Source organism: Aulostomus chinensis, chromosome 21 (genome assembly GCF_037954235.1).
Source record: "Aulostomus chinensis isolate RoL2024-O1b breed Wild chromosome 21, RoL_Achi_v1.0, whole genome shotgun sequence".
NCBI lineage: Eukaryota > Metazoa > Chordata > Actinopteri > Syngnathiformes > Aulostomidae > Aulostomus > Aulostomus chinensis.
In genome coordinates, this window is record NC_141340.1 from 8,404,624 (window position 1) to 8,476,712 (window position 72,089).

Below are 72,089 nucleotides of genomic sequence, written 5' to 3' on the forward strand. Positions count from 1 at the left end.
TACATTAACATTTTTTGGTATCACTTATTTCCAGTAAGGGTGCGATGATAGAAATAGAGCACCGACAATGATCTGAAATCCCCAAAATATGACTTTGTCCAAGCCATGATGGTTTGGACAAAGATCCTGGTGAGCATGGCAGCCTCGGGGAGGGAACTGGAACATGATACATTTCCATTTGGGCAGTAATTCCAATGTTTTTTTGAGTCCTGTCCCTTGTGAATCATTTAATACCCTGGTGTGTGGCCCTTCTACCTCCACAGATGATGCTAGCACCCCCAGAGGCTAGGCTAGTACCAGGAACAACCATGCTAACTCTGTCAGACACTGCACTGGAAACCCTCCAAGTAGCTGGTAATGAGGGGGGTTTGCTTTCACTGAGTGCGCTGACATTTCTACAGTTTCCATTTACCCTTTACCTGTATCTGAATAAGTTACGTTGCTAAAGGGCCTTATCTTTTTCAACACAGGGGGTAGGTAGGGCTTCTGAAGACCTGAAGAAGACCTGCCTGTGGCCGATGGCCCTGCCTCTGATTGGCTGGTACTTTGAGTCTTTCGGCGTGCTGAGCGAGATGGATCAGGGTCAGTGCCAATCAGAAGAAGAATCAGAGCAGATCTTTGCTGAATGAAGGTGGGAAGAATTTTTTTTTTTTTTTTTTTTTAAGGAGGACTTTGACAAGATTCTACAGATTGTGTCTTGTTTCGGTACCTTTGGTCGCGGTGGGGGTGGGGGGATATGTACCCCAGCTTGGGAACTATGGCATGGGAGCAAATAATCCACTGTTGGCCTTCACAAAGCTCTCATTACATACAAGTCTCCATCCTGCTGACTGCATATAAGCGTAACACAGATGGTATCCCATTGACATCTTCAGAATGTTGTGTTTATATTTCTTTACTTCCGTCCCTGACAACATGGAGGTGGAAGTATTTGCAGGACTACGTGGAGACAAACAAAAAAAGAGATCCAACAGTGATTCAGTAGCACTGCACTGTGAATAATCATTACATTTTCTCTTTCGACAGATGTGGGATTATATAATTACCCATTTTATATTTATTCTACATTACATAACAGCTTACACTGACCTCTGTGGTGCTGTGTGAGGCATCTGGGTCAGGGATGGCTAGACAGTCTGTACCCACACGGGGGCTCCTTGGTTCTGTGCTTTTTCCCTCCATGCCCATATTGACCTAAGACACGTAGCCTCCACATACACCAGGATGCATGCACAGACCCTAACACCAGCTTACCCTACACACCCATTCTTAAACTCGACTTGCAAAGTACTGATTGAGGGAGCCAGACTAAACACACTGAAGGATGATTCAAAAGACCCCAGAATAGCTCCTAGAAGGCACATTGTGTGACTTCTATTTTTCTTTGCTTCCTATAAACGGAGGTTCTGTGGCTTTTGACGTGGTCCTCTTGTCTTCCATGATGTTTTTGTCTTCTCCATAAATCATTATCTGCCTCTAAGTGCCACGCTGTTGATGGCTTTAACAGAACATCGCTGTGTAATTTGACTAAATACCACCCTTGCACCCAGTTTACTTTGAGATGGTAAACAGTCTGGCTGGTAGAAATGGAGTGATCTGATCAAAGCATACAGACAGCAGTAATTGGTATCATCCACTGTGGATGCTTTTGATTATGTGATTACTAGAGATTGGCATGACTCATTAAAGTACTGTTTGGGTCGAATTATAGGAAATGGCTCCCATTCACCGTCGTACAATCCTTTGGGACGTCATCTGTCGTCAAAGATATCAGCGTAAAATGATATTTCATGTACTGCAGATCCTGCATTTTTCATGTCTTTTTAAAGAGCCTAATAAAATGTCTAAACAACAACAACAACCCTTTTATAGTGCTGGAGCTACTGCTGTTGCCAGAATGTTTGAAGCTGTCAAAAATCAAGAGTTGAGGCCTCATTCTCTCAAGCTCCTACATTCATGATATGAATATAGAGGTTCAACTTGTGTCAGACGTAGATTTCAGCCTCATCCTGCTTCAGGATGTTGACACGAAACACAGAGAAATCTGGTTATTTACATTTCTTGTCTCTATAATATCCCAGTTTCTGCATCTATTTGTCCAGCTGGCCGTGATATTTACACAAAATTATCCAAATCTGAAGCTTCTGAAAACGAGGCCACTTATGAGGCTTAAAGCTGCTTTAACGCGGCTTTTGAGGATGTGGCGTATCAACGTTATTGCCACCAGTGGCAGAAGAAAGTGAACAGGAACAATTTCACATGTCTTCACCTATCGACTAGTGTCACAGCCTCAGCCAGGAGAACAGAAGATACACATATTCCCTCATCTTTCTTTAGTATTCTCCACTGTGACCTGATTTGCTCCACAGTCCATGTTGGGAAACTGGCGTCCTCAAATCATTTTTTTATGCTTTCTCCCATTGAAACTGCCAAGTATATTTGATTCTTTCATCACTGAAAGTCATAACTCTTTTTTTTTTTCCCTCAATGCTCAAGAAGTAACAGGCCCTAATTGCACTTTGGTTTCTGTCTTTATGTCACTTGGTTGAGGCTGCAAGTAGTCAGAAGCATTCATGCAACAATTCGGGTTTCTCAAATCCTAAGTAAGGCTTCAGGACACTTAAAAAAACCTGATCACAACTGGGTTACTCAAGTGCATTTAAACACAGGCAAATTACATTCTTTTAATCTTTTCACAGAAAAACAAATCGCAAAAAAGGGTGAGCCCGGACTTCAAACAGCCCTCTTCTTCTTCTTTGTTTAATTAAGGAAAACAAAAGCATGTCTCTTACTTCATCGTCCGCATATTTAAAAGCAGAATGCTGTGATGCAACGGTGATGCAAGGCAGCTGTTTGGGGAAAGAGCAAATTAATCAGAGGAGAGTTTGGTGTCACTTATTGAACAATTCCAAAGAAATCCATTCCTGAATTTCTTGGCCCACCAGAGTTGCTAGAATGCTTTGGTCCTTCTTTGCCCCATTTGTGCCGTGTCCTGTGTTTTAAATCTAAAAAAACATGGATTCAAATGAATCTGTGCACTGCAGAATTGAACGTTTCCTCAGCAAACCTGTTTGAGTCCAGTACTTTTCCAGTCATGTCTGAGTCCCAGTTGTCCTGTGACTGAACCTGGATACCCCCCAGCCACCCCAACGCCCCCAGTTCACCCTTTTCTAAACATAATCTGATAAATGAGTGGCAGTGCATTGTATATCACATCCTAACACAGACACACTCACTCATAGCTGACTCGCTCCAGCTCATACATTTTGACCGCTGTACTGGTCGTGCTCATTACTCCTTAACAGTTATACAGTTCAGTATTTGTTGATTTTAAGATGAGTTACCGACCTTTTCTATGCAGTGACTGTTTCAAAAACTATTCCAATACAAAATCATGAGATGAAAAGTGAGTTCAAGCCACTTTATAGCTCCTATTGTCGAGACTCCCATGAGAAGACCAAAACCAGCAGTTAAATGACACCACGTCTGTTTGGTCGGTGGGGGCCGAGGCTTGATTTACGGCTTTATGCATTTGAAATGCCCAGAAAATGATTAAAAACACCAAAAGGAGCTGTGGTTGATCGGTTTCTCAATGTTATAAACATAGCCAGCATCATTTGTTCTGAGTCCTCCTAACAGAGCCAGCCTGGAGTGATGAGAGCACAGACAAAACAAAAGAGCTATTTCGACAAAGATTGCTTGACCTTTGCAAAATGGTCTATTTTAAGGAAGTAATCTTACTATCTATCTATCTATCTATCTATTCTTTAAGCGTACATAACAAATGTACTTATTTCCAAGGTGTCTCTCTTGACTACGTGCTTCTTCAGATACGTGCAGAGTCGCCACCAGATGTTGTCTTTCACTTGATAGTGAGGAGAGTTCCCAGGAATATGTGGGAGCTACATGCCCTGCATGCCCCCCCCCCCCCCCCCCCCCTGGACAGACACCCAACAGACCAGAGAAGTTGCTATGCAGCAACCAGAACACATCTGGCTTCCCACCCTGGAGAAATGCTCAATCAAGTTAAAACAGGGGTTTAAAACACCTCCACGAAGGGACGAGTCCGCGGCGTGAATGAAGCCGTGGCAGCTGGTCTCGTTTGACACACTCAAACAGCAGGTCATGATATGGTGATTTACATGAAAACACTAAACATGTTGTGACTCCGGAGGAAACGATTCACGGACTTTGACTGAGGTCGGAGCTCTACAAATCTAGTTTAAATCATTTGTTTTGTCATGACCGGCGTTTACACCAAATCACTGTTTATCACTGGGTACCCTGCAGTTTGTGGTAGGCTTTAATTGACTGTAGTATAGGATTGTGTTTCCCATCGCTGAAGCTGTTGACCCTAAAGCATCTTAGGGTTCTGCGGCCTCCTGGTGTTCTCAGCTTTGACTGTAAAAACACACATTCCAGAGCTGGATTGTCTCATAATTCAAAGAAATAAAACAATTTCAAACAACCTGCTTTCATTTCAAAACACCGTGTCTGCCTTAAATGAACAAATAAATCTTGTGTGAGGACTATTTCTCACCATTTTGATAGAATCATTCTTGTGAGAGCCTGCGAGTTTAGGAGGTATGCAGGTTTTCCTGCGCTGCTGGCTTGGATCAATGTCGCCTTTCAGTGGGTCCGAACGCAGGGCCGGCCGGCCACAAAGGGCTCTTTCAGGAGTGAGAGCCTCTCCCCAGGCTGACCTACATCTCCTCCCCCCGGCCTCATCCACACACACTACCATTCTCTCCACCTCATTGCTGCTACACACACCGCCTTCATCCAGATTGGAGAGACGTGTGCTGAGGTTGCCCCTGACATTGGCCTGAATTAGTGATAAGTGATGACTATAAAACTAAGCCTTGATCAGGTTTGTCTTAGCAGCTCAATTAAACTGAAATTCCGAACACGTGAGCCTCAGACGACCCTCCTTGCTGTAAGTCCCAACTTCTATACCACAATCTTTCATCAGTACGGACATTCTTTTGCACAACGATCATGCATATTTACACTTGAACCCTGAAGTGTACTTAGCAACATTTGCACAAATGTAGGTCTTCTCACCACACCCTGTTACTGCACAGCAGCGTCCTCCCATTAAGCCCCTGTGACTTATTCAAGACTTCAAAATCCTGGGAGAATGTAGTCTGAGGAATCGGAATTTACATGAAATTTCTAACAATAATGATCTGAACAGCAGATTCCACCAGTAAAAAAAACAACACTTTTTTATAAAGACTTTTATTAAAGTTTGACAATAAATTAGAAAATTTAATTTGCGGACCTATAAAATGCATTCACACAAATTTCTCAGAAACTAACAGCAGAAACTTTTCAGGACAGAAAATAGGTGTTGCCAATTTGTAAAATGACGGAAAAAACAGAAATAATTCAAGTAAAACAGAATTTTGAACTTCATTCAAACTGAACTCAACCTGAATTCAACTGTCTTTGTTTCTCTGACGTGCAAAAATTACAAAAATAGATTTCTTTTTCCACCAGAAATGGTGAAGACCATGAACTGAATATCGTCTGTTTGGGGTTAAAAAAAAAAAAAAAACCCACATTGAAGCACATGAACAAATATTGCAGAAACAGTGAATGTTGATGAGCACCAGTTGAGGCTGTTGTAGTTATAAATAAATTTAGAGATCTTTTACCTGTAAACAGAAGCACAAAAACCATCTGCATGCTAGCACGCTAGCACTACCTGATGGCCATTTCTGGCTGTTTCTATGACAACGAAAACATGGTGACAATCACGATGAGCTGACAAAAACATCCTGGGAGTATTCCGGCTTTTAATGTAAAATATTGGCTACAAGGCGACAGAGAATGTGGCCCTTTGGAAGCCAAGAACTGCTGTGCTTGTGATGACATTTTTCATTCATTATCTAGGTTCTCCTGATCAGTTTTAGTGCTATTGGCCTTTGAGCAGGACAAAACTATGATGCCGATATTAACCAAACCTGGTGGAGTGATGCAGCGCGGGTCAAGGAAAAACATATACAATATAGAGGCATTCCAATTAAAATAGCAACAATTTTTCTTTTTTTTCATGAGGTTCGGTGCAGGTCACTGTGGTTTCAGCACTGTAATCTATAGTTTATCTTGTTATCCCCACACTTCATAAGGCTGAAGATTAGCACGGCCGTTCTTAGCTTCCATATCGCACAACTGTGTAACCTGCTAGCATATTTCACCGCAACAGGTTGGATTTCTTCATCTGCTCTTAGCAGGACTGCACAATAAGTAGCCAAATGAAATTGCCGGAATGTGGTGGAGCGGTTAAGCAAGGGCCAGAGGAAAACTTGTTCAATTTTGGTGCAAATCTGAATCACAGGGCAGATTCACATTGCGATTCCACTAGAAATGTGAGAAAGAACATTTTTGGTCAGAATCTCAGACGGATGTATTACATGGACCTCGACAAAGGAACGCACCTTCTGAGTGCTCCCGGGATTGATTTTTTTTTTGCATCTTAAATGTGAATTAATTTTGTCACTTCCCTTTCCAGTCGACACTCTGTTTGACAGAGATTCATTTGATGGTTTTATCACTTCTTTTCAAGCAATCGCTTTAAAATCATGTTTCATTAAAACACGAGGGGCACAAATATAAAACGATGGAGAAAAAGCAAAGCTCAGACAAAAGACTAATTTACAGTACAATCAGACAGTTCAAGGGTCAATGAAGGACACTGCAATGTAGCGGGTGCCGTTGGTTGTGGGTAGACCCTCGTGGAGATGAGTCAGACGTCCTGGGTGCATAAAGCTCCAACCTTTTCTTGGAGACTCTATGGAACAGTTATATCTATGGAAACGACAGCCCCCACCCTAGAGGAGGTGAGATAGTGTGGTTGTGCACAGTCAGTGTGGAATAGTAGTTGTCAAAAAAGAACATTTGGACAGAGAGAAAATCAGTGGGAACGTTTTAGCACGGGCAACATCTTACCTGAAAATCGGAGTCTTTGTTATTGAGTGCAATGTTGATGGTGAAGGTAGAAGAGTCATGGTGGGGCCTCAGGTATGCTTGCCTCCCAGGTGTATATTTTACCACAAAGTTCATCAAAGCGTAACCCTGCGACGACAGACATAAATACATCAAGTCGTCTTATCCGATGGAGTATCTGTCAGCAACCTTTCAGCAAACTCACCCACATGTAAGGACAGGCCTCGGGGGCCTATTGTTTCATCTGTTTATCTTTCCATTCCTTCTCTAACAGGTTGCACTCACCTTCGTGTAGTAGCCAGAGAAAACCTTTAACGTGACGGGTGATATGAACTCTCGGATGAAGTGGAGCCATTCCTTATCGAAGCCGATTTGCTTCATATGAATGTCATCGGTAGGCACAGTCTCATAGCCGCCAGCGATACGCTTGTCCTGCAGAAAAGGAAGCGTGATTCATGTCAAATGGTTGACCTGCTGTCCTCGATGTGTGTGACCAAATGCGAATGATGCCGATGATGCCTCTGTGCGTCTGTATTAGTATTTTAAACTGCCGGTGGAACAGGGGCATGCGCCAGGCTTAATGAGTGATCCGGGGCAACCTCATCAAGAGCCGGTCGAGTGCGCAAATACCTTTCGTCTTCAAAGTAAATCTTAGATATTGAGATAATCCGTGTCCACGTGTCCGTACAAATGATCACACTCTTTCTACAAAGGAGACCAAAGAGTTTTGAAGTGGAAGGGGCACTCCTGGGGATCTTCTATCATTTTGGGGGATCTTTTATGGTCTGCAGCATTTCTGTATCTGACATCAATAGACTGCTTGAGGATACCCTTCAACAAAAAGGAGACGGAACGGTAGCAAAGTTGTCATCAGTCATGGGGGAACATGTCCCATCTCACGCAGGAGACTACCTGCACTGGGCAGCTCCGTGTGAGAGAGAGCTTCCTGTTGCTGAGTTCCATTGCTCTGAATAGCCCACATACACCAGAACTGACATTTCACTCCTGCATTATTAAAACATACCAAACTGTATGACCCCTAGCCTGTTTTCTTATTTATAACTTCCTTTTTTTCAAAAATGTACTTATTTATCAGACCTTGCCTTTTGGATTACACCTCTTGCTATTGCGCTTTCCCCTTTGCACCTGTAAAATAACCAACGATGGAACCAAGAAATGCTAATTTTTATCTTGGTCTAGTTTACCAGAGCAATGTTGAAGGAACCAGCTTGGTGTTGGAGGGAATATTTCAGTCAGCATTTTTCCTTTTGCGTGCTGCGGTTTTGAAAGTTTCCCTTGCAATGTGAAAGAGAAAACACTTGGAGCTAGTTAGTGAGTAGCAAACCACACACCAAAAATGGCAAGGGTTTTTTTTTTTGGGAGAAAAGCAGGTTTCTTGAGTTATTTCGGTGAGTAGTTGCACAGATACAAGATATATAGAATTAATTCTCCAAAACACAAATTGGATTCTGCCGATTTTACTTTGCGAAGACACCATTGCTGCATTCTGGGCTCACTGGTTCTCACAACGTTAATACCTAGCTTACAAAGAAAGAAACAAGCGAGAGTGTTTTCCCTACGATAACAGAACGATAGCCAGACGTCTCTCTGGTGCTGGCACAGTGGCAACTGAGTCATTGTAATTAGACATTTCGGATGTTTTTCCTCATTTACAACTCGTTAATAGTGACACACATTCCATTAATTGACCCTTGACCTCCATCATGTATGCATTAATATTGGCAGGAGCTATTTCAGGTATTATGAATCGTCTCCCATTCCCCCCCCCCCAGAGCTGTAAAAGCGTTATTGTCTGATGCTCTATTCAACAACACTGTCTTTATTTACAGTGCCGATGTGTTGCTTCTGCGGCAAATCGTGTCATTAACAGTGTTTTGGGCCAAACGCTTGTTAAAGTCAGTGGCTTTTGAATGAAAAATAACCTTTTTTTTTTAACTAAATAAATGAGAAACTCCAGGTTACATAAACAAGACGTCATAGAACACATAATTTATTTTTATCACATTTATATAATGGAGAGATCTGAAGAGAAATGTAATCAAAAAGAAAATCCACCAAGTCTTCACATATGGTCCTACCTCAGCCCCCACCCCTTTCTTTCTATGTGTGAAAGACAGCTGCCACAATATTACAATAAAGTTTACAAGACAACATGAGGGTTTATTTACTTTTGCTTCACTATCCTCTTGTCTGGTTGTGATTTGTCTACAACACAACCACATGTGCCATTGAATTCCCTTGGAATTCTCTCCAGCTGTTGTGGTAATAACTAATTAGAACATGACAAATTCAATTCCGAATAAATGCAACGGACATTTTATGGACTGCAAAGTGATCGAAAACAAAATTGTTGAAGGAGCAAATGTCGACATTTTGGGAAAATAATTTATTTGCTGTCCTCCCTTGACAAGAAGACCCATCTCTTCTCTGTTTGTGCTTTGAAGAGCTGAGACCCACAGAGACCTTTTGACCTCCAGTTACGGTAAAGGTAAACTTTGTTATTCCCAAAGGAGGCAATTCATTTTACAGCCACCGCAGCGTTAAGAATAAAAACAGGATTGTCACGCACACACAGAAAAATGAACAGAGTTCAAATGCAAATGCAATTAGCTTAGCACAATGAATGGTAACAGTCGGGACGTTTAGCATACCTCTGTCCTGTCTACTTAGCTTCCAAATCCTTTTGTTTCTGATCTGTGTGCTCTGGTTCAAACCGATCAGGCTAAGGGTCTTTGTTTGGGTGTGAAGTCCTCCTCCTCATTCTCTCTAAGGGGGCGTTTCCACTGGCTCACTCTGGCTCAGGTCGGGTCGGTCTGACCCCATTTCTACTGGCCCTAACGCAGTACTAACCGTAACCATTTTGGTCCCTGCTCCGCTGGAGTTCCAAGCAAGTCAAGCAGGGACTAAAATGTGAGGTAAGCACATAGCGGGACGCTGATTGGGTAACTTACTGCTTACATCATCTACTTGGTATCATCTTGGCGGAATACTGGTCGATTGCTTGGTAAAGCCTTTTATACTTTTCTTGGGTGTTCTGGTTCACCATTTGAAGCCTTGCCTGTCTGTCGTCCCTTGCTTTTAGTTGAAGCAAAAACCACAGACCGAGCAACAGGCATGACACCGCCTCCACTGTTGTGTCGCACACAAATTATGTCGGGGAACTCTCGGCCGGTGAGTCCACCCCGACAAATTGAGCCAGTGGAAACGCGCCCTAACAACGTTGGCCAACAGAGGTAGTAGCAGTCACTCTTCTAGGTGAACAGAAATTTTGTGTTTTGTTGGCCAAAGTTACAGTGGTGCTTTTGAGGCATCTTAATATCTCGTAATTTGACATTGCTATTTCATTACATGTTTTGCACAATCCTAATTATATGAATGAAGGCAAAGATCATATTCAAGAAAAGTGTGTTTGACGACTTCTGACTGGGCTATGCTAACATTTTGCATTGGTTTGCATTCATTGTGCTAAGCTAACAAGCAGTCAAGTGGTTTCTACAGCTCTCAGCTCTGTGAGGCACAAACAAAGCTGAGAAGGGTATTTATCTTTCTGTCTGCTTCTAAGAAGGATGGACAATAAGGATAGATTCCCTTAAATAGTCATGGAAAGAACCAATTAAAAACTGGAAATTATTCCAGAAACACTGCTGCTCAAGAGACGTGGGAACATGACCACACTTTGCTGTGTTTAGTGACCCTGAGCTAACAGGACTGACCTCATGTCTGCCTCCAGACCACGAACCGTAGTGCTCCATCTCTTCCACGAGTTCATCACAGGCCCTCTCCGTGAAGACTGGGAACCAGAACACATCTGGACACGGCTACCATCCAAACACACACAAAAAGAGGCCTCAGAGTCAGAGTCGCCTCCCTCACCTTGATCTCGACAGACCGTGAGGTATAAAACCACTTGAAAGACATATCTTGTGATCTAATTGCAACACTGAGTCATTATATTCGTCAGACTTTATGAACAGAAACACGTGCACACATACAAACCTCCTCTAAATAGTTCTCAGTGAAGATTTTCGTGTAGTTTGGGTGGATGTATTTCTCCTTCCAGTCCTGCAAGGAATACACATTTTGTATTTGTATTTATTTATTAATTTAGCAGTGGGAGTTTGTTGACCTGCATACCTCAGAGAATTATCCTCTCACACACAAGCTTGGGAGAGCAGGGCTCTCATCACACCAAAGTTATGATGTCAGAATGATCTTATACTTTCCTTAATGGCTAATAACTTATACAGGTGATTACAGTTTCTTTCAGCTATTCAGAATAATGTGGGTTTTTTTTTTTTTTTTGAAGTGTAAGTGAAGAATAATAAGAGATGATAATGACTTACCAGAGGATTTTCAAATATCTGCCACAAGTCACTGTTATAATGAGAAACGTTATAATTGGCTGTGGAAATGAGTCTCCCAAAGTCATGACGGTTTGTTATGTACATGAAGACTCCCTGCAGCAAACGGGAGAAAGTTCAGTCAGTTTCACACAAGTCGCCGGAGCAGAAAATCACTGAAATGTCTCAGGGAGGATTTATCACAGATCTACGTGACCATAATACATGCAGATCTGCAGCGCGTTGGTGCACTGCAAGTTGTAATTCAAGTAACTGCTCATGACTTGAGCAGTCATCAGCGGTTAGCACTCGCTTTAAAACTGTCAAAACTGACAAAAATGAAAATAAAGTGTGATTTAAGCGTGTTTAACACACTGAAATCCAATATGTTTGACTGAGATAGAACTGGAAGAGACATAAATAATCTTGGATTATTTATGGGTGGTGGGGACCGCAGGGGAGGTGTTGGTAGGGTTGGAACAGGACAGGGTGGGCAGGTGAAGTGAGTGGAGGAGGAGGAGAAGGGGGACATGGGCAGAGGGGTGCTGGGTGTACTGGGACAGAGCGAATCCAGGAATGATATTCCCTGTAGTAGAGTGAAGCATGAGGAGTAGTGTAGGACTTGGACTATCAGACTAGGCTTTGTGGCGGACAATAAATGATGAAATGAGATTCATTTTCCTTGTTCCAAATTGCTAATGTGCAAAATAATGAAAAGCTGTTGGAACAGATGGTTTACATTAGTGGGAAGAACTGTGGGAGCCTAGTCTGAGATCAGTCAGTGTATTTAGAGGGAGCAGCTGGTTACTGGTGTTTGCTGTGGGCTAAAGCATCAGGACAGGGGACTTGCATATAGACTGTCTTTCAAACCGTCTTTCTCCACCTCTATCTCCTCTTGGATAGGACAGAAAACACTTTCTCTCTTTCGAACTTCAGACAAAAGTCTGCTTTCACACCTGAACTCGTCGCAACCAAAGTGGCAACATCAATTTCCAAAGATTTCTCATGCAAAGTCGCAAGCAGCAGCAGCACATTTTGTTTCTAAAATAATATATCCAATTTCAATTTTTATATAAAAAAGCCTAATTTGACAGAATGAAGCTGCAGAGTCACACTAGTCACCCTATGAAATAATTCAGCATCCATTAAAACGTGACCCAAATCTTAGAAAGGCTTCTGAGCGCTAACCCATTGGAAATGGATGTTTCAGCAAGCAGAATAATCAAAACAAAAGTAAACCTTTGGGGGCCTGAGCATATGGAATGATTCCGGAGAAGGGGAGTCTTTTTCTCTGTGACTTGTCTAAAATAAAGGAGAAGCATCATGTAAACATAATAACATGAATGATTGATTCAGAATAAGAGACAAGGTGACAGTTGAGATATACATGTCACATACATAGCAACTTGGGAGGAGAGGAAATGCGCCTGCATGAACAAGAAGCAAGAGTCCCTCTGAAGCTGATGTTTTTTTGTGGGTTAACATGGGAGGAGGAGTGCATGCCGGGTGGGGGGTTGCTGGAGTACGCGGTGCAATGTAGAAGAGTTTAAATCAGACCTGGTAGCTGCTAAGTGTTGAGAACAGGTGGCACGTCAGTGATGAAAAGCACAGTCGGTTGAACAGTTTACATGTTTAAAAGTGGACAGACGAACACATAAGAAGCAAGACGACGTTTGTCAGCTAGCCAGCCAGTGGTTGCACCGCCTGTGCTCATAGACACGGGACGCAGGGAAGGTAAAGGACGACAGGGGACAACTGAAACACAGACCCTTCAAAGAGCACCACAGATCATAAACAGAGAGACATCATGCTTTGATGACAGAGAGACGATTCAAACCGACTGTACTTGCCATCCTTTCGTCTTGGGCTGTTGACTTCAGGGTTAAAATTCATTGCATTTACTCACATATCCCCTTAAAACTATAGTGCATCACACTTCATGGCGACATTCTGACACAGCGGGAGGAGTGCCTGCTACCAGGGCTGGTTGAGCTGGTCCCTTCCTTTTAGCCTTCTGCCAATTTGAATGTGGATAAATGATTCAATCGTGCGGTACTTGAAAACTTTCCATCAACCCAAAAAGGTCCAAATTCTGATCGTAGAATGAGTCATTTTATGTGGTTTGCATGGTGTTTAAGAAACAATTTATCCACCATTTTTAGAGTGTAGTAGGTTACGGCCAAGAAGGCTACTTCTTGTTAGCCTGCGGCTAACTTGAGTGTAGATAAATAATTAGAAATCTCAGTTCTTCTTGAGTTCCCAAATGTTGTCAGGCCAAATTTCACATTGTGCCAATGGAGTCGTTTTCATGTGGGTTTCCAAATGTTCGAAACAATTTATCCACCATGACAACTGCATCATCGAGAACGCAGTAGGGTACGTCCAAGACGGGTAATTCCAGTTAGCCCTCTGCTAACATTCAAATGAGCAGAGGGAATTTGCTTGAAACAGTGCAGTCATGACTGCACTTACAAATTTATCATCAGACCAAATGGATCCAATGCTGACAGTGAAATGAGTCATCTGACATCAAGCTGTGTGACACTCAACCATTTTCCACAGTTTCACAGCCACAAAAGAAGGCTACAGCAGTGCCTGTGATGTAAAACCATTCTGACAGTTGTTTGTCATAAAAGTCGCGACTAGAAGAGAAAAAAAGTGCTGCACGATAGCTTTAAAGAGGACACAGCTCTCATATTTTAAGGACAAAACAGCAAAAATACCCTCACATTATTTAAACAGTGAGATATGAATTCTACAAGTTGAAGGTTGAGTGCTCTTACCAGTTCCCTGACATTTCTACACATTGCCATATCTGGGTCCAGTTTCTCGAGAACAAAGTAGTTCCTTTCATTCAGCTCATTCCTCAAGGCACTACCTTTGACAAGGTATACATGTGCCATGAAAGGTATGTTCCACAAACCCCTGGAAGCAAGGAGACATTGAGAGAGGAAGTGTTCATTTAGGAGCAGAGTAGTAGTAGCAGAGCTCTCTGAGAGCAGGAGCTGGTTTTATTTCACATGCCATCCACAACTGAAGGGAACGTAATTGAGGATTCCAGGAAAAAGAAAAGAAAAAGGCATGTGGATGTGAAAAAATGTTGCCGCGCTGAGTTAAAATTACATAGCAACCATCTTTTGGTATGTTTTCTCTTTAATTTTAATGCGACTAACTCCCACCTTTGGCCGGGCCACACTGGAACCTTGACCAACAAGTACGAGTTGTTAATGCACTGACAAGACGTTGATCTCGTACTGAACTCCCTTCATGGGTCATTTCATGTGAATTTCTGCTGTTGTGGTTTTTACCCACCCCCCCCCCCCCCCCCCCCACACACACACACACACTTCAGGGCACCACTTCAACTTATTTTTAAAAACGAAAAAGTGAGTCACTTTTTCATCGAGGCTCATGAATATCTGTCTTGTTTACGGAAGGTTTCAGCACAATGCAACAGAGCAAATTAATATCACGAACCCAGTGAAAGAACAAGCAATGCGAGGCCACAGCAGTGTTGAGGAGAGTGTACCCTCACTGTACTTACACACGTTTTCTCTGCACAATGTCGACATAATCTTCAGAGCGAGCATAATAACCATCCAGACTCAAGGCTCCCCAGAAGTTGGACCACAGCTTACTGTGTCGAGTGACAAGGGGCCCAATTATCTTCCTGTAGGGGAGCAGGAGGCAGAACAGAGATAGTAATTCAGTCAGAGTGGATAAAACTCAGTGGCATCACACAAAAGAGCCAACCAACTAATGCACTGGGTTGCTTCATGGAAAAACTACCGTTCAGCAAAAAGACCAACCTCTGATCTTGCCACGTCCACAAAAAAACAAACCATAGAAACACAAACTAGAAGTAGATCGGCTCGCTGCAGAGAGCATTTTTAATCAAACTTGAAATCCCTCTGGAATATTGAAGCAGATCATTTTTCCACTGCTTTCTTTGGACTTAGAAACAAAAGGGATTACATCTCTGATGTGCGTAACGAATCGGACAGAATGAACGTAAATGAAGGGATGAATGTTGTTTCAAGGTACGGTCAAAGCGATGTAACAGTGTAACAGTGGCCAGTGGGTCGTCATGTGGAGGGAGTCAATCACACTTCCCCACACCTCAAAAGATGCGCTGGTGACCGACGCCAGTGCTCATGGGTTTTAGCCTCCTTGCTAGTGTGGCCGACAGCGGAAGGTTCGAGTTCGGCGGCGAACGATGCTAACAGAACGCAGGTTACGAGCATGAATTTTGCTGATGAATGGACCCTAACCAGCCAGAGCACAGCAATGCGCCTTGGCTACATCGTCTGCTGGAAAATAAAGAGGAGCGCAGGTGTGACTGAACACACTCAGTGGTTTTGTAAAACAATGATAGGAGCAAACCAAAAAAGTCACTCAATATATGTGAATCATTTAGATTGATTACAAAACACGGAATTGATTAGATTATCTTCAGTCATGTGACAAATCTTTCCAGAATATAATTCACAAAAAGATATTCAGGGTGACTGACCATTGTTGAGGGACCACTGCATGGCATACATCCCTTTTAGCAAATGCATCGATATCTGAATTTCTGTAATATCAGCATTGTCCTCAGCGTCAAGTGTCATGAACCTCTCCCCTGTTTCCTCAGTTTGATGGATTCAAAAGAATGCCATCATGCTATATTTTCTTGGTAACGATCTTTATTCCATCATAACGAGCTGAGAGTTCCCAACCAAAGAGGGACTTTTGCTTTGCATGTCTCCAGCAGGTCACTATACCCCACCACAGCCACAAGACATCTAGTTTATGGGAAGCTTTCTTCACATTCAAGAGCTGCAGAAGGGAAACTTGTAAGTTTGTGTTTTAGTATAATGCAAAGTGGCATTTCGGGGTTAGTGCAACGGACGCTTTTTACTGTTTCCATGTGGCCCAGCAAAAACAGGAAGCCAGAGTGGCTTATTTTTAAACTCCGCTGCAATGCTCCTGTGGTTTCGCCACTCGAGTGATAAATTCGATGGTTCAATGATCACGACAACCATCCAGGAGGTTTGTTGAACGGGTTCCAATGTGGCTTCTATTCCAGTAACTGTATAATTACCTGTTCTGCTCAATGAGGAGCTTCAGAGTCTGTCTGTTGGTGAGCATCACATCTGAATCTATACTGAAGTAGAAGTCGCATGAGGCGTCCTGACGGCAAATGTCCCTGATGGAAGAACAGATATAGAGAGGCAGAGAAAGACCTGAGTATGCAGCAAAGAAACACGCTGATAAACTACACTGGATCACCTAAGTATATAATATCAATTTCAATTGGCTCTCGCTGACTATCTCTCGTAGATAATGTGATTTCAAAAAGATTAGAGCCTTGTAATAAACCTTATGGGGCTCTTTGAGGCCAATACAAGTGCTTTTGATTGAATCTCTGATGGGGCCAAACAAATTGACTTATCGCTATGACAACAGACTCAACAGCGCAATGAGGGAAAGGCTGGTATGCAGCATATCACACATTATCATAATCATACGTCTGGAAAGCTGAAACTGTTGAACTGACACTATTCCAGCATGTGTGGAATCAATTTATTGCATAAAACAATACGTTTGAAATGAACACCTTGGGGCAAAATTGGCCCCGTATAAACGCATATAAAACAATTCATGAAAGCCATTAAATATTAATGTTCCTGCAACACAAAAGGTATTTACCACCAAAAAAGACATTATGCAAGCTTGACAGAGAGCTTTAAATGCAATTTGACGGTTTTCTTTGAGGCTATTAAAACAAATCACGTCATCTTTTGTTCAGCAGTTGAGCACAATGTTTGATTGACAGATTCGGTACACATACATGCCCATGTTCCTGGCCTCTCCTTGGCTCAAATTTTCCTCGGGTCCTACAACCTTGAAACTCTTGAACGCATTCTTATTCTCCTCCCAAAATTTCTGTATGTGCTTCTCGTGGTAAACCTCCTGAGGAAGGAACAGAAACCTTTTTAGGAATGTGAAGCCATGTATGGTAGAAATCTGGATGAATCCAGTGTACTCACATTGTTGTGGACAAAAAGCTTGACTTTATCCTTGGGGTAATCTAACACCATCAGACGTTCAAAGAACTCCGGAAGAAATGGAGTTGGCTGTTCAATGAACAACCCAATCAACACATTTGGATATTCCTGTTTAGATGTAAGGAAAGATACATTAGTGCTCATTCAAACAACAGATCCTACAAATGGAACTCTGTTTATCATCAGTCATAGATGATTTTGACATTTCACATCACACACATGTAAACAGTGACATTGCCACAGATGGTGTTCACCTAAGGAGAGCATGTCTGTTTACTTTAGCGTCACTTAGTTGCTCTTGATTGAACTATTCTGGCCTGTTTATTACACACTGCACTCTCACGGGATACATTTTTGGGATTAGCTTAAAATAAATATCGCCAGAATAAATATCTGATGGATCTAACGACCACCTAAGCAGGTGAGGCGATACATTCGTAGACCTACTTGATCCAAAGACTGAAGGCGTAGGTTCAGTGGAGCGAGCTAAACTTTTCAACTGCGATGACTCAAGAAACTGGTATGAATCTGCTATGAATCACTTAAATATGCGCGAATCCGTGATGCGAAATTTTAAACACCAGCTTGGGACGCTCCGAACTGTTTTACAGACATTCAGAATGCCACGTATCGTCCGGACAGTTCAGGAAAGGAACACATAAAGAAAGAGATACACAAGAGAAAACATTTTCCCATGAAACTCAGCTTTAGCTCCCACAGCTCACTCGGGCTTTCTGCTCCCAATGACCAGTTCACAGCAAAGGTCTGGGCCAGGGATGAAAAGAGATCCTAGTAGAAGCATCTAATTTGTGAGTTCCGCAATGTCTGAGTCTCAGGCTCATGATGGAAGACTAACACATGTTGCCAATGTCAGCTCAAGTTGTTGCTCCGATGTAACGCTCATGCAGCAGCAGACGAGTGTAATTAAAGCAGCACCTCCACTCTGATTTGGACACAGGAAACAAAACTTGGGCAGTGAAGGGATCACATGGCTTTGATGCTCACGCTGTCTATAAGCCCAAAATATAAGTACAGAACCTAGCGGAACTGCCCGTGACCTTGGTTTACCCCGACGACACAGCTCGGGACACAGCGTGACTGGGGCTGCCACATGACCTGATCTCTCCCAGCTCTTACATCAAGTGACCCGGTGGAACGAAACCTGTCCACATACAATAAAGCCTCTGACAGCAATGCTTGAGTTCCATCCAGCTGAGTTTTGTATTGAATCATTTTATTTATAGACGTTCATTTTGCTCAGCCTAAATTTGTGTGTTTTCTTTGTGAAAAAAGTTTTGGTACGGAGCCCCAAAGCAGCCATGAAGAGAGAAAAATAATAATAATGATTTATGAGATAATACATTCACAAGTGTGGGAACAAGTTTATTGTTATCTCGTTACCACAAATTAATCATTGTGCTGGAAAGTGTCACATCTTCTGACCACATATTAATAAAAGAATGTTATCTTTTGGCCACATTTTACAACCACTAAATGTCTTGCGGTCGGGAATTAATTAAAGCGTGGGAACAAATTATATCTCCTGAGAACAAACAAGTTAAAGTGTGGGAGGAAGTTCAACCTTGGGACCAAAAAACGTGGGAACAAGTTAAATTTTCTGTCGACATAGTAATCAAAGCATGGGAACAATTTATATTCTATGGCCACAAAAAATTGTTTTCCTCACTCTAAGGCCACACTGGGATTCCCAAGAGCGTTCGGTTCAATTTAAATAAAAATACATTTACAGCAAATCACCCGAGACCAATTTTTGTCCTCATTTATAGAGTGTGAAATAAATATAATCCCAGAATAATGAGTGCGAAATAAATAAAATCCCAGGATAATGGCATCAATCGTCAGCGCTGGTCAATTTCAGCGGCGTTCTTGATGGATGCGTTCGGTAACATTTCTGACAGATGTTACCACACAGGCTTTTTCCAAGTGCCTGCCATTCCTGCTCTCTATACGTCTCCAGCCTTGGCTCAACCCTGTGACAAATTTTCAGCAAAACCACCACAACTTACTATTGTGGAAAAAACCTATACTGAGAAGGCCACTAAAAGGCAGGCTGGTCAACAGTGACACCCCTTTAAATGAGGCCCTCTGAAAACCCCAGAAGCCATATCCTGCACCACAGCAATGCAGTGCTTCCTCTTGCCCGAGTAGTTTCCCTGGCACTTACGTTCTTTTAAATGGATCCAAAAGGGCACGTAAGCTATTATTATCGCAGGAGGAGTGTGGACAGCACCACCAGTCTTGCTTATCTTTTGAAATGAGACAAAGTCCACTCCTACTGTCTAGACAGTCACTGATAGATTGATGGTTAATGCAAGAAAAAAATGGGGGAAATGTTTCATGCTTTCCAGAGGGAGGAGGAGAATGACAAACTTTCCACTCCAGTCGTTTGAGAATTCACAAAAGCAGGAAGCAAGGCGAAGGAAAATGGTTGTGTTTAAGGCTCTTACTAGCAACTGAGACAAGTCCACGATCGCATCGTCACAGTGGCTGCAGCCATGTTCGTAGTTCCACGCGTTGGGGACGTAGTTCCCCAGGTAGTTCAAGTACATCTGTAGGGGAAAAATCAGGACAGGTGAATGATGTAAAAAAAAAAAGAAAAAAAGCTGAATGACTTCAAGTTTTAATTATTTCAGCAGTTTTCTTACAACATTGATCAAGATGTTTTACAAATATCCATGACTTGATCAACTCTTTTTCCTGATCTTTCTTTATGTAATGATAAACATGATGGGAATTGACCAATAATGAGTTGATTGGCTGATATTTGTAAGATATTCAGCACTTTTCATTTTAATCGATATCAGCATATTTATCATTTGTCTGCGACCCGTCCCATAATGTACCAGATGAACTGAAAAAGAAAACTTCAAAATTGTTCAGAGTAAAATCTGCAAAATCTGATGAAGCAATTTTATTCTTCATTCAGTTCAGTGACCCTTCTCTCAAAATTGTTTAAATTATCATTATAGTTGTTCATGCAGAAATTTTCCAATTATGAACGGTAATTGGAAGGCAGCCTTGTGTTGGGGGTTGTTCTTCCATCCATTTTCTTCTTCTTATCCTGTTAAGGGTCGTGGGGGGGTGGAGCCTATCCCAGCAGTCTTCAGGCGAGAGGCGGGGCTCACCCTGGACAGGTCACCAGTCCATCACAGGGCCAACACATAGAGACAGACAACCATTCACACTCACAGTCACACCTACGGTCAATTTAGAGTATCAATTAGCCTCGTCCCCTCTTGATGACTTTGGACTGTGGGAGGAAGCTGGAGTACCAGAGAGAACCCACACAGGAACAGGGAGAACATGCAGACTCCACACAGAAAGACCCCAACCTTCTTGCTGTGAGGCGACAGTGCTAACCGCTACACCACCCTGCCGCCCGTTGAGGGTTGTATTGCTGTAAATTTAGGCACTGGCATTTTAACATTTACAGCAACTGAATATTAGACATTGGACATCTTTCATCGGCTCCCCTACATACTTGTTATCAGCATAACATGATCTTAAGCAGCAAGCCATCCACAGACGCAGCCATTCTTAATCAATACCACTAGAAAACCGAGGTAAAACACAATTTATCATTGCTGAGTAAACTGAGCCTCAATCAGTGATTCGCACTCCATGATCCACTCTGATGTTTATTCCTAATACTGCAGAGATGGTGAGCAGATGGCCTGCTGGTGCCGAGAGCCTAAATTGTTCCATGCTTCATTGCTGTGTTCCAACACTTAAACTGTCAGGACCAGAAAACACCTGTTTAACACTCCTAAGTCTTTTGGCAGGGGGGTGGATAATAAATTGGTTGTGGAGGAATAAAAGAAATACCAGACTACAATTAAAGGAATTCTCTTCACTTGATGACAGTCTGAGGACCAAAACATCATAAATAAAGTGGGCGTAAGTAACGGTTGGTTGTTTTACATTCAAAAACAGCTAAAACAAACCAGAACATGAATCCAAGAGAGAAAGACGCAGAGCTGTCTTTGAAGGAATCACAAGTCGACTTAAACAACCAACCAACTACTTTAGCATACCACTTATTCCAAAAAAAAAAAAAAAAAAAGAGCTTGACTGATTTAGATTTTTGTAATATTTTTGCCCACAATATTCACAGCAAGAAAACTTGGTCGAAGTACATCACTACTCACAGACCTGCCCTGTATTTAGGGGAAAAGAACGGCGTTAATTCCGTTGGGATGTATCATTTTTCAGTGCACTACCATCTGTCAGTCATGAATTCACTTTGAGATCATATTTTGTTCTGACTGATTGGGCTGGATTGGGAGGGATTACTGGAAAACGGTAATAAATGAAAGGTCAGAGATCCATCTATTGCTGCGAGGGCAGGAACCACAGCTTGGACAAGGAGCCTGTGATCCATTATTTAGAGCTTCTTCTGCAGATGTTGAGGTCTCTGGGTAGAGTGACTCAACAGTTCGGTGGTTTTGGTTCATTACATAGCAAGACGGGCGACATGCGAATGGTGGTGGAGCGGACTAGCGAAGAGTTAAGAGGAAGTGGGGAAAAGTTCAGGAAACCAGGCTTTGCTTCTTGAGCCTGTTCGAATGCAGAATGACAAAATACACACAGCTCAGATTTGGCCAGACTTGTCTCCAGCACTGAGTAACAAGCTGATTTTTATTACCAGGCCAGTGTGTGGGAATTTATACTGAACTTTGTGATGATGAATGAATCGGGGTTGTGTCATAAGTTGCCTTTAAAAGGTGTGCTCACGGGCACAATCTGTTACTCACTTTGGTGTTTCCGTTGCCATGGACAACCACTGGCAGGGAGTCGTACACTGTGTTTCTAACTCTGACTCGGCCTGTTCCAAACTTGAGAAGCACTTCATCTGCCAAGAAATTGGAACACGGGATATTTTAGACCAAGTTATGAAAATCGCTTTAACACATGTGCAAGAACAAATGTTTTATAACTTAAAGTGTAGAGAGCCAAACCTCTCTGAAAATGTGCATCCATCTTTTAGAAGATGGAGAAAAAAAACGAGCGATTTATTGCAATGTTTTAATCTTACAGGTGGCACCGTAAAAAAAAAAGACAAAGAAAAAAAAGGGGGTTTTAAATAAATGCAAATAATATAAAGATTAGTGGGTTCTCTCACCGACCGCCCCGTTCAGGTTCTGGAAAATCTGGCACTTGTGGTCCAAAGTCATATTGAGAGTTTGCTAAGAGACGTGAACACAGAGAGATTTACTTAGCAATGCAAGACTTGTGCTTTTTAGGGATATATTCTCAAAGTGTTGAGGCGTTATACTTACTCGTTGTAGTGGATCCAGGAATATTTTAGTATAAAAGAGCTGGTCGTCATCATTGTCATGCAGGTTCCACTGTGAGACAATTCTGTTTACGTATGGGGCGTAACCAATTATACCTGCAAGTAACAGAAAACACATTTCAAGCGGTAAAATATAGGGTGGAAGAGATTTACAAGGTCCTTTCTTGGCAGCCAGTTAGTGTTAATTATATCCGCTAGCTCCATAATCTACACCTTACTCAAAATGGGATTTTGGCCAATATTTCCAAACACACAAAATATGACCAGGACTTTCTCTTCCCTGTTCTGGAGATAGGATGTAGTGCAATAATGGCCGGTATGAAAGCTGTAATCTATATGTTTTAACTGTCTCGCCACTTGCTAAGCTTCTGGAACAGTCTGTGCAAGTAAGTCAAATCCTCTCTAAATGTACAGTATATTCTCATGGCGCTGTCTCCTCATATTCCTCAAGGACACTGACCACAGAAACAGATTGCAGGGTTGGACGATGTTGTTGGTGTGTGCCGTTTTGCATCCCATCATTTAAAAAAACCTCAGAAACTGTAAACAAGTCACTAGATAGACATGACATCATTCAAAATGGCAGGAACGTGAAAAAAAAGTTAAAATGAAGTCCTTCAATTATTTTATGCGATTCTTATTGTCGCTAGCTGAAGGTGATGACTATGAAAATCGAATGCATCCCTGAAAACACCAAGAAGGGTTTGCCTTTTTGGCCTGGTTCTCCTGGATAAAGTTCCCAGACTTGCAGTCCTTGGCTTTATGTTCTGTCAGGAACGTTTCCAGAGAGAAAACACAGCAATTGTGTGTTTCTTTTTTGACAGAGTTCAAGAAAACAATGTCACTGAAAGCTCTTACAACTCTTAATGCTAAACTGGTTTCAGGACACAATTTTATTAGTTTAATTCTCAATGACATTCTATTTAATCAACCTAAATAAACACACGCAGTCATAGACACCCCCCCCCCCCCCAAAACAACAACAACAACTGTATCCTTCGACACTGTCCAGAAGCATTTCCCAGTGGTCACTTGGGCGGGAGCCATAACAACATGAGCAAAACCAGCAATTTCATAGACACTGTGGCACATTCAGGGGGCCAAGACAAATCCACATGTCGTGTCAATGACAATGAATGCTAAAAGCAGTCTCTGATCCTACGGAGACATCCAGGCTCCAATATGGGAGGTCAAACCAAGCTGATGACCACAGGGAAAGCAGCAATTCAGTGTCCTGAAGAAGCAGCGGGATGATTCTGCAGTGGAATATTGTTACTGCTCCTTTGTTCAAAATGTCTACACATAGTTTCTCATTCAGTATGGAGACAGCGCTCTTCACATGAATGGACCTGTGTCACCTCCTCTCACTCGCTGAGGAAATACCACCGAGAGCTGGTTTACAGTAAAAATATTCTTTCATTCCATAGCGAGGGCTAATAATAGAAGTCCTGTGGTTTCGTCTTCAAAAACTAACATCAGTCTGTTGTCATTCCTTGCAGTCATTCCACCACTCTTTAAACCAATAACACTAAGGGAGCGCTGCTGTCGGGCTCCCAGAATTCCAGCAAGGCCTGCAAGTTGTCAGGGTTGGACAGCTTGAATGGCTTGTGTAAACTCATGGGCACACAAAACATTTAAGGTGTTAAAACATGAGTCCTCCTCTGCACACGATATCTGCGCCCCCCAACCTCATAAGAAAAACGACATTTAAGAATAGTGTCAAGTACTTTCATAGCTTGAAAAACATACAGTGATGAGACGATGTGAGAAAAAGTTGGTTTCAGTCCGAACAGAACTGGATTTTTAAATGTTAACACGTTGGCTTGACAAAAATCATGTCAAGTGCAATAACAAACGTGGTTGTTCATAAATGTATTCCATCATGTATACACTCCAATCTGCATCAAACTGATCTGGGTACTCTAGTCCACAGCAGTATTTAACCCAACTGGAACAGTGCAGAGTTAAGGGGGCGCCACTGCGGTGGGTGGACCAGAGGATTTAGAAATGATCTCTAGATCAACTCAAAGCCCGTTGACACGCCTGACCTTGTTTGGGATGCAAAAGGTCAACCAGAGTTAAGTCTGATTACAACCAGCTGGAAGGAAGCATACTGACACGTACCCTCCCAGAGGCTGACGCACTTCAGGAAATAAATTGATTCTTCACTGGCTGTTTTGTTCTAGGACAACAAAAGAAATCCCAACAAATGGCCCAAATGAGCTACAGCTCAACTGCAATGACAAATGTAAGTCCACTGATTGAGAATTTTGTTTAAACAGCCAGGCGTGAGGGAAGGGGTCAGGGAAAGGTCAGGATTTCAGATGAATATGCGAGTGGTGGTGGGGTTCGTCACTTGAGTTATCAGCTCACATAGATTCCGTAAGTAGTCATCAGCTAAGAAAGACAGGAGAGATTCAACAGACTTCATTACATTTTGAAATTTTGCAACCCACCTCCAGAGTTGAGATAGCGCTTGCCACTGCGGACCGAGGGATACTTATCAGCTAGTCGCTTGTCCGGCCATATCAGTCCCTCTGCGGCAAAAAGCACTTTATGATTGGCCTGTTGGAACTTCCTGAGAATCTCTTCTGGTCCCGCAGCAAAGATAAGATCATAGCTGAAAGGATGAAATACAACAGAATCTTAACATATTTTTTCCTGAAGGGTGCCTCTATCTTACATCTAGCAAACAACCTCAGCTCTTTCTTGCTGGAGGTGGATATAAATCTTTTTAACAGCGGGCAAACATTCCTTAAATGTCCTGTTTTCTCAGACCTTCCAGCCATGTTGACGCATGTATGGCCTTCAGAGTTCTGGAGCGGAGAGGAGAAAAAGCGCTTACTTGCAAGGACTTGTTTAAAAGCACGGTATCATTCAAAGACATTTTAGGATGTGGAAACTGCTAATATGTCTAGTGATTTTACAGCTTTGAGGTGTGAAAGTAAAACAGTAAAAGAGTTGGTTCACGCTGGCAACGCCATTTCCCCAGCGGCCCGGACTGTTAAACACCTTCTGGAGAATCGAATTTGATTCTCCTGGCGAATCACAACATTTATAAAGCCATATATTCACCGGTTCATATAAGACTGAAGGAAATGCGGCCTTGTGTAAGACAACCTGAACAACTACAGTGAGGAGTTTGATCAGACAAGGGGGAAGTCTACTGATGAGGGGGAAGCCTGTTTGCTCTACTGTAACCACATATGGCCGACACATGTTCATACAAGTACCGTCTGTCCCTTCTTAACTCATTAATCATCGTTGCGCTGCAGTATAAAATGACCTGCAAGCTACAAGGATATAAAGCAGTCTTGGTACGATGCTACAAAGCTGATGGTTGGGGCAATAAATGAGTTTTTTCATAGGAGGCAGAACATGAGAGATCAAGGGCAGAGATAGTTCTGCACCGATATCCACGGGCGAAACAGCCTGAAATGCTCCATCTAGTATCATCCATGTCTAAGGCTTGCTTATCACTCATAAATTAGTATTTTGGCTTGTGTGTATCTGCCTTTGACCTGACGGTGTTTAAAAAGTCAATGACGTTGAAATAAATTGAAGACAAACTTGTCTGTGCCTTTGTGGGTTTTTATTTACATTGAAACTATCATTATTAAAGGCCCAGTGTGTCGTATGTGGTGGGGTGTATTGGCAGGAACGGGATATAATCAAAACTGCGTGGGTTTTCATGTGTGTTTTAGAGTGTTTTCAATGAGAATCAACCCTTCATCGAGAGCCAGTACTCTTCAACGGAGCCTTCCATGATGCACGAACGACAGTCGTCCCAAAATGCACCACCAGAACACTTGTGGTGTTTTCGTCTGTTGGGTTTTTACATTGACATGGTGGCTAGAATTTGGCTGCATGAATGCACCAGCAGGTGGCCGCTGGTGCTGGCAGGCTCCAGATTTTAACAAACGGGACGATATTTATCATGTATTTACCACAAGAAAAAGAAGAGTTTATCACTGGCGTGAAAGGAGCAGAATCGTGAGGAAGCAGTAACACGACCCAGGCTGCAGAAAACGAAATAAACACTGGTGGAGCTTTTTTCCCCAAACAGAAACTGCTGATGATGGACAAATGATGTCAGAGTGAAGTTAAAGCTGCCTGTTTTAAGTTGGACGGTTAATTTTGTCTCACAAGGAGCCCCCAGGGAAGACCCGACAGAAAACCACTCCGCCAGCTATAGCCGTGCCTGATATTGGTAAAACTCTATTTGACATTGCTATGGAAGCGATGAGAAGGCTTAGGTGTCATTGCCATTGTGTCCGTTGCTTTGTGGAACAGGTTCAACACATAGGGTCCGGGTGTAGTTTGAGATGCTTCCTACAGCCACGGCTACATGACTGACTCCTGACTTCCTCATTCACTCTGTTCATTCCCCCTTTGTCAGAGCAGAAAACTGCGCAAACGACCTTGCAACTGTAGCACAAAGCAGCGTACAGCGGGACACCTGTTGGAGTGAAGGAGTCAACCATTATAGCTTCTATGATGCTGCAAAGGGAACTGTAGGGGGAGGGGTAATCAGGCGCTTGTTACTTCACCACTAAATTCCACTGAATCCAACACACTGGCGTCTCTGACGTCGTTTGCTCTGCTTGTGTAACACCTGAGTCAAAAGGTGCATTCAATCCATTGCATGAATCAGATGCTGAAGCAGAATTGGATAACCTGCTGCAAGTATCAATTGTATTTGTCCTCATCTAGGAATGAGCAGTCACACCAGCGTAAGAAAGAGAGCGAATCATTTGAAAGCGTCAGGCGCCAGCTGGGGGAAACATGTGAATCAACCATCTCACATGTTAAAAAGCAGAAACCGCCACCATGTTGTTTTTCACACTGGTGTTGCAAAGGTGGTTCTAAAGGATAACCCATCAAACATTTCCACGGTGAATCTCCAATATCAGCGACTGTTACACAGCCAAGTCATGCACAAGGCTGTGAATGGAAATTGCGGCCTCAATTTCAAGCATGTGGCTTTTGATTTGCATGCAATTGTTTTCCTTTCTTCTTCTTTTTTGTCTTCTTTTTTCGTAATTCAGCACAGGCTCAGAAGCTCAGCAGCACAGTGGATGGATTTCAATTTCATGCATTTCAGTGAAATCAGCAAAAGCAGTGGTAGAACCTGTCACAACAGCTGAGGTGGCTCTGCAGGATTACAGCTTAGGAACACCTTTGAATGGCACACAATACTCTGTGAAATGCAGCGGCAGTTATTTTTTAACTGTGCCAGTCATTTCCACTGAAAGGAAAATCGTCACATTCCAATTACCTGTTTCAAGGGTGTGACAGCTTTGCACGCAAATTATAGCCAACATTATTCATGAGACATGGTACAGTAAGTATTATCATCTTCTACTCTATTTGTGGAAATATGGCCTACAAAGCTGTTATTAGTCTAAACCGCTCACATTAACTCGGTGAAACTTTTTTCATTGGTCTTGAAAACTCATAATTCAGCTACCTGCCTGTGACAATTACTCTGCTCTCACATATTTGGCGCTCTATAATAACACCTTCGCATGAACAAGCTGGGTGGGTGGAGGGTGTGGGGGGTGGCTGTTTCTCAGGGAAGAGGCGTTGCTTCCAAAGCAATTATGACAGCCTGTGACTGTGAAATTAGTTAATTTCTAATTCAAAGATCTGAAATTACAGGTTTTTGCACCTTTTTCTTGTTTTAATTTGGAGTTCAATCGCAGCACATCAACTGAAAACTCTAAGAATTTAGCCACTACAATTAGATTTTCCTTGAGCTTCGTTGCTTAAAAATGTAAAAAAAAACCATGACAGACTAAGAATTTTATAAATTCAAAGTTAAAAAGGAAAGGAAGCAGTTGTCTTATGTGACCAAACAAAATGGTAACTTACCCTCACAAATAAAAAGCCAAGTTTAAAGCTGTCTTTTGTTTGGCATCGACATACCTGTCCACTGAGAGGACCACAAGATCCTCCCGGTCAGCCAGACCCTCCATTGCCTCCTTCAGTAGTCTGACTTTTTGCCCTCCACCGATGGAACGGCCCACGTCACCACCCTTCCACGCATCTCCCATCCCCAGCACCTGCAACGAAACATAGACATGAATTGTTTTAACCCCAAATTCCAGGTAAATACACCTCTACAGTGCTTTAAAAAAAAAAATCCATCTAATCCACATATTTTCAGTCCCCCTTTCTTTATTTCTTGTTAAAATTTCGAAACTGTGTACCAAACAGGAGTCTGAGAGTGGAAGGAAAAACAGCTCGTATTCCAGGCAAGAAATTTCCAAGCGCACTCTTAAAAATGATTTACACTCAGATGCAGGAATATCCCTGGCCAGCAATCCTAAATCAGACCTGGGGCCATTCTTTATAATTTGAATAGAACACAAATCAAAACCCGGCTGAATTGTTTTGATGCTGTAATACGACTCTCCTTTTGCCTGATTCGAAATTAATAGGATGAACAAAATACTGGGGATACCTACCAGTATAACCCAGCCTCATCTAACAGTACCACCAATTACTACCAGTATAACCCAGCCTCATCTAACAGTACCACCAATTACTACCAGTATAACCCAGCCTCATCTAACAGTACCACCAATTACTACCAGTATAACCCAGCCTCATCTAACAGTACCACCAATTACTACCAGTATAACCCAGCCTCATCTAACAGTACCACCAATTACAGCTAAAAAAACCCACTAATATAAACGCGCACAACTCTCACACAGTAAAACACATGAAAAAATGACCATAATTATTGTCGTGAAGGGAGGATTTACTAAAAGGATGTTGTGATATACCGCTAATACTACCAAGTGTGGCCAAAATGAAGTAAATGTACGCAAAATTTCAGGCTTCAGACAGCTTTGACAACTTGATGGTCGTTTCTGTGTTCGTGTTGACAACAGCACGGCAACCGATGATATGGACGATGCCCCTTTACACGAGTTGGGCAACCAGAAGAATATCAGTCCCCCAGTTCCTATAGTATCCCTGAGGTAGTTGTGACAGCCTGTGGTTTAATAAACTGCAACGTGTTGAGTGACACAAGCAGACTTGAGATTTAATCTGGCTTCTGTTGCATCTCCTACCACTGAATTATGGGATATTTTTATCTACTCGCCACTGTGGATGGTAGGTTGAACAAATTCACTCGTCACGACACAAAATCACCCCATTTGTCTGCTGGCAGGTGCTAATTTTCAACCCGGGAGAGGGATCTTAAAAGGGACGGGAGCTAGAAAAGGCAGGATTAAGTACAAAAAAAAAAGACCAAGAGCAAGATAAATGAGGCTTTTTTAAGACCTGAGAATTGTACAATGCGATTCTGTCACCCTCTGTGTCGAGCTGAAAATAAGCTCAACAGGTCTACTTTCAAGAGTGGCTTTGTTGCGAGGGGTCATGCTGTCTCCAGTTCTGAGGGAACATGAGTTAAATTCAAAATGCTCTGAACAGTCATGCACATCTCCTGCAAGGACACCATAACTGAAGGCCTGAGATGGCAAGTATACTGGCCTGTGCATCTGGCACAGCAAGGTCACAGAGAGAGAGTTACAGGAACACACAGTGAGGGCTGGGCGCTACTTCTTCAGTCGAATGCCAAAACAACAGGTTTTTGTTTTTTTTTCCTTAAGGCTGGTTTTTAACTGCAGAGGGAAATTCTAGACCCACAACGTCCCATTTAGATAGATGTTTGTGCAGCTTGCTGAACTTCATTGTTTTCTTTACCAAGTCTAATCAATCTTAGAGTGTGGGTGCGTGCGCGCGTGCGTGTGTGTGTGTTTAACACACTTGGCTGTTATTTATCTGAGCGCCATTGTTAGCTGGGTCACATTTCACTGGTGTTGAAGTGACTTTAGAATATAAGAGTCTCACCTTCACAGTGTAGTTGAAATAGTTTGCAGACTGCATAAAGCGGAGGAAGCCATCTGTTTCCTCTGTTGCGACTGTTAGAACCAGCAATTTTTCTGAAAACAAAAAAGAACAAATTTCCACAACTTTACTCTGTGACTCATACAGAAGATTTATCACACATTTTTGTCTGCTAAATTACAAGGATGGTGGGGAAATATGCATCAATTTGGAGCCTTTTTAGTGCGGCTTCCATGCGGATATGTCCACATATATGTTAGTATTAAGGTTCCAGCTTCTGTGAATCCTTGTAAACCTCAGACCTATGTCAACACACTGGTTAACTCTTTGGTTTCTACATCTCAATTTAGGTACGTATGTCCGTCGTTTTAATTTGTTTCAAAAACAGAAGCGTACTTTTAACATGGGGTTGTATCATCTTTGGTTACACGAACCCCCACAAACCTTGAGGACGTTTCCAGTGGCCAAGAGAAGTGAAGTCTGAGGGTGAGGAAGGGTTAGAGAAAATACAAATTATAGTCTCATGTCAAGCAAGACAGTGGTCGGCTACACCCACTAAGCTGGTTTTCGCTTGAACTGTTATGTTTCGAGAACTAGGGGCCTTGATGAGGAGGACTGCAACCTGTGATTGTGAGTTGAAGGGGAAAATATCTCTAAATCTGGTTCATCCGAGTCTATTATTGCACGAGGAGGGAGAATTTTCTGCTCTGAACACATCGTTTCAAATTTGTCGCTAGAAGACAGACGAGCCAACAAAAAAAGTTAATGACATCGTAATGTGATTTATGGGACCGCTTAAATCCAAAATCAGCTTTTCATCTTTCAAGACTCAATCTGTCTTGTATCTAGTTTATAGCACTATATTGTACTTGATAGTAAATTAAACTCTGGCAACATAGGATTAGAAACATGTACACATCAAGGCCCTGGAAAGGCCTTGAAATTTCAAGGGTCTGCCCCTGATCACAGTTAGAGAGCTGGCATTCCAACCTTGCAATGCCAAGGGTATCTTCTGCATTGCTATGTGTGTCGCCAACGTGATTTTATTTTATGATTTTTAGAATTTCCAGAGGCCCCTTTTTTGATAAATAGATATCACTTAATCTGCAGTGGTATCGAACGATCAAAGTTCATCAAGTGGATCCACATGGTAATAAGAGGTGTGACGCAGTAAGTTTGACACGTCGAACATCGCAGAAAACTTTTGTGGAAAACCTGACTTGCGATTAGATTCTAAACACTAAATGTGTACACAACTTTCAGTATGAAATAAATCCAAAAGACGATGTCACAAATATTGAATCTATATCGACCCGAGCCAATACGGGCACAACGAACAGGACAATTGTAACGCAGGGAGGACAACGAATTATGAAAAAAGTAAAAAAAAAGAAAAATTCAACTTGTGGTCCAAATTGCTGCACGGAAACTATTTGACAAATCGATGTTTGTCATTGAGCAGCAGGACAGAAGCACTTTATTTCAACAGCGATACCGAGTGCATGTACCAGCTTGGGCAGTATTTTAAAGCATTATTTCAAAGTGCAATCAAATTCAGCAACCGCCCTTCCACACAAACAGCTCCGGTTTATAACAACAGCCTCCTTGTAGGTCGTCACCGTTCATTTCCTGTCAGTGTGACTCAGCCATTCTCTCATCCCCAGTCTAGCCTGTGGTTGTGTCATTGCTCTAATAGCCATTCCTTCCTGTACTTCTCTGCGACAGAGGCTCAGGTTGTGCTGCCTTGAGTTGAAGAGGATATTTGATATATGACATGCAGCAGACGATACGTGGGATTTTTCAATTAAGCACTACACAGCAGTAAAGATTTCATGTGACAGGTATGACCGAGTTGTATAGTTCTTGGCTTGAAGGTCAAAAAAAAAAAAAAAAAAAAAAAAGTTGTAGCAAAGTGCAGGGAGGAAACTTCGTCTTTCACATCTGGGAAACACATTTTTTTGTGCTGTTCTGTAAAACAAGTGATTTTAATACCCGTACATGCTGTGTCTAAAAAAACACAGTGGCACTGTTGATATGCAGCTCTTATGGGTAAAAGATGTGCTACAAATCCATTTAAAGTGACAAATGAACCAAATTTGGAGCCAAGCTCTTTCTAAATAGATGTGGCTTGCAAATAAGATGACTAAACCTCTTGGCACAACAAGATAGGAGCCGTGAAGACAAGACTGAACGCTTAACCTGCAATGGCTAAGTTGCTGCTAACAGTTATGGTTCAATAATATCACTCACTTCTCCTGTCCAGCTGGTAAACTGACATTCTTTCCTCCGTCTTTCTGGTCTTTATCAACTCCAGAGAGAAATATCAGCTGTTTAGCAGGTAGTGGATTTTTTTCTTTAAAGCTGTGCTTGGAAAACTGCTGCCTGCCGCGGCCTGAAAACAACTCCATCAGAGCGATAAGGCACTTAAGTTGCAGCTAAACAATGAGCTGACATCCACTTTAAAGCTCCTTAAGCTAAGAGAAGCAGCAAAGATGGCCTTAACAGTTCAACAAAAAGTTTCTGTCTGGATGTTCAGGCAAGTCTCACTTCATGTTATCGCAGCCTGCTCGTTTTTTTTTTAATATGTCACCCAATCCATCTTTGCCCCATAAAGTCAGAGTTCATCAGCAGTAGCCTTTTTTTTTAATGTTTGGACAATGACAGTCAAGGGTGAGCTCCAGGAATGATGAGAAAACAGAAAACCGACTGACTGGCTGGCCTGTGATGTCAGCCTGACATTATCTGTCAGGAAGGAGTGAGGCTGACAGCTCCCACCAGTTACCTCTCTGTGACTTTGACCTGACCCCATGAAACCACACACTTTCCTCCTGATGTAAACATGCGGGCCACATGAGCACATCCCAATAAGCAAAGAACTGAGGATGCAAACCACCTCTGTTTTAAAAGAGATGTGAGAGAGACACGTACTTCCTGCATTACAAAAGCCGCTCACTTTCTTTTCCATACACGCAATAACTTGAAATAAACTTCACAGTGGCATCATGGGAACTATGTCTGGAAACCTTTAGTGGATATTATGACACTATTTCTAAATAAAACACAAGAGTTCTGGGGGAAAAATATGGTTAAACATTACCAAACCAATCCACAATCCAAGTCATTCATCCATTATGTTTAACTGAGGTTTGCTTGGTATCCTCGGTGTAATAAGTTCAACAAACCATTTTAAGGAAAAGTTGTTAAATCTTCCATTACTTTATTTACCAAAAGGTTTTAAGCTGGACTTAAATGTCACCAAACAACTAAAATTTGATGTTTCCTGGCTACACAAAACAAATTTCAACGTTTGTTGAGGCATTTTCTAGCTCGCTGCTGTGATTAGACTCGATTCACATGCATTGCAAAATCAGCTCATACGCAGATGACATCCAAGTCTATGTTACAATAAAGGATCTGAATTTCTTTTTAAAACGTTACCAAAAAAAAACCCAAAACCTATTATTCAAAACATTTGTGCAAAAGTTTCCAAATGAATGAAGCTAACTGGGCTGGAAGGATTTTTTAAGCATGACAGAACTACAAACCTACCTTTCTATTTAACTACAAATTGAAATCCTACTTTAGGAGCATCCTGGTAAACAACTGGTACTGTAATGCTGCATGCCAAAGAACCGCAATGTCTCCGGTTCAACTCTCCACTGCCTGTTTCCCGCTGTCTTTTCACTGTCAAATGTCCAATAAAGGCAAAAAAATGCCCTCCAAACGTGTCTTTAAATATAATTCCAGGCTAATAGCTCAGGCTTTGAACTTCCCTTGGTTTTTAATGTGAGCACGATGAGCCCGCTAATAATTAAGCAGAACACAGACGGTCATGTTTTCAGGCTACTTTTTTTGAAGAATGGGTTGATATTCAGAGGAAAAGCAACATGTTCTCTTGTCAGTATTGCATGAACTTCCCACAGCAGCAGAGGAATGCAGCTCTTACAGTGCTGCTGAAACTCCCGTCCACTGAAGGTCTTTCACATTTTTTTCTCCACCACATGGGGCTCAGCCGTCTAGGTAAACTTTGACACTTTTATGCGCAGAAGTTCTGACTCATAGGCTGGGGCTAAACCTAAGTAAGCATTTCTTACAGAAGGGAAAGAGGTTTGGGAATGTGCTCTGGCTATGAACAAAAGGATAACAGAATCACTCCTCTTAGACGAGACATCTCTGGCTGGAGGACACAAACCTCTCCCTGGTTTAGCCACACAATGAAATAAATACGCTCCCCGGTCCGCTAAATATACAGAAAAAGTTTGTATATTTCTTTTAACATCTTCAGGTAAAGCCAAACACAAATAGACATGAGAAAGAAAACAGGTGTTTTTAACAATCGCATCAGACAGGACTCAGACTCCCATGCAAAGGTAACACAATGACGGTAAATTCTTCAGCGCAAACCAAGGTGCAACTGGAGTTTTAGAAGGGCCGTTTTGAACAGCCAACATACAAAATGTGGATTTCACTTTAAATGAACTCTGTGTTCCTTTCCTTCTGGATTAAAAATCATGTAAGGAGATACCAAAATTAGGGTACACGCTTGGCAAGAGATTTACACCAGACTCTCAGGCATTTGACTATACGCAGTCGACCTGCATCAAAACTGCATCAATGATGTAAGATGTCAGATTATATAGCTGAAACCCCTCATCACGTAAGGAAACAACGCAAGGATCCATCTAGACTCAGAAAGAAATGTTTCCACAACACTTGCCAGGTTGCATAAGAAGACTCAGAGGGAAAGACTGACTGATCCCATTCAATGTCCAAAATGACGACTGGATGTGTATTTGCTTACACTGTTGTATTCTACGGTTCCTTCTAACATGGTGCATTTTTTTGTGCGGCTTTTGTATGCCTTTAGATACAGCATTAAACTCTGTGATATATTTGAAGCTTGGTTTTTGCCTTGTTTAAAATAAAAAACAACATTCTTTTACCACACCTGCATTACAAATGATCAAAACAGTCTTACAATGCCGTTTACCAGCTCATCTCAGCACACAGAACTCTACAATATCATGCGAATTGTGAAGGAGAAGCTGCAATTAAAACCACCACAGGGAAGTGGAATTGCTGTGTTTTTCGTCATACCAGCGATGTTAAATTTCAGGTGATGCTGAAGTTCCATGCACAGCCAGACACTGATTGCTACAAAACAAAGCCAGCGTGCAGTTTTCATCTCATCCGCCTGTCTTTGTCCATCAAGTGTGTTTGCAAAATTTAAGTGAGCTGGCTGTTCTGGACGTATAAGAGGGGGAACTGAGGGGTTGATGCACTAACATGTCAGCGCGCATTTTTTGGCGTCCGCGCATGCATGCATTCATGGGATGGTTGAAGTAAATGCATGCGATGTGCATGGAAAGACTGATGATGCACTCTGTGTTATGTATGAAAACTGTAGGGGAAATTGCACATCTGTTTTGGCATGAGATGCTTTAAGAGCAGCCACGATGTAAGTAATATTCAGAGTTTTGATCATTTGTACCATGTTGGAAGTTCTTTTGTTTGGCTTAAATATCTCAGAATCTCTTGTTCAGTTCCTCTACTTTCCTGTGTGTAGTTTGGGCTGCGTGCCCTCTAACCCCCCTGGCCCAGCACAACACAGTCTAATTACTAAATTTTTGTCTCTGCTCAGTCCAGTCAAGAGTGTACCGATGGGTCCTGCTGGTCTTGGATGAACTCTTGTGCCAGGACAATTATTTTGGGTTCTTATGACCGCACAAACCTGAGTTATGATTTTTTTGATCGGAGTAAAATGACTACTCTGTATCAGTCATGGTTTTCCCTTCTCATGTCAGTCGGCAGTTATGGAACTCAGCTCAACTACAGCTGTGAACGAACCATTCAGTTCTGCGGTGCGAGCTGCAACTTTTCGTTAAATGGCGTTGACAGGCTCTGACGACGTGAGCAGCTAAACTCTAGTTGACGAGTCACCGTTTGCCCTCGACATCTACACCCTCCATCTTGAGTTTTCAATCACGCTCCACCTGCGCAGGGCTTCCTTCCTCCTTCCCTGATGCGCCTGATGACTTTGATCATCGGCTACTTTATTTGTTGATTGATTGCTTTCCCACTTGGAACTGACTGGTCTCCCTCACAACTCTGTGGAACCGCATCTCTTCGCTGACGTGTACGTTGCTGACGTGTCCTCTGTCTTTCCAATAAAGACAATATTGACCAGATACTCTGATGAAGGCCACTAAGCTGGAAACACAAGCATGTTTGTTGACACTGCCAGAATATATGAGTGAATCAACGGGAATTTGAAGACCTGTGTGTGTGTGTGTGTGTGTGTGTAGGCATGCACTACATCTTTACCTCTGGGTAAACTGTGTCTTGCTTTTCAAAAAGGTATTTATGGTTGACTGTATTAAAAAAAAAAGAGGACAAATTCCCACGTAGCTCACGTTGGTCACAGCTGGAACACCGAGGAGTGTTCATGCGACCATCAGCCCAAACACGTGGATTCAATTCAGCTGTGAAATGAATTGTACGTGACAACCGACATTTCATTACCTCATTAAATTATTACGGAGTAGTTCAGAAATGCATTATACTGTTGAGGGCGACGGACGCAGATGTTTGTAGACCGTTTATAGGCCTGAAAGTATTAAATTCAATATTAAAATCAATAAATGCAGGCTTTTTAGAGCGATACTTATGTTAAGTGTTTGGTGCGTCACTGTCACTGCTAGTGTGACCACACAGAAGAGTTCAGCACACTTCAGTACTGACAGGAAGGAACACCCACTTAGTTTACATGTTTAGAATTGTAAGTGTTTTACCGCTGGAAATAGGTTTCTTTTTTCTGGCGGGAGCAGTAAGTAATCTATTTATTTTTGTTTTCTCTCCCTTGTACCGATGTCACGGTTGTGATGCAATCAAGGAATACACCCTCACTGGATTAAAAGGCCAAGAGGAGAAAATTGTACAGCCAAAAGAAACTGATTTCTATTGTGACTGTCCAACCTTCCTGCAGACATAATTGTACTATGACTGAACAACTACTTGCTGGTGAAGATGCATCTCATGAGATGATTTTTGTGTTACGATAAAGCCTTTTTTTTTTCAGAACATGATTGAATTTTATCCAGTTCACCTCCAAATGTTACTTCCTTTACTTTTACTAGGTGACTTGTTACCTTCGCCGCGGATCCCCCTGTTTGAGAGGATGTGCAGGATAAGTAAAAAAATGATGCATGTGAAAAGAAGGAGCCCGCAATATTGAAAAATAACAAAAAAGCGCATTCTTTTTCATGTTGTGTTGGGCTGTTTTCCTTGTCCATTTGTTTTTGAGATATCCTGCTGACAGACACACGCTGTGGTTCCCATTATTTCTTTGGTGGAAGTCGGGTCATAAATAATTTGGACACAGCCAAGATACCTGATCTAGATTTGTGTAGCACCATCACGATGGGATCAGTGCACAGCTTCAAGCCGGCGTTTCACACTTAATACTTTTATTAAAACGCCTAATGACTATAATTCAACGCAATCCAAACAGCCCATCAGCTGCATCCATACAAGCTCCGTCAGACGCTTGTGTTTGCCAAAGAACAGCAGCTGCTCTACTCAGTCAACATCGAAGTGATTTGCAAGGTAGAATAATAGTTTTACCACAACCATAGTTCTGACAACACTGCCAAAGTGTCATCTGTTTCCAGTCCCGCTTCAGAGACAGCCGAAGTATCACGGGAACCGTCACTGTGACATGATGTCATTCTTATCTGTGTGACAGTTGGAAAAGAATCCATCAGACGGAGTGAATAAAAAAAGACACAGACAATACGAGACGCTTGGCAGAAGGGGAGGTGAACTTGTTGTGATATATGGATGTTCTCAGACATGATTACACACTCGGCCTGCCAACAGGGTTTGTTAGTTTGTTAAACTTGAATTACACGCAATAGACAGCGCTGCCATACTGTTTAGGACGCACTGAAAACCTTAGGTGGAGTTTCTTCCCTGTAAAGTGTCGCCTGCTGACACGTCTAATCTGCAGACGTCTATTCCACCGGCATGCCAGCGCAAACTCTGTTTGTCTCTGACAAACATTCAATGTGCGACTAACTTCCTGGAAGTTGTGTCCAAGTCACCGCGCTCGACAACGAAAGGAGACGTCTGCGAATGCCTCTTTGGTGGTTTTTAGAGATTCGAAAAAGTTTGCATCGTTGGTTTGAGCAGATGTGGATTTTTACATCTATTTCCTGACAGATGGTAGTGGTCTGCAGACTTTTATGACTGTGAAATGCAAACAAAAGCAACTCAGTCTATTAGAATTAATTATTATTGCCGTGATTACAACGACTGCCCGAGAACCACACGTTTAAAGTCCTGAAGTGATGCTCACACACGGTCTGCCATAACCAGTCAAAGGCTTCTTTCAGAGGAGGCTTATGCCACACACCCAGTTTTTTTTTTCTTGTTGTTACTTTCCAAAACTGACAAACCAACAGCCACGTCCACGATCCACAGTGACCAGCTCGGGGGCCGCGACACAGCTGCAAGTGCTACAACCTGCGACTCTCAACTGTGCCAAAAGAAAGTGAGTTCAAACGTACCATTAAGTAAAGAATGGCGTCTTTTAAAAAGGTTCGCCACAGCATGATCGAATTCACGCGCCACAGATCAAACTTGATACCAACACATGTTCTACACGCCACCCCTGCACAACACCACGTTGTTTATTTCCAAGTTTTAAAAACAAGTTTTGTTCTACTTTTCCTTTGCAAGCTTATGAAGAGAACTCAACTTCTGTATGTCGGACACCTCAGTCCACGCTGGAGGACTGAACAAACCTGAGGCGGCTGTCCTACCCAGATAATCATCGGTCTCCCCTCCAGTGTGGTGCCTCACCTAAGTACCAGATTAACTGACTTAACCCGAATGTAAACTCCGTGCCTGTGACTCCCACACTGTTGCATGTCAACATGCAACAGTGTGCAGCTTTCACTCCGTGACCCTGACGTGACCTGTGTTTTACGCCTGATTTCAGGGCTAATAAAGACGTGCGTTTTAGATTTCCATACAATAAAACTAAAGCTGTGGAGCTTTGCAGGGCCACATGCCTATAAAATGACAGCGTAGCTGCTCTCAATATGGTGAGCTTTTACAAACTGCTTCTCTTTTACATCATTTCACGACTGCTATAACATTTCCACGCTAATTGCTTTCAGGTGCGTCTGGATGGATGATAAAACACGAACATTTTCAATGTTTACAAGCCCATTTTTTAAGAACTAATCCGTCACACAAGGCGACAAAAGCAACCATCTCGCCTTATTTGTCGTCCTGAGCCTGACAGCAGTAGTCAAGACAACCTAAAATAAAAACAGGATTGTAACAAACCGCACACTGTTCCTTTGTGTGGACACAATCGTTACATTTTACGCATATAGAGCAGTGCACAGGCTCCCCACACATGGAGCGATACAACCTGCACCTCCTCTTGTACCATCATGGAGCCGGTTTACTGCATCTTCGAAAAACAATGTAATGCCCCATTTGCACAATTGGCATGACAGCTTTGGAATGCAGCGGTAAAAATCTGTGACTAAACTGTTCGATTATATCATTTAAAAAAGCAATCGGATTACATGCAAGCGGTACAAAAGAACATTGTGCTCGACTTTACGCAAAGACTAGGAGAGGGAAACGTATGTCTGCGTACCTTTAGGAAGAGGCGCAGGAGCCTGAGGGGTTTCACTAGAGGAGATTGAGTTTGCAAACTTCATCCATGACCAAAACACAAAACAAAACTTGAGGTACTCCATAGTGCTCGGAGAGAGTGCGGGGCTTCACCTCCCAGCCCGACAGCAACGCTGAGGAATCAGCCCCCGGAGGGTCTTTACTGGACACTCTCGCGATAATACAATTAATACAGTAGAAGAGGGGAGGAGGGGAAGGGGGGAGAGAAAGATCTAGTTTTCGAGAAGAGACAGCTCGGGCGCTCCAGGGAAGAGTAGTAAAAGTACTGCAATTGAAGGGGAATTAGAGCGCAACAGGCGTGGTTCCCTAATTGCAGCTGCTGCAGCGTCTGTTTCTTCCCCCCGCTGATGATGGAGGGACCTGAGGAGGAGAAATAGCGGTATTCACCCCTGATACAGGGACGTCCTGCGTGAAAGTGAGACTGCACGCAGCTGGTTTTGAGCCCCGCGTCCCGTCTCCAGGCTGTTAATTATCCCAACCCCTTGTCCCCTCCCCCTCAGCGCCTGTCTGACCAGCACTGCCAGCCCCCTCCCTCCCTCCCTCACTCTCACTCCTCTCTCTTCATTCAAACTCACTTTCTTTTCTATACCTGCAGAATTACTTCAACTCACGTGTAGATAACACAGTATAAAGTACTCTCGTGAAACACAACTGTGTTTAAAACGACCACCAAGACCTCCTCCATACTTCTACTTCCCACAGTTGAATGCCTGAGCTTCAGTGTGTAGAGTGACGTATGTGCAGGGCTGCAGAATGTGCGCCAGATTACCACCAGGATGACGTATTTTTGTGGGCCAACTGGGAGTCATGGGTTCTTCAAGTAAATGCCAAATGGGATTTTTACAATAGATTTTTGGAGGTTTAGGCCCATTACCACGAAGAAGTTCTGTAAAGAAAAGTTTCCAATACTTTATATGTTTGGTTCAGTGGTATAGTCTTCAAAAATGATCACCACGCAGGTGCTTCTTTTGTTTTTGGCGTAATGACGTTTAGCCACCTAGGAACCCGTCGTCAGCGTTTTCCGCTTATCCGGTTGGTCCAGGTCGCGGGGGCAGCAGCCTAAGCAAGGAAACCCAGACCACCCTCTCCTCAGCCACTTCCACCAGCTCTTCCGGGGGAATCCCGAGGCGCTCACCCTACCACTCCACTCTAAGGGAGAGCCCAGCCACCCTGCAGGGGAAACTCATTTTGGCCGCTTGTATTCGCGTTCTTGTTCTTTTGCTCATTACCCAGAGTTCATGACCATAGGTGAGGGTTGGAACGTAGATTGACCGGTAAAGTGAGAGCTTCACTTTTTGGCTAAGCTCCCTCTGTACCACAACAGCCTGGTTTAGCACCCGCATCACTGCAGACATCGCCCCAATCCGCCTGCCAATCTCCTACTCCAACCGCACCTAGCAACCCATCCATCCATTTTCAATACTGCTTATCCTGTTAAGGGTTGTGTGTGTGTGTGTGTGTGGGGGGGGTGGGGGTGGGGGCATCGAACCCGGAACCTTCTTGCTGTGAGGCGACAGTGCGAACCACTGCACCACTGTGCTGCCCTATCTAACAACTGACATTATGTTCTGACATATTTTATGGCCTAGAATTAAATAATTTCTGCTCAGATATGAATCCAAAACTCATTAAAAACACCTGTTGACTTTGAGACCAGAGAACAGCATGTTATTGCTGTAAGACTCATTGCTGAGCCACCACGCTGAAGATCCGGTTCTCAGAGACAGTTCTAGGAACAGGATGTTTGTGAAATTGCAACTATTTTGGAAGATACCAAAATTCAACATGCATAAATTGAACTTTGATTCCTCCACTGAGTGTGGACTTTGTTGAGAAGTGCAAGACATCTTGTTAGAAATTAAAACACAGAACGTGGGGATGAAGCTTGTTTTTCTGCACAAATAATGTCAGTATTACCCATTACAGAATTTGTCAAGAGTATTTATTTTTAATATAACATGATAGATGTGAAGAGGAGAAAAATAAGAATTCCTCTTAAGGTTGAAAAGACTTCTTTTTAATATAAAGCCCTTTGAGCTGCACATTTTGAAATTAAAATGCTGTGCAAATGATATTTATTATTACTGTTACAATTATTAAACTGTTGTATTGGTGTTGTTTTTTAGCTGTAGCTGGTTGAAATAGAGCTGTTTTTTTAAAGGTGAGATGGAGAATATTTTCACCTCCTGGTCAGGAGGCATCTCCCCCACTCTTTCCACACTTATCTATTGACAATGAACCACAAATGGTCAGAGTTGAATTTGCGGTAATAAGACGAAGAATTCACAAGGTCAACCTCTTCTTGATACGTTTCGGGATACTGACACATGAGCAATAACAGCACCAATCTGTCAGCGGCTAAAGTTACTAACTTTTGCAGCTGCTATTGTTCGTTAGCAAACGTTAGCACATCTGTCCTGTATAAAATTGGTGACCTGACCAGCTTGGAACTACGTAGAAAAGCTGAACCAATATTGATGCTTGTCTTGCTCCTCTCTTGTTCCAACAGTACTTGAGAGACAGATATGGATTGAACGCTTCTGTTACTTAGCCATTTCTTTGGTAACACCTGGAAACTCCTCGGCGACACGTGCTGTAGGCTCAGAGATCCCGAACTGTTTGTAGATAAATTAATAAGGACAATTTAGACTTTAATTGTGCACCTTTATCAAAGATATGTAGACCTATTTATTAAAATGATAGTTTTTATTAAATTGCTGTCTATTGCACCTTTCAGTTACTGTATGTATATCTGAAAAAAGCAGGATATTTGCTAAAATGATGATTGAATCCGTGGAATAGTCATAGTTTCAGATAGGCTGACCTGAACATGTTAGTGTCCATTGTTCCAGGTAAACTGCGGGGGTGTAACGGTATAGCAGCATTAAATATCCACTTACTGAGTGCATTCACAGTTACTTCAAAAACATTCCTTGGTCATTTAAGTGTCAGTAAATGGCGTTAACTGGACCGTGGGGTGACAGACAACCAGAAAAATTGAAAGTATTTTTGATGTGAAAATTGTTGCAGATTAATGTCATCACTATCGGTCAATCTATAGGTGACAAATCGCTCGCGCTTGACTTTCCGTCATCTGTCTGTATGGGAGGTAACCTCATGACCTCATCTGGCACTGACAGCTGATGAACCGATGCTCCAGATGTTGCCGCTGCACTTTCTTCCCATTAAGTGTGCGCGAGTGGGACGGAACTGAAGAGAAAACCATGAAGCAGCCAGTAAACTCAGCTTTCATTTACTGTTGAATTATGTCTTCTCTGACCTTGAAACTGATGCTTTGTCTCATTTGTGTCTCTCTGTTCTTTATTACGGGTAGCAGACTGAAATCCATCCCTTCTGGCAAACGGTTTGCATGGCAGATGCAATGATGCCAGAGAGAAAATTGCTTCACTGGATGACATCACCAGGCTACGGTTTCTGTATGTAGGGGGAGTTTTACTTTTTATGGGATTACTCCTTACCAGCGAAGCCCTGATAAACCTCAAAAATGTCAAGCCATGCCAGACATTTCAACATGGGTATGGAGTTCTTGACTTGGATTTCGGCTTTTCCTTTTTTACCAAAACTCAGCATGCAACCAACATGAGTGTGAGGAAGGCACATTTATGGAAATGAATGTGTCATGACATAATTGCCACTTTTAGCACTGCTGTCTCTTGAGAAGAAAGTTAATCCCCTCTTGTGTTAAACTTAGACAAACCAAGTTCACGCCAACATGGCAGATTTACAGATGTGTGTGATTGTAGAAGAACAAAAAAAAAAACCAAAACAAGCCTTGTAGATTATGTAATCTAATGGCTCCTTGACAAAAATCTAACAGGGATTTATCACCCTGTGGGTTCCTAACAAAATTCTCTGCCGCTCCAAAATATGAAACGGTTGCGGTGCAGAATCTCATGCGGCATCTTGGCAGTTTGTGATAGGGAAACTCACTGTCTTGCTTCAATGTGTTGGCTCAATTCTAAAAAAAAAACCACCAAACATTTGGAAAAGCCAGTAAAAAAATAAAATAAAATAAAATAAAGCCTTCTGGATTTGATTACAGCCTGACAAACATGTCCAAAAGTTTTCAAAGCACGGTAATATCCCATCAACAGACTGGGAGTAGGAAGATTTGAAGTTTCTGGGCCATTGTAAGATACAACTTTTAAAGCCGTGACACAGGCACAGGATAAACTAAAAAACATGGTGTGGGAGAGAAAATTACATTTAATTACACCAAAAAAAAAAGAAGAAAAAAAAGGTGGATAAAGAATACAGCAACAGGAAACCTGCGGAGGGAGGTGAGAGCGTAAATGGATGGAAAACCAGTAGCGTTCTCAAACACCACCTGCATGTGATTAGCCACATTATCTGCTTGGTAGAAGATGCTGGAGAGGAAGCCTTTTTATAGTCCACACAAGGGCATGCGCAGCTAAATGCAGCTGCGTTAACAGTGTGAAAACAGACGCCTTGCTGCAGCATAGGTGGCATGTTCTGGAGCTTTTAAAGCTTGGCGGAGCTCGGTGCCAAAACACGCCTACAGCCTGTACTATCCTTGCATCGAGACTAAACTGTGTTGCAGTTTCCTGACGACCGTGGACCGGCTTTCTATTTTCAGCACTGTTTTGGAGACAGTGGGTTTACGGGCGCTGTTTAGATTTAATAAAGTTGAAAAAAAAAGAAACAGATGATTCACTTAGGGATGCACCCTGTCGAGGAGATGCTCAATACTGAACAGAACCCAGAAAATTCCTTTGGGTTAAAAAGGAATTAAAAAAAAAAAAAAAAAAAGATCCGAAAGGAAACAATCTGATATATTTCCTTGGTACTATAATAATCATGAAAAAAACAACCATTTATTTTTGCAGCATCTGTGGCAAAATCACATAACTTAGGACTTTTTTTTTTTAACTTTCTTTTCTATTTTGGACGCAACCGTCATTTGGTGGTGCAGCCGGATGGTTTTTCAATTGCGCTGGTGAGTCACATTTCCTAGACACTTGGTCCCCTAATCCTTGCTTAAAAAAGCCACAATTGCACCGTGATTGTAAAAGAATTGGCTTTTATTTTTACCCTGAACGCTTTGATCACTCTGCAGAAGGTTTAATAAGAGGCCAAGATCAATGGGAAGGGTAGAATTCCTTCCCAATCATCTTCTCGGGAGTTCATCTCGATGTCACCCCTCTGCTGGTCCCACATATGAGGCCGTCCACTGGTCCAGGGTGTGGTCTATGGGAAGGGGCTTTGTCAACACCGCTTTTAATTTAAGACTAAAGAACTTTAACAAGCACAACAACTAGACTTTTGATGTCACCCCGGAGTCTGGCCTTGAGGGTGTGTGTAAGTACTGAGACGTGGATTCATTCAGTTGAGTTCAACCTGAGCTGGCCTTAAACGTCTTGAGCAGAAAATTACCGTAAATGCTGAATAAATCCCTGGTGAAAGATGATTGCTTTTGGGAAATCTGTATGATTTTTTTTTGTTCAGTCCAATAAATTTGGATTCCTAGACTGGACACAGACCAGGGGTTTTGGGCAGGGTTCCTCGAAAATTATACAGGATGAGCTCTTTTAGCTGGCCTTTCATTTGAATGTCATCATTACACGGCCATGTTGAAACCACAGCGCGTATTAGAAGCAGTTGGAGAGGAGTAGAGTTTAGTTTCACATTAGGCCCGTCTGTCCAGCACGACCTTGTCTGTTCCATTAAGCAACTCATTTTTCAGCCCAGGAATGATGACATTTTTATATTGCCCAGAAGCCCGAAGGAGAATGTGGGTGGTTGGATGTACCAAGTCCAGGAGGTTGACATTGTGGACAGGGTTCCATGTCCTGTGTCACAAATATTGTCAGACTTTCTAAACACTTCAAGGTTGGGTGGAATTTATACAGTTGGAAGACACGTTCAATGGAACAGCTTGATTATCTTGCCTTAGAACCTAATCCAGAGCGTGCGTTGTTCTATAATCAGTTTCAAGGAGCGTAAGAAAACAACCCCCCTTCCAATTCCTCATTCGCTTTTGTTCTCTCGATTGCGTTTTCCGAGCTTTCGAGAGAACAGATGTTTCTTCAGCCATCTGTTTATCACAGTGGGTTAAATCATAGATACCATAAATTCCTGATACTTTACACTGGGAGCCAACTAATCAGCGTACATTTTCTGTTCCATGTTGGCGATAAACACGCTTTCTTTTTTCTCCACATAGTTTCCATTAAAAGTTTGGTTTCACATTTGTTATTATAGCTCTGACAGAACATCCGAGTAGGAGTCTAATCAGTCTTCAAAATGCTGTCTTACAGTTGTTTAAGGTCATTTAATCATCAGTGCGGCACCTCGCCCAAGTTGTTAGATGACACGTAAACAATAGAGAGGCTCAGCTTACAGCCGCCGAATAGGAAGCGTCAGCGGCGTAAACACAGCAGGTTGCACGGCAGCGCCAGCGGACCCACGTCTGCTTCGTTCACGGGGTCGAGGCTTTGTGATTGTTTGTTTGCATGGCCGGGTTTCATTATAAGGAAGAAGACTAAGATCTAACAAACAAAATCTTAAACTCTGCAACCGTGAAAAAAACATCTGCTCGTTTGCTGAGACATCCCACCCAACAAATGACTGCAGCGGTGACATCAGCGAGTGTTTCACTGTAACAAATACACAAGTGGATTCCCGCACGTTCGGATAAGTTGTTGCCTCTTTAAAGGTTGATTTCTAATTAAGTCTCCACGGCCCATTGAGGAAGGAAATTCCATAAATCTGACCTATTACAGGACTATACTTTCTGTCTGTTTCGATTGTGTCACATTAAACACGGACAACTAATGAGGTAAACATATGGGAGAGGGAGAAATAAAGCTCTGAGCTGATGTCAGTAAATGGTCATCAGCTCCACAGCGTGCTCACGGTGAGCAGGCGGAGGTAATCTTAGAGGGTAGGATCTCGTTTTCAGGTGGAAATACGTCACCGCCGTGGGGTATCTGAGGAGAAACCTGTGGCAACAATCCCACTCCTTCTGAGATAACGTCTGATCTGCAGACTCGCAAATTATGACACCACCCACTGAGATCTGAAAGGAAAGGATGACTGTTTTGTGACAGTTGCAGGTGTTGAAACAGATGGAAGGTATTAACAGTGGCTCTGCACTCTGTCATAGCCGGTTACAAATATAGAAATTTGTAGCCGAGTAATGAAGTCACACTGCATTATCACAAAGAGATGAGATTTCTACCACTAAACCCTAAGCCTGCTGTTTGACACGAATAACAAAGAGAACGTCAGCAAACTGAAATTCTGATAAGCGTGACTCAAACTCTAGCCAGCTGTTGGGCTTTCTTCAGTGGGAAAACTGCTAAAATTGTTGCCTCCTCCTTTTGGAACATGTCTCACGCAGGCCGCGGCTCCTTGGTAGGCTTCCAGAAAACAGCCAATATCACCCGAACCCTTTCAGGAAGGGGGGCCTTAAAGAGACAGGGGTGAACACAGCATGTGAGGATAAACTACAAAACCCAGACATTGACTGAAGCTACCGGTCCCAGGATATAGCTGGAAGGTATCATATAGGATTATGGGAGTAATGGAGGACAACAAGGGACAACTAAATCCGTCCCTTCTGGCAACAGAAACAAGCTAACAGCATAGCCTAGCATCTCAGTTGATACGGCACATTTGCTAGCAAAAACAGTTGCTAAAATGTATCTTCATTTGTGGAGGAGTTTTGTCTCTTTTGGCGAATTTGAGGCGAAGTCAAGTCTTTTTCTCTTCATGACACGATCCCTGACCTAATCCCAGCCTTTCAATGCTGATGCTAAACGCTAATCATTGTGACGTGAGTGTGTCCTGTGGTTGTCAAGAGATGATGGGATTGTGCCACAGCTGAATATATTCAAACACAAGTCCCATGCTCACTTTCCTACTTGGTTTTTGTTACTTGTAAAAAAAAAAAAAAAAAAAATTCTCTGGTGTCAAAATTAACCTTCTCAGGTCCCCGAGTCCTGACAGAGACAAGACTGGTCCTAATTTCAGGTTAAAGCCAGGGTTAGGCAAAAGTGGGTGATGCTTAGAATTAGGCTGTCCACTATGAATGTAAGTCAGTGTAATGTCCTAAGAAGGATAGTGTGTGTGTGTGTGTGTGTGTGTGTGTGTGTGTGTGTGTGTGTGTGTGTGTGTGTGTGCTATAAACCTCAATCAATCAAAGTATTAGAAATTAAAGCAAAGAGTTGTATAACATCCGTCTAATGTTCTTAACTGCAGCAGAAACAACAGGGGAACTCTATGACAGCTTTGCTGTTTGTTCAGACACAAAGTCGCTTCTCCCACTGATGCGCGATAATAAAACAAAGCCCCAAAAACCAGTTTTAAATAAGCAGTCACTCCTGAGGTTCACAAATTAATGGTTTATTAAAAGAAAAACAAAGGAGAGATGTTCTCATTTCCTGTTGCATGCTATCCCTGACGGGATCTTTGTTTTTGACATGATTGGTGGACTAAAGATGTTTATTACAGGGGAACTACACTCATCACCACGGAGAGCAGAATGATTTAACCATTTCCAAGGAGTGACAACTGGAAAGTTAAGAACTAAAGTCTACAGCCTCGAGGGTCCCTAATAAATAATATTTAAATATTTCAGTCAAGCCTCCAGAATTTGGTGTTTTAATAAATGGGGAGGAAAAAAACAACACCAGCACACAATCCAATTTAATTTATTTAAGCTTAGCTCACAGAGTTAGTATGCATTCATTGGATGATTAAATGGTTTATAGTTCACAGTATTAGTGCAAAAGTAGAAGAATACATAAAACTGCTTTTAATCTTTTTGAATCAATAAATTCCCTTTGCGTCACATTCTGGTGTAAAGTTTTAGGTTTTAAACACAATCAAAGAGCCTTCAGAGGTTTTAGCACCTGCATTCTGTTCTGGGATCTGTATCATCAGACTAACTTTAACAGCAAGAATGTCAGTGTGCATTTACACTAAAAACTTCAAACGACAACAACACACACTTCCATTTTATGTGCACGACCACTGCCTTCAAACCCAATTTAAAAAAATGCGCCTCATAATCATTGAAATCCACTTTTATTCCACTGAAATGAATAAAAACAACCTAAAGAAAATTAAAACTTCACCAATAACAAATATTTCTTGAACTCAAAACTCAAATATCTAACATCTGAAGCTTTTAAGACACATAAAACTTACAAAAACAAAACTCAATATTGTCTGGTACCAGATGAGGAAAAAAACACTTTCTTGTACAAAAGTTGTCTGGATGGTCTTTATGTTGATGTAGCACTTATGATATCTTTGCTACTTGTATCTCCAATGATGACCTACATACAAAATATGAATATTTAGAACAAAAAAATTAAAATAACTTCATATTCATAGTATCAGTTGCAAAGAAGTAATTCCTGAAGCTAGCAGTAGCCAACACTATAGTAGCATGCATTTCAACCTGAGTTTCAACAAAAATATACACTAATATTCCCATAAAAACCTATGGCATAAGCAGGCAGGGGTCATTCGAGCAGTATCCTGCCTTGAATGAATGAGTAGCTCCCTCTTGTGGACAAACCTAGGACATTAGTTCAAGCTGATCCATCTCTCCAGTGCATCGTTATTATGGGCTGAAAAACATGACTTGTTATCCTGTTATATTTCCTTTAAAAACACACACAAGTAGCACACTGACATACGCCCACAAAGCAGTGCCCGCACGTGTTGCTCTATCGTCCAACAAAATGTAAACAAATAAATAAATAAGGGCGTTGAATATTTGAACTGCAATCTACGACATTACATCAGTTGTTCAGTTCTCACAATATAGCTACACACACGTGAGTGCTCTATATAAATTAACATCATCAATAGGACCAGATTGCCTGATACTATTTGGTGTCACACTTTTTGCGTTCCCTCTTCCAGCCCGTGATGGTTTCTTCCTTCGGCATTCAAACTGAACTGACTTTATTCATCTCTAGCGAGCGTCTGGATCAGGGTTGGCGCACAAACCTTTATCTGATCAAAAGTGATTTCTTTCTCTGACCATCAGTGACAAATATAAACAAAAACAAAAAAAACAACCAATCAGATGGCTTCAACCTAAAATCCCTCTATTTCCTTGTTCATGCACATTTTGGTACGGCCCATTATTAATGTTGTTACGTATTATGGCATTTGGGACTGATCACCAGAGCTCTGATTGGCCTTGTTCTTCCAGGAATGTTGCAGGATTTGTTCAGTTGGTACTCTCAAAGAACATGAAATCCTGCGACGAGAAAGAGGAAAAAAAGAGAGAGAGAAAGTGTTGAGAGCAGCAAAAACATTGAACTGACATTGATCTTACTTAATTGCAGTTAAAAATGAATGTCAGCTAAGGTGTATCACTGCCAAAAGAAACTCTGAAAATCTGTTTTACATTTGCGGTGATTGAAGTGGTTTTATGACATATTTCCCACCAAACGTTGGCCAAGTGGTGGGTACTTGACATTTCCGACAGCCAATGAAGAGAAACAAATCATTCCCGGAGGAAGCTTGGTCTGCAGCTACTGACACATTGAAAGTAAAGGAGTGACAGTTAAAGTAAAAAGAAAAAAACAAGAAGGTACTTACGATGAGAAAACAGGCACCAATCATAACAGCCTTCATTCTCACGTCCAAATCCATGGGGAACTGGATACCAAAATTATCTGAATCTGTGAATGCCTCCCGTAGAAGCCCTGTCCACTGCTTACTGATTTTTCCAATCTTACTGACTTCATCCATTGTCAGGATCTAGAAAGGAGACGTAGAAAAGACGAATGACCGACATGTGTTGCACTAGGATACACATCAAAGCTGGTTTGGTTTTATTGGAAGTAGATCATGGAGAAATTCATAATTCCATGCCATTCCAGCTGTTTGCTCGCTGCCTCGTGAGTTGTGTGTCCCCTTCAAAGCAATGAGGGAGGGAAAAAAAAGGATTGCAATATCATGCCTCAGTTACAAATCTTCTTGGTCTGGTAAAAGGTTCCGGATCACTGAGCCAAATCCCCTTCACAGCTCAATCTAAGAAAAGCAGCTGAGCCAAGGAACAATGGCCGCACTGTACCACACAAGAGCATGCCCTAGCGTGATGGCATCATCCAAGCCACGACCCGCTCTGATTGGAAACATATTTGCCGCTTCAGAGCACCGGGAGAATCCCTTCCAAAACACAACCAGAGGGTAAGAATGTTTTGACAAATTTAATGGATTTCTGGTGTTTAGTTAAACCCACCTCGAAGTCAACATCTGGAAGGCAGCTCCATCCACAGAACGGACCGTGGATCTTCAGAACAGGCTCGTTATGTTCATTTGCCACAATGAATTTAGGGGAGAACGGGTGCCACTGTTGTACAACGTAGCCCACTATGTTACCAGGGGGAGCCTGGACCTCCAGCTGAGAGACAGAGACACATCCTCAGAAAGGGACACTTCAAGGAACAGGAAATGTGTCTGTGAAATACTATCACATCCATCCTCCCAGACATGAAGACAGACACCTGTCTGTGTGGCAGTAGGGAACTCAGACATGCAAACCAGCTGACTGCTAGTTAGCTTAGCACAATGAATAGTAGTGGATGGGAAGTGTTAGCGAACTTCCATTAAAAGGTGTTTAACACATGCATTCATATATCTAGAACAAAATAGGATAAATCCTGATCCTGAAAATACATTTCCCACCCATAATCATTCGTTGTGCCAAGCTAATTAGCAGTGGATCTCCTCTCCCTGCTGCAGCACAGGACTATCTATCTTCTAGTTTGGCTCTGCAGCGGCTGGCTAGTAAGCATATATACGAAAAGTTGGTGTGCTACTTTTAAATTAGATATGTTGAAGACTGTAACTTTAAAAAACAAGCTTGACTCACTTCTTGTAGACAACAAGGAAAGAAGCAAGACATGCACTTTAGAGGCCTGGTGACAGTGATGACTTCCTGGCCAAAGTTGTCCAGGACGTGGATGGTGAAGGAGCGCAGGGGCCCACAACACTGTCGACTCAGACAGTCGTTCTCCTCCACGGCGTAGAACACGTTCTGACCCATGACGTTACGCACTTCATACTTGTTGTTGCTTTCAAAACCAACAAGAGCTGCAGGGATGACAGAGGCGTGACAAGCTGTTATTACTAAATCTACTCTGAGGAGAAACAGCAGCTGAGATATTTTTTTTAATTTTAGAATTCAAAGCGTGTCCAGTACCTTCGACTAGCTCTACTTTCTGTTTGATGAGGAGCTGATCCACCTAGACAACCCAACACATACAGTGAATTTTAATGTTTGCCTTCATTCTCACACCAATGCGGGGGAACGAGGTCTCAGGGGAAGTATGGGAGAAAATAACAGTTCTCGTAATCATGCTCACATTGTACAGCGAGCCAGGAAAATACACTCTTCCACTGAGCTGAGTCCAACTGTGTGGTTCGGCCTACACATGGAAACGCAGTGGAGACACTTGATTGTATTTGTGTATTACAGTTAAAATAGTAACAAAATAGTGCCAAGGGAAGGCTTAACAAGATCCTTTTCTGCAGACTTGCCAAAGTGTCGCTAACATAATTAGCAATATGAGTTGGCCCAGTAGGCCATGACAGTGTGGAGGGGATTCTGCATGCACAACAGCAGATATTCATAATTTAGGACCGACCAGTTCCATCACTCACACCTGTGTTTTCTCTACTGCGAAATGTTGACATGCGTCTCTTCTTCTCTTGCGTCACTGAAATACAGTATCTGAAGTACAGTAAAACCTTATTTTAAACCAATAATTTCACCTCACAGAAAAGACAAGTGTATTTTTCCCATTTTCAATATGAGGCTCGCTCCTATTATTGCACTTCGAATCGTTATTTTATTCTAGTGGACCTATCAAACCTTACACTGGGCCAAGTTTAGCCCCAGGGCCTCACTTTGGGCAGCCCTTCACTAGCCGATGAGGAACATATTTATCGGAAGAGTAGTTGAGCCTTACCTGGGTGAGGTATTCTAATCCCGGAGGACAGCCTGGTATTCCGGGGCTGGGTACAGCATACATATTCATTTTATTACAGTGACCTGTTGATGAATGAAATGTTGAAATGAAAAATGAGATCTGGCGCCCTCTGCTGGTTACTTTGGTGACTCATAAACCAACGGAGAAAAATGATCGCAGGTGGCAAGACGATAATATCACATTTTACAACAATTGATCAGTCGATATTTGCTTTCTTGTCTAGTTGATGTAGTTTATTCTGGGTAAATAACGCTCGTATTAAGGAGAACCAAAGTTGCCAGTCCACAGCCTGGGGGGGAAGCCGCCGAGGACCCCTGAGGGTGGGCAGACATTCTGGGTTTTATCTGGAAGTGACACCGCCGTGAGAAATCCTCTTAGGCCGTTTGCGGACACGTAAACAACCGCCGCCCCTCTCGACGTGGGCCATTTCCGTCCACATTCCTGCCTTTCAGTCGGCTCTCTCTCGTACATGTGTGACGTGAAATGCCTGAATGAATGTTACGTCATCTAGTGAAAGAAGAGCGCGCGCGCCGTGGTTTGAGCTCGTCCGTGGAAGAGTTCAAGCGCACGAGGGTCGAGTTATGCCACCTGCACGCGAGGAGAGAGGGAGAGGGAGAGAGACGGAGGGAGAGAAACAGCTGATCCATCCCAAATACTCACCAAGATTTCACCTGCTGCTACTTGAAATAATAACAGGCCACTCCGGAACCAAGCCTATAATAAACCGCTCTTCTGATTGGTCTACGTCATCGTACTTCCCATGTTCACGCGCCAATGATGAGTCAGGAGCATAGAACCTAACACGACAGATCCGGTCATGACAGCAAAGAACCGAATACGATAGATTCGGTTGTCAGTCAGTTCGAACTCGTGTTAACCGGATGTAGTTCTCCAGACAAGACACGCCGGAATGCTGAGCACTGGACAGTTGGCTGCTTTAGGCTCTCACTCCTCATTTGCATATTTGTAATACACAAAAAAGGCCGTTAAGTACTGCAGCTGGTAAAGTTGCTAGGTTGGGGTAAATAAACAGCAGTGCATCATATATTTATTAACTTGTAGTGTAGAATTGGCAGAAAATAAACTCATTTTAAAGTGGGTTTTGTTTTTGTTATTCTATATATATATATATATATATATATATATATATATATATATATATATATATATTTCCCCTTTCATTACAGCTAGTGATGAGCTATACAACCATTGGATACAGCAAATTTGAAAGAGTCCCCTTTCTAGTTTCCTTGCAAAATATCCTGAACTCACTTCAAATTGGAATCGACTGGTCTGTGTGTGTGTGTGTGTGTGTGTGTGTGTGTGTGGTTAAAGATAGTGTTGGACTTGTTTTTATAAAGCACTGATGAGCACCTTCGTGTCGGTCAAAGCACATTATAATTTCACTCCATTTACACACACACACACACACACACACACACACACACACGGTGACGACTCACAAGTCAGAAGATAAAGCTTAAAGTTACACTGCATGAAAGACACCTCTTTATCCTGCAATATGACCAAATTATTACATGGAGAGGAACATTTAAGCACGGAAATCTGAGAGAACAAGTTCAACACCTCCCACTCAGTGATGTCACCCACTCTCGCCTCTGAACAGCCTGTCAGTTAAATGCAGCGTTACAGCGGTATCACTTTAGCCACTCCATCTTGACTCGAGCAGCTTCGCTATCACTTTCATCCTTTCGATTGTTAGAGTCAGTATAAATGCAAACAGTTCTTGGGGCACATACGATCCCTACTGTCTTAGTGACCCTCTACTCCTCCAGTAGCTAACTGTCCTTTTTTTTTTTTAATGAACTTGTGGCCCTTGACCTCAGGAACCCTGGCAAAACCTCACAGTCATGCCAAGTACATGTCTATAGTTGCTGGGTTGGATGATGCGCTCAGAATGACTGAAGGCTCTCCTACAAGAGCAGAATCACTGTTAAACATGTGCTCATAATATCAGATTCACGCAGTGATTGTGTCACGTCTACCGAATCCTGCGATTGCATGTTGTGGTGGGGTAATTCCTGACAGCTGTGACCACAAAGATTTACTCCACATCCCTTTAGCGACACAGACAAGCACCAGAGCTGTCTGGGTATGCTCATTGTTCATCGTTTCCTGAAGTAGAAAATGCAAGGCCAGGTGTTGATACGATCTGTTTCCAGAGAGAATGGATGAGGAGGAAAAAATACAAAGTGTGTCCACCGAAGTAGTTCAGAGGAGGAGTCACGTGACGAATCGACTCAGGCGGTCTTTCTTCTCTGTTACGTCACATACTCGTACTTTCATAACCAACAACAGCCGTGCGGATGAAGTTACAGTCGAACGTAAGGTTTTATCATGAGTGAGGTGAGAGCAAGGAGATCTAGAAATAGGCTCAGACGTGATATTGAGTCGCTGAGCGCTTGTTACTGCCAGGACGCTATCCGATGATGAGTGGCGGTCTCGTGTGGGTGACTGTGGTCTACCACCGGCAGGCAAAGACACACAGACAAGCAGAGAGACGACACACGATGAGAAAACAAGGACATAGGAGGACGGCAGTTGTGGCAGCACCATGCAGGACGTGTGCAACTTGGTGCCCAAAAAGCCTGAACAATGTCATATATAGAGTCCTGAATGCTACCATATGTTGTTGTGAGACACCCAAGAATGTTCCTCATACCCTCCCAGTACACCAGGAACTTGATGTGCAGTTACTGCACAGAGGAAATACTTGGCCGTTCAAGCCGGCCATCATGGTCCAATCTATTCTCAACACTGAGCTGACGCCCCAAACGCTGTCTAACCTGCACAGGTGATACTGCGGAGAGCTTTCGCTCACCCGCTGAACTGCAGACAAATCAAGACTGTGTGAAGACTTCAATTGAACAGTTTAGCGTCCATGAGACAGAGTTGGGAGTTTTGGACGTGGTGTCTGGCTCCCTTTCAGCTGGTTGCAACCCAATCTCAGAACCCATCAGTTACGTCTGATGACTGAGCCACAGGGAGCAAGGGCCAGTGTTTGAGGGTTCACTGGTTTAGCCAGCAGATATCCAGTACAAGACTTCACTTCTTCTTTCTCCATAGCAATTTGAGACATTTGCATGGAACTGGAAGACAATGGCTGAGAATGGACCCCCCCCCCTCCCCCAAAGTAGCTAGTTTACACTCCGTTAACGGTTAAAAACCACTACAACAGCTCTGCTACATCAGCAGACAGACATTATTCGGACCTTGCATTTTGGCCAATGCCTTCCATCCCCTTTGCACACAGACTGTTCATGGGGAAGCAACCAAGGCCGCCCACAGTGATTGGCCAAAGCTACTAAAACTGAAACCCAAAGCCCCCCTGTCCCGACGTTTTCTCCCTTGCCTCCAGATTCTGTTTTTATACGAAGAATGTATTTACAGGGGGTGGCACGGTGCTGCAGTAGCTAGCACTGTTGCCCCACAGCAAGAACACACAGTTCTCCCTGTTCCTGTGTGGGTTCTCTCTGGTACTCCAGCTTCCTCCACAGTCCAAAGACACCAAGAGGGGACGAGGCTGATTGATACTCTAAATTGACCGTAGGTGTGACTGTGAGTGTGAATGGTTGTCTGTCTCTATGTGTTGGCCCTGTGATGGACTGGTGACCTGTCCAGGGTGAACCCCGCCTCTCGCCCGAAGGCAGCTGGGATAGGCTCCACCCCCCCGCGACCCTTAGCGGGATGGGCGAAAGAAAATGGATGGAATATATTTGCAGACGTAAGTTGCAACCAGACTCTTAGGGTTGACTTTTTGCATCACATAGCAAACAAGTTAGCAAGCAAATGGCGGATTTAAAATCAGCCCAAAAAATATAGACAACTTTACAATCGTGACCTCGCAGCTCACATGATGAGTGCTAACATGATGAGTGCTAACATGATGAGTGCCAACATGTGACGTCTCGGCCAATTTAGGGCTGATTGATACGTGCTGGAGTAAACTGATCATCAATGTGGTGATCTAGATATGTTGTCTGACTTTGGAGAGACTACCCTGGTAGACTGATATAGATACATGCACCAGTTTAGGTCAGACTAGTGCAGTAAATCAACCTTTTCTAACGTCATATAGACCTGCTGCCTAATCTGGCTGGCAGCAGTTCTACAGGACACGGCAACAACCAGCATGCCAACACCAAAACTCCCCATTTTAAGCTTCACCTTTCCTGAACCCCATCATTAGGAACACCTGTGTTGTGATTAGCATCTTGATGTCCCACACCTGCGCAAGAGATCTTGGCAAATACATCAGGAATACATACGAGGGTGGAACACAAAAATGAAAATTGCGTGTTTATATTTTTTTTCAGTAAATCCCAGGGTTACCTCGATGTGTGTTTTAGTCTCAGTTACCAAGGAACATATGGTACTCAACACACTTCATAAACCCACGCTGCTGAGAATGACTGTCAGGAATGTATGGATGCTGGGTTGGACGATATATACAATGACTCTGTTAAACATGTGTTTACAATATCAGATGACAAGCTGTAATTATGTTACATCTACTGCATTCTGTGGCGCTTGATTTCCCTACAATGCCGCGGCGGAGTAATTCTTACCAGCTGTAACCACAAAGATTTACTCCACGTCCCTGCATTCATTCAAAGGTATCGAGTCAGTTCAAAGTCTCATTCCGTCGCTTTTGATGCTTGATGATACTTAAAGAACGGATGGGGAGGGAACGTGAATTCAAGTCATTCGTAGAATATTTATGAGCTTGAGTTTATTCAATCGTACACGCACAAAAAAAAACGAAGGTACGAGACAAGAAAAGCGCTGTACTCCTGAAGAAAGCTCCCGAATAGGAATATTTGTTACCTCAGAGTACAATGTTGGTCTTCAAGAGGCCAGAAAAAAACAACACCTCTATTTTGAGTCGACAGTATTGGAGGTTTTAAAATATTGATGGCTTGCGGTATAACTTGGCAATTATTTATTTTATCATCGTAACTTTTTTGGCACTGGTCAACCGCAACTTTCTTCTTCTCGATAGATTTCTCTAAAGAACTGACGGGGGGGGGGGGGGGGGATCTGTGTCACCTAAGAAGCAACAATTACCAGATAAAAGCAACAAGCATTTGGAGTAAAAATGGAAAAAATCATTTCTGGAACTGAAAAGATGAACGTCCTGTGAAACGTTCCCCACTGAGGGGACCTGGACTTTATGTGTGGGTTATTATACTTTACCTCCACTGGAGGGCAGTGTTGAGCTAATAATGCTCTGCCTCATTGCCATTACTAAGACTAATGCAGAAATTGCCTTTTCACTGTAAAGCCAAACATTCACAAACAAAAAATAGTCTGCACGCATGCACATGTACACACACACGCTCGTTACAAATGACGTGACGTCGGCGGGTCGAGTATCCTTATTTGCGAATACAAATTACCTGATTTTCTCAAGCGCTGCTGATTTCTCGGAGAAACACTAATGAGGACAAATGATGACTCGTGCGCAAATCTGCTGACACTTCAGGCACAGGCAACTAAAACATGTTTTAATTGATTCATGTTACTGTAATTTCTTATCGTGACCTGACATAGCCTGGAATACACGTCATATACGGCCGGTAGGGTTTGCTGCCGTCAAAACTAACAAATGTCTCCATGATATCAAATTAATATTTGTGTTTTTTGTTTCACTCTTGCATTTCTAGGTATTAATTAAACCAATTATACTCCATGATGTCGAGAGAATAACAAGTTTGGAGTATCAAGGGTGCTTTTTATCACCTCAACTGCCCAAAGTGGAACACTGAAACTAACGTTCTTCATCAGTGAGATCAAAACAAAGTATCTCTGAAATGGTGGTGTTTCTCCGTTCCCATCTGAATAAACACACTGGACAGTCAGGGGGTCTTTGAAAGCCAGTCAGATTGTCTTTCTGACTCTAAGAGCCCAGTTACTCCCACCAGGGGTTTCCATGTGTGTGTGAGTGTGTGTGTGTCTCAGTCTACATTCCTACCTGTTTTACAATTTCTGTGTGTGTATTTTTTTCTTCCTTTTTTTTCTGTGTGAAGGTGGTGCTCTTTAGCCGCATGGGTAATCTTTCGTGCACTCCTAACGAGGCTGTCATATTGAGCGTATAATGAGGAGCCGTAAGATGAATGTAAAAACGCCTCCATTACACCACTTTCATCTTCTTGTTCATTAGCTTAGCATAAGGTTACAATACATTACACCAGTCCCAATGTTCCACGCACAAAATTACACGTGTCACCGTCGGAGGTTGTGTGATACGATCATTTTCGCTCACACAAACATTCCCGCCGTAGACACTCAGTCGTCTAACACACTTCTTTCCCTGAACAATCCAAATCTATTGTGTCGCTTCATTTTCATCATCTGTCCAAATTCTTTTGTTATTCCATCCTCGTCTCTTCACCTCTGCCCATCCCTCACCTCCCTCCCCCCCCTCCCTCCCTCCCTTTCTTTCTTTTTTTTATTTCTCCCATTTCTGCACCCCTGTCAAGTGCTTTGTTTGCTGTGACTTTCCATGCGGTTATCTGAGCGGAGACAGTATGCCTCACTCTGGCACAGGACCTCAGTTTCCACGGCAACTTTATAATTGTTTTGGATGTGTTCCAAGCGCCACTGGATACCGAGGCATTAATGATGTCAAAAGAAACATGTATGAAATGAGGAGATGTGGAGGCGTCCATATGGTTCTCTACACAGCCTCATGCAACGCCATTTAGCCGTTTTTCAATGGGAGTTTTGTGATACACCCGAATAGATCCCACATGTGTCGCATGATATTTCATAATTTTGATCTTTCTGTATCACAAAGGGATAATAGCAAGCAATTCAAGCCGTTGAACTGTGCTATATTTCCCTCTATTCATGCCATTAAGTCATTGTCACAGTATGCACTGCTGGGTTGAATACAGTATGTCCATCATGATGCATTTAAATCATTTGAATAATGAGATTGAAGTCCATCGGAACACATAAGAGAAGATAAAAAGTCCCAAAAGCTTTATTCAGTATAAGTCGTCTTTGTTTTGACACAAGTATCCCAGTGCTTGTCACCATATTGTGATCCCTCTGCACCCACCCCCCCTCCCCATATCACCACCGCCACCACCGTCACCGCCGCCGCCGCCGCCGCCCACCCTCGGCCTCTCTCACACACACGCTTCTGAGCTGCGGCCGTATTAACCACAACACCGCTACACTCGTTAGAATAACGTATAGCGTCAACACCACTTTGTCCCCCGAGCGAATAACCTTAAATATTCTGTCTTCATCGGAGAATCGCCCTCCCGGTTCCTTCCTGACCACTGAAACTTTCTACGTGGTGATATCACACGTGTGATCAGACTGATTCTGGCAGAACTTTTTTTTTTTTTTTGCTGTGATCCCAGCTTCCCCTCCCTCTGTTTAATTTATGAACTGTGAGGAGGAACCCAGGGAGTGAGAAGTGAGTGAGACTGGTGTGAAAGCCCTGAATAGAGCAAGGGGCAACAGGCCCTCCAAATGACACAAAAGAGGCACCACAGCTGTTTGGAGGCAACATAAGCCTGCACGAGGCTGCACTGTCTTCTCCACCCGGCTCCCAGACTGGCACTCACGCTGACTTCATAAGCTGATTTGTTGTATGAATACTGTAACATAATCACCTTATTACATTTACAGGTAGAAAATCGTTCCGCGTGACATTCAAAGTTCTCGAATAAACGCGCCTTTGAAATGATTCCATCGTACTGCCAGAGGAAGAAGGCAGAGGAGAGGAATAAAAAAAAATGGAAGAAAAAAAAAAAAAGGAAATTAAGTGGAAAACAGAATCCACAGTGAGAAGCAAGAGGAGAAGAAAAACAACGCAAGGGCCGATCACCTTTCCAGAGGGGCTGGATCGCTGGGAGGGTCCTGCTGAGCCGCAGGGAAGTGTCACCAGGCTTAGTGAGCTCGCTGTCAGATGCCAGTTTCTAACTGTCATCTGCAACTAAAAGTGATCTCAGAATCCAGGGGGGTGAGGAGTTCAGCCAGTGGACTGTTTTCTTCCCCCCCAGACTGAAGGAATAATGCTGTAAGCATGAATGCTGGAGCTTTAATAATTTATTCCCTCCTTCACTAACTCTTTCAATTTCTTGCTCCTTCGTCTGCTCCACGGAAGATGGGATTTTTCTGTGTTTGCTCTTAATTTCAGACCACATGACCAAGTGTTTTTGCGCTTTTTGTATTTCTGCCATCCAAAATTTCTTTCAATCTGACTGGAAATTCAGGTTCTCGTGCAAAATGGGGAAAAAGAACTTAATATTGGTCCCTCTTTCTCTCTGTATTACAAGACTATCCAGAGAGAGAGAGAGAGAGAGAGAGAGAATCTGGAGCCATCTGCAGACCCAAGAACCATCCCCAAACACTGGGGATCACAAAGGTGTTATTTTTCAAAGCAGGCCCTGTCCACCTCCTGCCGAGGGTACGCGGCTGCGGTTCAAGGGAAGGTGAGAAACTTCTGAGGCCCTGTTCGCCTTGTACCCCCCCCGCCCCCCCCCTCCCTCCCTGTCGCCTGCCTCCTCGTGGGCTGCCCCTTTGAGGGTGTCATAACTGCGGCCTGTATAACATGGGTTACTGCTGACGGCGGTTGGTCACAGTTGATAAAGCCTTTCAAGGAGCCTCCCCTCTCATGGTTTCTGTTAAAACTCAGGAGAGAAGGAGCGAGGCCTGGCTCCCACACAATTACAGACCCAGTCATGGCAGGAGTGCATTTTGACTTCTGATGGGTAGAGGGTGCTCCAAGTCCGTGTTTGAGGAGAATGGTGTTTGGGGTGCATTGCAACTCTCTACCCTCCCCTCCAAAAAAAAAAAGAAAAAAGAAATAAAGAAGTCATCCTCTCCATTTTAGTTTGTGCCTCTAGAAGTTTCTGACACAAAATGATTCCTCCGTGTATTGTGGTGGCTTCCATCCATGAAGCTGCAGCCGTTGCGGTGCCATCCTGTTGTCTTGTGGCCTCGGGGGTGGGGGAGAAGGGGTCTAAGGGGGCTGAGGGGGCTGCACGCAAGGTAAAATAGGACAGAACGCCATGTCAGTGTGGTGGTAATAGCATGAGAGCATTCCCAGCACCTGGTACTCACCTCTTTCTCCATGGAGTCCCTGTGGACACGACGTCCCGCTGACACGCCGTAAAAACTTGATTGTGGAAAACACCATCACGCTGTGACTCATAAAACAGGAAAAAACTAGGAGGATGTTTTTATTTTGAAATCTGGGTTGAAACATCGGAGGAGAGAAGATGCTGTTGTGATAATGACGCGACTCTTCTGATATGGTTTTTACATTCCCTTGATTTGTGTTTAAGATCCCAGCGTTAAATGCAAGTTATCTTATTTATAGTTTAATTTAATGTACTACAGTGACTGAATTCGCGTGACTGAAGCACAATCTTGCTGCACAGTTACTAAGGAAAACGGGTGAGTGATGATTTAGTGAACACACCATTTCCCTACTCTTTTTAAATTTCACCTATAATATGATTTCCTATTATATTATTCTTGGTATATGTGACCGAAATTAGGCCTGCTTTATTTTCTGAATACGTTCTTAGTTGTATTTAATTTCTTTAAAATCTACTGCACATCAAGGATATCATTTACTTAAAATGTATCAATCCAATATTGATCTTATATGTTGAAATGCGTGTATGCAGGCACTGTTTTGCAACAAAAATACACTATTTTTAATTAAACATTTACTAAATAATAATGTAAGAATGCACACATTTGATTTTTCAAATATATTTTACGACCTGTGTCAAAGCAACCATCTCTTTAGATATTGATGCCACATTTTAAAGTTACATGAGAACCAACTGTGTGTGTAGCAGTTTCTCTCTAGCTAGGTGTGTGTTGAACCTGGACTGGCCCTACATACAGCAAGGTGGTCACCTTGCCCTGAACGAGTGAGTGTCAGAGCAAAGTTCAAAGGTCAGTGCGGTTCAGGACTTCTCCTCAGGCTGCGCTACGTGAGCTGCAGCATGTGGACGACATGTTTGGACCAGAAGAGACCCGAAGCTGCACAATGATCCTCTGTTCTATGTGCTGTACTTCCATCTCTCGTTCTGTCCTACGCGTCCTACACACACACACACACACACACACACACACACACACACACACACACACACACACACACACACACACACACACACGCTGAAGTGTTCTCTCTACACAGTTGGAAAGACAGGGGTCACTGACTGGATGCTCCCAGCAGAGTACTTCAGTGCAGCTCTGCATTGAAGACCCACACACACACACACACACACACACTCACACACACACACACACACACACACACACACTCTCACACACACACACACACACACACACACACACACACACACACACACAGAGTCTTAATGTCTTTTTCCATCTTGTGCAGAGCTTTAGAGATGTTGTTCATGTCTCGAATGTTTTTCTCTCAGTCATTATTCAATCAGTCAAATTGTCTCAAGTAAAACAACCTTTTTAGTAAAATACTTCACTTTTTTTGGGGGGGAAATATCTCTTTCAAAATGAAACCATGCATGTTTTGATACATTGTTTCAACGGGGGATATTTTTATGTAATGAAAACAAATTTCTAATATTAATAAAATCATTATTTCATACCTGAATCGTCGAGTGCTTTTACAACAGAGAATTCAGTATCTCAGCTACCACACTGCAGAGATCAAGATGGTTGATATCCAGCCCTGTGCAGTGAGCAATTTCTACATTTACTGGACATTAAAGCAACTATTAGTAGTCTAGGAGATTTGATGCCAGACATTAAAGATATTTGTCTGTGCGGTAAAAGAATAATTCTTTTGTCTTCACGTGAGATCGGCTGGAAAGATCGTGAAGTTTCATTTGATTACAAAGAAGCTTTTTCTTTGGAACAACTTGTAAACCAATAATGTTGAAGAAAACTCAATCTACGTCCATACAGAGCGAATTATGAAATCATTTGTGTCGTGGGTATGTAATGAACAAGTAACTGACGTGTAATAAAACGTCCTTGAGATGAATAGCAATCAGAAGACGATTCAACTGGAAATTTTAATGCTCTGTTTGAATTAATTACCACCACAATACAGTATTGATCAAAAACAAAGGCGATCCCGTGGCCGTTAATCATATGTGTCAAAATCAGAGAAACATAACCCAGCCAGGCGGTGCGAGGGTGGGGGGTGGGGGTGGGGGGGGTGGAATGCATGAGGAAGCGGGAGCTTGATCCCTCTGCAGCTTTGACGTCAGGCATCCATCTACCGGTGTTATTCCTTAATCTGATTCACTTGGCCGCTCAGCAGACCAGTGCTGCCTGTTGGAAAGGTTTCACGTGTGATGGATGCTATTGTCAGAAATGCCAAGGTCAATATGCGACACAGCAGCAAAAAAAGAGGACTTTCTTATTTCAGAAGTGCTTCCAATGTATCATCATCTCTGCAATCTGACCTTGCTTCCCTCTGTAATAACATTCAGAGGGAAGGACAACTGCTGGGTGCACGCTCACGGGCTGGCGTTGATCTTTAAAACGGGTCACGGCGTTGAAGAGAAGAGGCCCGTGTCACTCATGACAGTATGCAGGCGTATTACTTACACTAAGACAGATTTGGAGATGGAGTTGTACTTTCTGTCTTGGGTGCCAGGGGACAATTATGTCTTGATTCCAGCATCTTGACAGAGGGGGCCAACCGTTTGACTGACTACACAAGAGCAATTAGCTGGTACTGAGGCACATTATCACGTCATTATGGAAATCAACTTCAGAGTAATGAAGTATTAATGCTAACGAATGGGGAAAAAAGAAAACTTCAGTAAGAAATTGAATCCAACAGTTAAATGTCAGCTTTTACTCCTCACTATATGACAACTGCATCATTCTACAACTTGTCAGCAATAGCAGGAGTCAGTGAGCAAACCTCAGGTGATTAAAGGTCACACTGAAGCTCCACTCCTCTTTCTAGGAGTTTGATTACCTCATCAAAAATGAATTACCTTCAACCTGCTTTGTTACTGTCACTCGACGATCCAAGGCTATCCAAATATTGGTTTATATCCAAATCCGAACAACACTTGGAACTGATTTGACATTACAAACTTGCAATAGGAAGGACGAGCCAGTGCGACAGATCATGTGTTAATATTTCCAGTTGTTGTTGTGCTGTACTTCTCAGACAAACAGGATTAAACTGAAGATTGTTGTGTAATATTATTGTGTGTGATGGTTTTGGTTTTTTTAAGTTGTGATTGTGATTGAAACATTGTGTCACTGTGTTCTTGGTTCTCTCCCACAACAGAAATCATGAATGAATTCAGTTGAACAAATACATGTAATTCTATGGTAAACTGCGTCGTGTTCTTATGTTTAGATGTCCACTTGTGCACATTGTTGATATTTCATATTTCCTCAAGTTTACATTGCTTTCATCATTTTGTTATTGTATATTTCCTTATGTTTCTAATGAATGTTTTTACATTTGTATCGTTCATTAGATTTACAGTGCACTATTTTTGCCTCCCCTCTGCTGCTGTCAAGGAATTGCCCTGTTGTGAGACTAATAAATGATGATCTGATCTGATCTGATCTGATCTTATCGGGTCAATTTTATATATGTTTACATTAAAAGTTTTAGTCATTTTAAATAATCTTAAAACTTCACTTTTCAAAATATGTATTTAGACATTTTGGTCAAGCTTTGTTGTGAAGTGCATTTTTGATGAGGGGGCAATTACACTACATTTAATCTATCAAGGGGTAATTTTACCTTCCTCCTGGTTAATAATTTAATCACTGATAGCCTCTCCTCTTAATGGTGTTGCCTGATGGGAAGGAAAACGCTACACAGTGTGTTCTAACAAGGCTGTTATCACCCAACAAGATGGACAACGCACCATCAACTCCTTTTTTTTGGTGATTTAAGGTGACGGCTGCTACCCTGAGCGGCACATTCTAACGTTTTCCTTGTCTCTGATGGTCCACAGATTCACCGCTCCAAGGGGGGGGGGGGGGGGGGGGGGGGGGTCCTGACCTCGTCCGCCACCTGGGGGACGTCCCCCTTACAGATACTCAAATATGCTCATAGCAGAGGTGGGGGAGGAATCCCACCGTTAGGACTCTACAGTTGGCCTGCTGCCCCACTCCGTTCCTCTTCCCTTTTTTTTTTTAAAAAACCAGGAAATAAGACATACCCTAAGTCTCATGAAATGACTTCAATTAAGCATAATGCTAATCACTATTGCTCAGAACAAAAGTCAAGCTGAGAAATCCTTTGATGGAAATTGTTATAATTGCCCAAACAACAGGGATGAATATTTCTCCCTGCTTAATTACATGTGACTTAATATTTAAATATACCATTTGCAGGTTTTAAAGTATCTTAATCACAGCCATTAATTTTAAATATCTAGCACTTGGCGTGGCGGGGCGCAGACAAACACCTTTTTCAGTGCGACTGGTTACAGGTGGCAGGTAACAGAATGTCAGGTATGTATTATGCACGAGGTGCCGCTGACAGGGCCCGTGTGCCTCCACAAGAACAGGTAATTGTGCTTCCCTCGGACCGGAGGAGGTAAGACTCGTTACACACAAGCTGGAGACACGCTCGTGGCTCTGACCGTGGTCAACGCCTGACGGAACTCACATTTTCATCACCGCAGCAAGATTAACTGCAAAGCTTCTTATTTATGCTAAAGATGAGCTGGTTTTAGCTTTTTGAGAAGCAAACAAAAACCAAACAAAAGCACCAACAATTGACGGAACCCTTTAACTGAAGGGTGGAGCAGGATTGACTCCTACATCCCAGAGATAAACCTGACACATTTTAGTTGCTCCAAGTGGCTACAGAAAACGAGGCTGCAGCAGACGCAAGACGTCACGCTTCAAGTCGGTTGGGGCAATAATGAAAGTAGTGGTAATAATTGACGATTATCATCCTCAACAGAGTCTCATCAATGTTTGTTTGCCAAAGTTCCGCAAAAAAATATCTAAAACATAATAAAGAATCCCTGCGGCTTCAGCTGGAGGGACCTCCTGATGATGCTACCTTCCGCCTGCAAAAATACGTCCACTCTTCAGCACTCTGTTGGACATTTGTTTGCCTAAATAACCTGATTATTCATCAGGAGATAATTATCAGATTATTCAGTACTCATAATTGCTATTTGCGGCTGCATTCAGGCTTTTGAAATGAGAATTTTTTTTGCAAGAACGCGTTTTGTTGCGATGATCAAATGCTCATTCCTCCTCTCCCCTAGCTGTGGTCATTTAGACACGGTTCCTCCAGGATCAGGGGTGCCAACCCCAGTGTCCTGGCCAGCAGCCAAGACTGACTCTCCCAATCTGGCCACCTAAATCACCACCTCATCTAATTGGCCAAATCACCCGCTGCTCTCAGACCCCCGCGGCTGCATGGCAAAGGCCTTCTGAGGAATCAGGCAATGTTTGCAAACTGTTAATGTTGTGTTTGGTCACTGTTCGGAGACTCTTCCGACAACAGGGGACGGTCCGGGGAAAATGTAAACAATTAATACAATTGTTCCATTTCGCTGAATTTTATTTCTTTATTTTGAGAAAGTAACTTTGTAATTGAAGAGAAACGACTGCAATAAACACAAATCAGCACTGCCATGGTGCATTTGCACCACGTTGTCACATATTGAGAGTTGACAATAAGCTGAAGGCTGCAGGGCTACCAAATGCAGGGAGGCACACACACACACGCACACACACACACACACACACACAAACATCAACAGGCAACAGTGCATACACACTTACACACACGTACACACACGTTAAGCAGGCCTTTGGGTCACGCAGTGTGAGTGAAAAACAGAAAGTGGGAGTGAGCGAGCAGCTGCAGGAGCCATGTGGTGGGTTGGGCCTTACGGCGAGCGGCGAGGGGTTAGGGGAGGCTTAGGGGATGGAGGATGCTGAGGAGGCTGGGGAGGGCTGCGAGGAGACCTGGAGCTAGGGGCCCGCCTGTTTAATTGGAGCTCATTTACACAGCAGTGGAGCAGGAGACACCTGAAGGGCCTTCCCCTGCCTTATCAGCTAAATGGCTCCCTCTCTACAACTTCCAGTCAGATTCCTCTTTTTGTTTACTCAGTTGTTTCTCTTTCTAATCCGCCTTTTCCCTGCATTTGATTTATTTTGAATAAAAACAAATATCATTTTAAAAAAACAAACAGATTTCATATCAGACGCAAGTCGAGAATCATATTTGTTCAAGCGTGATTGCGTAAAGCGAGGGTTTTACGATGAAATCACACTAATTTCCTGTCGCTATGAAACAGAGGTAGAGGATGGTGAGGCTGCAGCATGATGAGGAGGAAGAAGAAGAAAAAGAGGAGGTGGAGGAGGAGAGGAGCCCAAAGAACTTACGGTAATCATAGTCATGTTCAATCAGACACCTGCTATTAAGTTGATAAATACACTTTTCCCAGTGTGAGTCCAGATACACTGAGTACCCCTAAGGCACACTTCTGCTCTTTAACTACCTACTCTGCCTGGCTTTTTCGCTCAAACACGGACTCTCCTCCCATTAACTCACATTTCACCCAGTCTCACATGATGTACCCGAATCCGTTCCTCATCGGGCACCGTATGATCGACTAAACGTCGGCCTCAAAAGTGGTCTGGGAACAGATTGGGTGAGTGGCTTTTCTAGCTTGTGGGGAGTGAAAGGGTTGGGAGTTGGGGACATTTTTAGTCCATTAGAAAGTACTATTTTGTCCCCCCTCCCAATTCATTCTTACGGTAATAAGAAAAAATGGGAGCAGAGTGTGTATTTGTGTCTGTTTGTTGAGGCAGCGAGTGTGTGTATGTGTGCGCACAGACAAAGCTTCTTGCCTCCTTAATCTCTTGTCTCGCCTTTTCAGCTCCCGTCGGTGGCCACATGCTGTTGACGGGGCCAAGAGGATGCCTCCTGTAGCGAGTCTTACTCAGCACGGTGTCACGGCCGCCACGACACCTGATAAACATTAAGTACGGACCTAAGTGTTATTATTGTTGTTTATTTTTTTTTATCTTCCCTCAGAGCTTCGCAGTTTGGCTGTGGTCTGGCAAACAAAAAAACAAAAAAAAACAACCACCACAAAAAACAAACAAAAAAACAGTAAACAACCCGAGGAAAATGAATTTTCTCAGGAGCTCAGAAGCTCCTTCGATAGTCGGCTTAACAGGTTCCAGATTTAATTGGGCTCTGATTTAATCAGGAGATTTCCTTCTTACTTTTTTTGTTTTTTTCTCACCTTAATGGCACTCAAAGCACTTTTCATTGATGCCTCATTCATACTCACACACACACACACACACACACACACACACACACACACACACACACACATCGACAAGGTGGAGGCTGCAGTGAAATTAACCAGCATGACTTTACGACCTCACTTCATAAATCAGATATTTGAACAATTTTAAGGATGAAAAGTGATCCACCGCACTGGCGGACTGAACCTGCTGGTGCAATCGAATCCTTGGGTTGTGGGTTATTTAATCTAAAACTCTGCAACAATCCTTCACTTGTGAATCTGCCTTCATGGTTGCTGTGTGTGTCTGATCGTCCAGAACATTTTTAGCTTTCCTTGTGTGCGCACTATTTCATTTTTTTAAAAATTTTTTCCCCGTGTCTACATTTTTTTTTTTACATTCTCTGTACATTTTTCTCCCATTTCATATCTCATATTCATTATTTTCTGTCGTTGCTATCCATTGTTGCTTTAAGAGCTAAAACTTCCTTTTCTGTTACACAAATAAAACAGACGCATCTTGTCTTGCCTTATTTTATTCGATTGCGTCTCATATTATTTCATTTTGTCTTTTCTTATTTTGTCAAATCCTTTCTTGACTTATTTCCTACAAATCTTGTCTCATCTTTTCTTATCTTATCTCACCTTTAGGTTCGTATCACAATGTAAAAATAATTGGGACCGCAGTTAAACTGTAACCAAATTGTATTCACTATACAGCAAAATAACGAGGATTTTTACATTTGAAGTGACTCCTGGTTTTCCTGAGTTCTACTTTGTGTACCTTTGAGTAGAGACCGCTTTGTCTTCTCATGAATCCCCATTGTGAGGTGACCCTGCTGAACTTGAGGGGTCTGATCTACTTTGAGGAGTCAAAAATCAGGGCCCAACAAATGTAATTTTTGTTTCTTGAAGGTCAAAACTTGATTCTAGGGTTGGGGTTAGAATTGGGTAACAGTTAAACTCAAGGTCAGGGTTAGGATTAAGTATTTAGTTGTGATGGGGGAGTTTAAGGTTGGGGGGGGGGGGGGTTGAGTTCGCTTCTTTAAGTCATATTTATGGTAAGTGTCCAGAAAATTTATGTAAGTCTTGAAAACAACCTTAAACCGATTTAACTTCTGACACTGGTTCATGACTGCATCTAAATTACTCAGCGATACAAACGAGGAGAAAAGCTTCAAGTGATGAACTGGGATGAAATTTTATTGTTTGAAAATTTTAAAAGAAAATGGTGGATAGAACTCCTTTTTCCCACGAATCTCCTGTGCCACCGCAGAGACCAGAGAGGATGTGAAGCCTCCCTCAGCTGTGTGCGGACAATTTAAAATTAAAGGTTGCCACGGTGACGACAATGGCCGGGGTCACGGAGTTAACCGGCACCTCGCTAACTTACTCAAAAACAGCAAGTTCCTGTCATTCTGATTTATTTCGCAGTAAAAAAAAAAAGAAAGAAAGAAAGAAAAAAGAGGAACTCTGCTGAATGAAAGATGTGTTTGTGGTGTCAAGCATGTAGGAAGGATTTCAAATTAAGCTCAGAGACAATCAGGGTTTTGGATGACACCTTCAGGCTTGCGGTGCAAATGAGTCACAGTAAGAAAGATGGGAAAAAATTCTGTTTTGTGTGTTTTGACAAAAAAAACAAATTTGTGAAGAGCAAAAGTGGAGGAAGTGATGAGAACCTTCACTTGATTAAAACACTGTTACTCCAGCGGCAGCAAGCTTAGATCGTGCCTTCATTTGGAGTCCCGCCTCCCTGGTTTACGTGTTATCCTGGCCAATCAGCGAACTGGGAGGCAGGATTCAACTGAAATTCCCAAGAAGAGTTCACTCACCACTCACACATAGTTATGCTCGTGCCGTAGATTGTAGAACTGGGACTGTTTTAGTAGCTTGAAGCTTAAATCAAGGTTTTTTTGGGGAGCACGTGGGATGTGGATCATTTAGCTGTTAGCAGTAAGCATGGTTTTCTGAATTCTAGAATCATCAGCAAGTCATGCAGGGGAAAAGAAAATCTCCTCAAATTAAACTGAAAGACTTCATTGTCCCCCGAGGGGCAATTTGGTTTGCAACGGTTGTCAACACAGCAACTACGTCACAGAACAATGAAAGACAACAGTAAATTCAAACATACAGATATGAATATGGTGGATTAATATGTTGTCATAATGAAGTGCAATAAATAAATGAGGCACACGAATCCATCAGTTCTTTGACAACTGTAGTAGAAACTAGCATCAGGGATGTGTTTGACTGACCTGAACCAGGTGGCGAGGGTCCAGAACGGCCCTTGAAACACACTGACAACGCATAATGCCGGTAGACACACACACACACACACACACACGCAAGTTTCTGGTATTATTAAACCTGAAATGAAATCACGCAAAGCAGGCAATGCTCCAGCTACGTGTCTTACGTGACTACCGAGGTCGGTGTGTCGCGGCCCCGTTTGGTTCATTCGTGATTGCAACAATCACATGACACCTCGCAGACTGACCCCATTTATTTTGGGTGTATAACTTGATAAGCAGAGCCAAGAACATTCAAGTCGA

The 72,089-nt window shown here is 42.7% G+C and overlaps 2 protein-coding genes across 3 annotated transcripts; both read right to left on the minus strand.

Annotated features, from left to right (window-relative positions):
• Positions 1-5,248: 5,248 nt before the first annotated feature.
• Positions 5,249-40,698, minus strand: plod2 (procollagen-lysine, 2-oxoglutarate 5-dioxygenase 2). 2 transcript variants are annotated; one of them, XM_086191278.1, is made up of 20 exons: positions 40,225-40,698; positions 30,552-30,643; positions 28,611-28,747; positions 25,139-25,302; positions 22,666-22,778; positions 22,509-22,572; positions 22,141-22,238; positions 19,834-19,935; positions 17,348-17,473; positions 17,149-17,270; positions 16,399-16,503; positions 14,857-14,982; positions 14,096-14,237; positions 12,552-12,614; positions 11,316-11,429; positions 10,969-11,034; positions 10,686-10,790; positions 7,237-7,383; positions 6,955-7,080; positions 5,249-6,836 (listed from the first exon to the last, which is right to left on the minus strand). In XM_086191278.1, the coding sequence occupies exons 1-20, from the start codon at positions 40,325-40,327 to the stop codon at positions 6,681-6,683; spliced, it is 2,271 nt and encodes a 756-aa protein (XP_086047404.1). In that variant the 5' UTR covers positions 40,328-40,698; the 3' UTR covers positions 5,249-6,680. The 2 variants fall into 2 exon arrangements, with proteins under 2 accessions (XP_086047404.1, XP_086047405.1); XM_086191279.1 differs by lacking the exon at positions 12,552-12,614.
• A 7,942-nt stretch (positions 40,699-48,640) lies between these two features.
• Positions 48,641-54,008, minus strand: LOC147241554 (phospholipid scramblase 1). The gene is made up of 7 exons (XM_086191087.1): positions 53,930-54,008; positions 53,249-53,331; positions 52,480-52,522; positions 52,150-52,370; positions 51,517-51,678; positions 50,871-51,032; positions 48,641-50,526 (listed from the first exon to the last, which is right to left on the minus strand). Exons 2-7 carry the CDS (start codon positions 53,315-53,317, stop codon positions 50,497-50,499), a joined length of 687 nt encoding a protein of 228 aa, XP_086047213.1. The 5' UTR covers positions 53,318-53,331; positions 53,930-54,008; the 3' UTR covers positions 48,641-50,496.
• Positions 54,009-72,089: the final 18,081 nt, after the last annotated feature.

Excerpts from the sequence above, each read along its gene's own strand:
- plod2 (XM_086191278.1), bottom strand. The coding sequence starts at position 40,327 with ATGGAGTACCTCAAGTTTTGTTTTGTGTTTTGGTCATGGATGAAGTTT. Across the intron at positions 30,644-40,224 it reads TCCTGCGCCTCTTCCTAAAG|AAAAATTGCTGGTTCTAACA; the intron begins GTACGCAGACAT and ends TTTTGTTTTCAG. Across the intron at positions 7,384-10,685 it reads GGTCTGGAGGCAGACATGAG|GACAAGCGTATCGCTGGCGG; the intron begins GTCAGTCCTGTT and ends CCTTTTCTGCAG.
- LOC147241554 (XM_086191087.1), bottom strand. The coding sequence starts at position 53,317 with ATGAATATGTATGCTGTACCCAGCCCCGGAATACCAGGCTGTCCTCCG. Across the intron at positions 52,371-52,479 it reads GAAAGTAGAGCTAGTCGAAG|CTCTTGTTGGTTTTGAAAGC; the intron begins GTACTGGACACG and ends TCATCCCTGCAG. Across the intron at positions 50,527-50,870 it reads TTGGTGCCTGTTTTCTCATC|GATTTCATGTTCTTTGAGAG; the intron begins GTAAGTACCTTC and ends TTCTCGTCGCAG.